We start from the raw sequence: 70,551 nt of genomic DNA on the forward strand, positions 1-70,551 counted from the left end.
GTTATGATTGATTGGATTGCCATATGCACTTGTAATTTGCTAATTTCTAGTAGGCCCTGTTATCACCAAGCTTGGTTAATAAAGACTGCTTATAAAGACTCCCTAACAAACCTTAGACATGTCTGGCATGATCTCACTTGTACTCCGCAACAACTTGCTCCTCTGCTGGAACTCAGGGAGGAGTGGGGTTCTTTCACACATACACCTGGGACTGGCACATAGTCTTTTTTTTTAGTTTGTTTTTATTGAAAAGTCACATTTACAGAGAAAAGGAGAAACAGAGAAAAAGATTCTCCATCCACTGGTTCATTCCCCAATGGTCACAATAGCTGGAGCTGAGTCGATCCAGAGCCAGGAGCTTCTTCTGGGTCTCCCATGTGGGTGGAGGATTAGCAATTGAGCTAGTACACTGGACTCTCGCAAAGTGGGTCTTAAGAAATGTTAAATGGAAGAAAAGTACTTAAAATCTCCATGAAAATAACCCTTGAGAAAAGCATTTGGTGCTGTGGCTGGCTAGCTGAGACACACCCACATCCTCTATGGGATGAACCAGTTTGTATCTTGGCTCCGCTAATGATTCCTGTTTCCCGCTGGTGCATTCATCTGGAGGCAGCAGGTGATGGATCAAATAGTTGAGTTCCTGCCAGTCAGGTTGGAGACCTGAATGGAGTTCTGGGCTCCAGGCGTCAGCCTGGCCCAGCCCTGGTAGGTGAGCCGCTGGGAATGAGTGAGGACAATGAATGCAAAATTCTCTTTCTCTTCAAATAAAGGAAAATCGACATTTTAAAAAATCCTACTATACAATGTAATTTTTCTTACAAGTTCCACTTCCACCCTTTATTTTCAGGATAAAGGGACTCAGGAATAGCCTGGCCCCACCCTAAGCAGTCACGTGACTTTGGGAAAGTTACTTAATGTCTGCATCTCCCTGCGTTCTGTAAGAAGGGATGGGTGTGGCCAAATGCTAACCACGTTGTTACCTTCATCGCCATCGAATCAGCTCCCGGGTACCCCACTGTGGTCCTTAATTAAGTTTGAGAAAACCTTGTTGCAGGAAAAGAAGGGAAATGTGCAAACTGCTGCCAGGGGTGGCAGAGACAGGCAAGAACACACGATTAGGGAAGGGGAGGGACCAACGCGGTCCGCTGCACGGACAAGGAAGTGGAGAGGTGACCTTCCTCGGCTCTCACGCCGGACACGTGGATTCCGGGGGGTCAGTTGCGGGCACAATCGAACCCACGTGGCAAGCCCGGAGAAGAGCCTTCCGTCACAAAAACGGTCCACGGCGGCGGTGCAACTAAGTTTGGTAAGCCAATCGAAGCTGCCGGAGGAAAGTTGAGGAGGGAACCGAGCGTTAGCCTCACCGGGACCGTCTGCAGAGGAGGAGCCGAGGACAGCCCGAAGCAACCAACGCCCGCGCCGCCTCCCGCAGGACCGGAAAACTCCCGAGCACCGGCCGATGAATGGGACCCGGAGCCCAGGACGCCCCGCCGGAGGGGGCGCGGCGCTGGGCATCACGTGCCCGGGCTCCCTGCGGGCGCGTGGAAGGGACTCTGGGCACGATTGGGTCCTCGTCACCAGGTGACCAGAGGACGCGTTCCGGTTGGTAGGCGCCCGCCGGAGTGAGTGGCTTTCAGGCGAGAGGCGGCGGCGGAAGGAGGAGGGGCTGGGAGCGCGCTCTCTGCCGGCAGTGGCTGCGTCTCGCAGCGCGCGGCGGGTCCCCACCCCTTTTAAATAAGCCGGGCTGGTCGCCGCCCTCGCAGACGAGTCCGCTCGCGGCGGGCGGTGGTGGCGCGGCCGAGGCCGGAGCCCTGCCCGGGGCCGGGCGGCGGGGCGGCGGGGCGGGCGGGCGAGCGGCGGGCGAGGCCGCGGCTCTATGCGCGCCGCAGCCCCGGCATAGCCCGGCACAGCCCGGGGCTGCCGGGGCCGAGCGCGCCATTGTTGGGGGAGGGGGCGGCTGCCGAGCGCCGCGGGGTCGGGGGCGGGCGAAGGCGCCGACGGCGGCGGCGGAGCGCAGCGGGGGCGCCCCATGGGGAACACGCTGACCTGTTGCGTGTCCCCCAATGCCAGCCCCAAGTTGGGCCGGCGCGCGGGGCCGGCGGAGCCGGACTACGAGTCTGAGATCTACGAGGCGGCTGCCGGCGACGCGGTGGCGGTGGCTCCGGCTCCCGCTGCCGTGGAGCCCAGCGAGTTAGATTTCGGAGCCGGCGAGGGTCACCACCTGCAGCACATCAGCGACCGGGAGATGCCCGAAGGTAAGGAGGACTCCCTGGGCTCCTCCTCGGGCTCCTTCCTGCCGGGAGCCGGCTTTCCCGGGGCTGGGCACCGGGGGCGAAGGCTTGGCTCAGCCTCGCGTCCCCACCCCTTATTCTCCCACCGAGTCGGTCTGGTGTGTTTCCCTTTTCGCTACAGCAACGCCCAGGTCTTGCCCCCTGTTCATCCTTCTCTATTCTGGCCTGGGACCCTCCTGTCCACGGCCCTTCCTGTTTGTAGCCCTGTTCATCTTCCCCTGGGACTACAAGCAGGACTTGTTTGGGGGTGTGCCTCTCCCTTTTCTCAATACCCCGATATTGGGGTCTTCATCTCATCTCCCCATCCCTGCCCATGTCCAGATGGTGCCTGGGTGAGGGAGCCAGGTAAGGACCAAGGTTCCCGCCCACGCCCCCGGTAGAGTAGCAGATACGCCGCACAATTCAGACTCAGACCGGTGAGGAACTCATGTCAGTGCACCGTAGAGGTTGCCCCCATGTCTGTGTGGTGTTCTTAGGTAGACGGTTTTCAGTCGCACGGCAGAAGCTGCTGCGTTCTTTCACCGTGTTCTTTGAACACGGAAGGAAAATGTTGTGAAGGGCTTAAAATAACTGTGCATGGCGTGAAGTGTTCCTGCCAGGGCTGCGGGAGACTTCCCCCCACCCCTTAAACCCTAAGGAGTTTACCCACGGAGTTCAGATTACGTCTAAAATTCCCATTTTGACCGAAACCCCTCTGTAGCCCTCCTCCGGCCACTTTACTGACTTGCTTCACCTTCCTCTGTTCTAAACGAGGAGGTGGAGGTGGATCTTGACATCGCTGCTGTAAAGTTTCAACAGACAAAATGTCACTGCAGACTGATTTTGTCCGTGTTAAGGTTTGGAAATTAAAATGCCAGCCCCTGGCGGCGGTGGAGTCGGTTTCCATGGCTCCCCCTTCCTTCCCCCCACTTCCTAGACTTAGAGCCGAGTTCTGAGCTGAGAATACAGGAGGGCGGGGAGGGGATGGGAGGAGAGGAAACTTTGATTTTTTTTTTTTTTTTTTTTTTAATTTTGGAAAGCTTTGAATCTAGGTAAAAGTACTTCTTTCTGGGTAACGTGGTGGTTTTTGAGTGAGGACTGACTGCTTTAGTTCTTTGAAGTAGACAACATTGTAAGGTGTTTAAGTCCAGGTTGGCTCATTTGTTTCACTTTATTATTACCAGGAGGAGATGTCTTAGAAGTTTTGCATTCAAACTTTAGGCTGGCTGTCCTAGATTTTGTAAAAGTTAGAAAGACTAAGCCTCCGGATACAGTTCCTGTGTGGTGGGAAGTGCATATGTTGCAGAATATTCGGGAGTTGTGAAAGACTGAACAGACATGTGGATGCGTTGTACCTGGAGACAAGAAGCGTGGGAGTCCTCGTGGCCCGGCTCTGCTGGCTGGTGCCAGGTTAGACTCTGATTTTACAAACCAGTGGCGACGTGGGTACTGTGGGGTGGCAGCCCGAAGGAGAATCTATATACTTCTTCAGACTTCCTGTGTGTTTTCATGTGCCACTCACTTGACCCTTCTGGTGTGTGACCACACACAACTCGGTGAAGATCTGATGAGAGCACCATAGCTACTGAGGAGTCCCTGCTAATCCTGATAGACACAGCAGTGGTAGTAAGCCACAAATCATTCTTAAGGGACTTGAAGAACTTCCAGGGGTGCATGCATCTTTCGAATAGTCCTGTCTCAGTCAGTGAGTTCGGTGAAGATACACTCATTTCACTCAATTTGATCAATATAAAGGTAGGACTAACACGTGGCCTCAACTTCCTGGTTGATAGTGGGTTGATAAAGAGTTTACAATGTCCGCTGGGAACTGAAGCTCACAGTGCCTGGAAGGAAGAGGTGTTAGGAAAAGCCAGCGGGACACTGGGGTGGGCATTGAGCATAGGCTGCGAACTCGGGGAAGTTAGCAATGTATTACTGCAACAATTACATTTTTACTTCAGTAGAAAATTATCTATTGGCAGCCTTCAGTAACAGTGATAGGAGAATCCTCCATTTCAGCATTTGCCTGTCAGGTTGCCATGGAAACCAGGTCGGAACATCAAGTCTGAGGTTCAAGGCGTTGGAAGTTAGCTTTGAATGTCTTCTCTTCCAGGCAGTTTTGAGTCCGATCCCCTGGAAGCTGAGGTGTACCCATTCAGATGGAAAGCGTTCTAGCCTCTGTATAGTGAGTGAAGAAGTGAATTATTTTGGTTAGTTAAACAAAATCATACAGGAATGGTGTGCGGTTCTCTTCTGCAACAGGTCAGCACGTGACTTCTCAGGCCAGTTCAGAAAGATGGTCCTGAGAATCTAGTGGTGATTTCGGATAGACTCAGAATTACTTCCTTTTCTCTTTTGTCTAATGTAAGTGACAGTGCTATCATTAACACAGAAGATTCTGAGGTATTACCCAATTAGCCTTTGAATGGTCCAACCTTAGTAGCTTTGCTAGCCTGCTGGCCAGAGTTGTTCTCTCAAGTGACCTTGTTGCCCACAAGGGGCAATATGATGTGGAAAACCCTCTGGATGGCAGACCTTTCCTCTTTCTACTGCTGGTTTCCAACCCTCCTTTCTCCCCTACTTTTTAAAATGAATATTGCTCTGCTTGAAGTAAAGCGTATTGAAAACACTCATGTTTATTGCTATTTTCTGTTGACTCCACCTGAACTTTTTTTTTGCAAAAAAGCAAGGGCACTTTCTGTGTGCTCCTCGGCAGCTGTTCCTTAAGGGGTGAAGCTGCAAAGTTCCTGGAGGTGTCTGGTGTGGCAGAGCATCCTGCCCCGCCTCCTGCCCCGCCTCCTGTCCCTTTTGAATAACTAAAGTCTACCATCAGATGGGTGGAGACTCATTTATTTATCTACCCTTTATGATTGTGCATTTTGATAACCAATGATAATGTCTGATTAAATTTAACCATCTTTTGATTGAATGTTTGATTCCTGAGACAAAGACATCATTCCTCGTTAGAATTATGTTATACTTGGATTTTGATTTTTCCTTAAATCCAAAGAATGCCATTTTCTAGTTAGAGCATTTAGATATTACATGTTCTCATTCCAAATAGAAGTTACTCTTGAATTTTTTTTAAAATGATACAATTCTGTAGGCTCTAGGATTTCCTTTTTTTTTTTAAATTTATTTTTATTGGACAGTCAGATTTACAAAGAGGAGGAGAGACAGAGAGGAAGATCTTCCATCCATTGATTTACTCCCCAAGTGGCTGCAATGGTTGGATCTGCACCGATTCAAAGCCAGGAGCCAGGAGCTTCTTCCAGGTCTCCCATGCAGCTGTAGGGTCCCAAATCTTTGGGCCATCCTCTACTGTTTTCCTAGGCCACAGGTAGGAAGCTGGATGAGAAGTGGGGCCACTAGGATTAGAACCGATGCCTATATGGGATCCCAGTGCATGCAAGGCGAGGACTTTAGCCATTAGGTTACCGCACCAAGCCCTAGATTCCCTTTTGAGTTTTCAGTGGGCATTTGAATTCCTCTGTCAGGTTTCTCTGGATCGTCATTGCTTATCTTTTTGTCTTTTTTAAGATTTGTATTTATTTTTATTGGAAAAGCAGATTTATAGAGAGAGGGGGAGAGAGAGAGAGGAAGATCTTCCAACCACTGGTGTATTTCCTAGATGGCTGCAATGGCCAGAACTGAGCCGGTCTGAAGCTAGGAACTTCTGCTGGGTCTCCCTCGTAGGTGCAGTGTCCCTATGCTTTGGACCATCCTCTGTCCAGGCCACAGGCAGGGAGCTGGAAGGGAAGTGAACCAGCATCTATATGGGATCCTGGCACTTGCAAGGCGCATATTTAGCCATTGAGCCGTCATGCTGGGCCCTGAATGATGAGTCTTAACATGCTGAGAACGTTGAGTCAAGGAGAAGCGTTAGAAGAATCTGAGAAGGTGTGGGATAACTTGGACCAACTTGCTGCATTTCAGTACAGTACCAATGTGTTTCTGGAGCACCTGTCAGTGGGGATGCAGTGTGTCCGATGCAGGGCAGGCGGTGGTCCCTGAGACACAGCCTCTGTCCCAGCTCTGATACTCACATTCTGGAGTATTCAGGATAGACAGCACCTGGATGAAATCAAGAATGTCAGGGAGGGAAGGAAGACAGGGGAAGAGTTGGGGAAGAAGATGGTGAAAGCTGGCTGTTCTGTAAGTGGTGTGTAGTAGTGCTTTAAGTGAGGAGGCTGACAAAGAGAAATAGGCAGGCTTCCACGCATAGGCATGGCTCCTTTTTGAGTTCCTCTGGATGGCAGCAAAGTTGATTTGGGCAAAGCATGGAATAAGACAGAAAGCCAGCTACAGCACAGAGAGGAGGACATCAGCAGGAATACAAAGGTAATTGACAAACTTGGTAGTCAGTGTCAGTTAGCTTTCAATTCCACTATTCAGTGAACTTTGTCAAGTACTCTTGTAGGAGAGGACGAGACTGTATGTGTAGTTGGCTTCCACAAAGAATATTGCCTTTAGTTGTATTGGGAAACCCTTGGGGAATTACAGGGAGGAAGCTCTGTTCCTTCTTTATTTTAAAGAAGATTGGGTTAGCTGTTGTGGGAATTAACTGTCAAGCCAGCAAGGGTGGATGTGATGCCGTGGTTGAGAGCCGATGAAGGCTTCAACAAAGGATAAGGAGCTGAAGTGGGCGGAGTTTAAGAGATGGAGTGACTCTGAAGCTAGGTAACGAAGGCATGGATAGACAAGTCACAGGAAAAGAAATGTAGCTCCTTAAACAGTTTGATCATAAAAGAGATCAAAATGCAAATTAATTTCTTGTTCATGGAAATTTCAAAGACATCACAGTGTTTTCTAGGATGAGACTGTTAAGAAAGCTACATTACATACTCCGCAGGCAAGCCCGGCATCCCAAATGGGCACCAGTTTGTCTCCCAGTTGCTCCACTTCCCTTCCAGCTCCCTGCTTATGATCTGGGAAAGCCACAGAGGTGGCTGAAGTTTGGACCCTTGCACCCATGCGGGAGACTCAGAAGAAGCTACTGGCTTAGGATCTGCTCAGTTCCGGACTTTGTGGCTATTGGGAAGTGAAACAGCAGGTGGAAGATCTTTCTTTCTGTTTTTCCTAGCTCTTCTTTCCAATAAAAATAAACAAATCTTTTGTTTAAAAAAAGAAGCAAGCAAGCTACATTTGTGTGCTGATAGGGAATTGTTTGATCCCGTAAGGGGGAATTTAGCACATCTGACAACCATTGCAAAGGCGTTTAATCCAGAAATGCTGCATGGAGGAAGGTGTCCTGAAGGTATAGTCTATATATGAATGTGGATATGAAACAGCATTCGCACAAAGGTTTTGTTGCATTATTTTCAGTAGTAAAATTTTGAAAATACTATAAATGTCCACTAAAGGGCTTGGAAATAAAACTGATATAGCCAAACAGTGGAGAAATCTCTAAAAGGAGTTGGAGTGATTCCCCAAGGCTTGTTACATGAGAAAATCAGGAGAACATATATCTAGGAAAGATAGCAGGACAAATATGTATTTGTTTATTTAAAAATAAAAAGCATTGTTTTTTTTTTTAAGATTTATTTATTTTTATTACAAAGTCAGATATAGAGAGAGGAGGAGAGACAGAAAGATCTTCCATCTGATGAGTCACTCCCCAAGCAGCCACAATGGCCTGAACTGCGCCAGTCTGGAGCCAGGAGCTCTTCCGGGTCTCCCATGTGGGTACAGGGTCCCAAGGCTTTCCCAGGCCAATAGCAGGGAGCTGGATGGGAAGTGGAGCTGCCGGGATTAGAACTGGTGCCCATAAGATATCCTGGTGCGTTCAAGGCTAGGACTTTAGCTGCTAGGCCACAGCGCCAGGCCCCATTGTTATTTTTAAAAAGATATATTTTTTTGTTTGAAAGGTGGATCTTCCATCTGCTGGTTCAGTCTCCGCCCCCGTGGGTGGAGCTGACCCAATGTGGAGCCAGGAGCTTTTTCCAAGTCTTCACCTGCGTGCAGGGGCCCAAGGTGTTGGGCCATCCTTCCATGCTTTCTCAGGTGATAAACATGGAGCTGCATTGGAAGTGGAGCAGTAAGGACTTTATCCTGTGCCGGTCTGGGATTCTGGTGCTTGCAGGTGGAGGATTCATGTGGTATGCCACTGCACTGGGCCCAGAAATCATCCTTCATGGTTATGTCCGTTCACTTTTACTGATAAAGCAAATAATGCTTAAGGTTGTCATTTTTCTCAACAAGTTCATCTTTGTCTTCGAGGTCATTTTGTGCATTGCGTGGTGTGTGGACTGCTCACACTGTTTTGAGTTAGATAGTGTAGGTATCATATCTGTTTTACATATCAGAAGACGGACTCTGAGATGTAAAAATTGAATTTTCCAAAGGTTTAAGAAAACTGAATAGGAATTTAAATTTCAGATATCTAGAATATATATTCTAAAAATAGGGTCCTACATTACATATAATACATCCTATAATATATAGTATAGTCTGATATTATATATAACAGGATATTTAGTAATCTAAATTTCAGATATGTATAATAACACATAGAATAGGTTTATAGAATAACTCACAATATGGACTTTTTCTCTACAATACTTATTTGATGTATTTGAGAGATAGGAGAGTAGTGGTGGTCCCCGAACCTTGGCACTGCTCTAGAGTCAGGGAGTTGGTCTGCTCCAGTGGCCCCCGGGCAGGTTCTGGCTAATTCTTGAGTCACCACCTGACCTTGCCTCTGGTGCACATTAGCAGGAAGCTAGAATTAGGAATGGAGCCAGGATTTGAACTCTGGCATTTCCAGAAATAGCTTTTCTCTTGCCTCCCCCGCCCAACCCCCCCATATATTTAAGTGTATTAAGACTTTGGAGTTAAAATGGGAACATTGTGTAAAATGTTGTGAAATGGAGGTAATTTATAAGCTGGAAATGTTAAATCTTAAGAAATCAAGTAAAATGTTTATATAAAATTCAAGTTACTCTGTGGCATGTGGTGTGTCCATCTTAGCCATGGTCACTGAGTCTAGGTTGAGGATGAGACAGTTAAGGTAAGACTGAGAACTAACATGGAGGCGGGTTTGGGAGCTCCCCACCCTGCCAGGCCCTGAAGGTTAGGTGGGGTACACAGCTTGGCCGAGCACCCCCTAGTGAGGAAGGCCCACTGGAGGCCAGCAAGGGGGGGTTACCTGGGGACTGCACAGTGGACTTCAGAGAGAAAGCCCTCTGTTTCCATGGTGACTGTGAGGCCATAAAGCACTACAGTGTGCAGTGCAGGGCTGGAGCAGCTCAGTCCATCATTAAAACAGGAGCCTAGAGACTGCGGACAGCTTCTGTTTAGTTGAGCTGTGTCGAAATCCGTCTCTTTTTCTGCAGTAGGCTGCTGCTGTTAGAATTTCTTGGTCACTGCCTTCTTCCATTAATATTTTGACAAGAAAAACAATTCCCTTACAGTTTGTGATGATATAATGGTAACACTTGTGGCTTTAGTAATGCATTTCATTTATTAAGTTGCATATCGTTTCACATTTTTTTAAAACATCTGTTCAGTTGGGATGGATTTTAACAATTCAGAAAGCTCAGGTTAGAGGAAAAGCAATATTTGCTGTCAGTGTGTTACAGATTGCTTCTGAGGTAGGTGTACATTAGAATCCAAGTCTAAATTTGGGTTTTAATTTTTTTTAAAGATTTATTTATTTTTACTGGAAAAGCAAGTACACGGAGAGGAAGATCTTCCGTCCCATGGTTCACTCCCCAAGCAGCAGCAACGGCCAGAGCTGAGCCGATCCAAAGCCAGGAGCCAGAAACTTTCTCTGGGTCTCCAACATGTGTGCAGGGTCCCAAGACCTTGGGCTGTCCCCGACTGCTTTCCCAGGTCACAAAGCAGGGAGCTGGATGGGAAGTGGGGCCACTAGGACTGGAACTGGCAACACCCGTATGATATCTTGGCATGTTCAAGGCAAGGACTTTAGCTGCTAGGCCACGCCGTCGGGTGCCAGGCCCCAGGTTTTAATGTTTTTAAAGTCACGTTTTTCCTGCATCAACCAATCTTCCAGTTAAATTAGGCTGCAGTTTAAATAGATAGGACAGAACTGTGAGTCTTAAAATACCTTTTTAATCATAACCCTTAATGATGAGATCAGGAATAATCCTAGTTTAAAATATTCTTAGCGGATTCTCAGATATAATTTTTGGAGAGATTCACTATAATTAATATTTTTATTTTGCTGACATCTGTTTCTGCTTATTTGTGGGACCTGATACCTTGCTCGTTTAGCAGTCTTGCCTGTGCAGGTGTGCAGAATAGTGTTCAAAGTCCTCACCTTGAACGCACCAGGATCCTGTATGGGCACTGGTTCTAATCCCAGCAGCCCTGCTTCCCATCCAGCTCGCTGCTTGTGGCCTGGGAAGGCAGTTGAAGAAGGCCCAGAGCCTTGGGATCCTGCACCCATGTGGGAGACCTGGAAGAGGTTCCTGGCTCCTGGCTTCGGATTGGCTCAGCTCCAGCCGTTGAGTCCACTTGGGGAGTGAATCATCGGATGGAAGATCTTCTTCTCTGTCTCTCTTCCTCTCTGTATATCAGCCTTTCCAATAAAAATAAATAAATCTTTGAACGGGAAAGAGGTTTATTATGTTGGAAAAGCAAATTTACAGAGAGAGGGAGACAGATCATCCGTACACTGGAAGATCTAATTTTAAAGGAGTAGAACTTTGTGAATGCCTAAATCCTCAGTAAAGGGGCTTGGCTGAGGCGTAACGCATGATTGGCCTTTATGTGTACCTTAAGCAATGACTCACGCTGAGCGAGGTGGAGATGGTTTCTCTTTAACAAAGTAAGACGGGTTGCATGTTGATCATACCTGTTTTTAGAAGCGTGAATGAGAAAAATGGCTAGAAGGAATAGTTGTGAGTTTAGGGGTAGCTTTTTATCTTTTTTTTTTTTTTAAGATTTACTTGTTAAAATTTTTGTTTGAGAGGAAGACTTACAAAGAGAGGAGGGACAGAGAAAGAAATCCTCCATGTGCTGATTTACATGCCAGATGGCTGCTGTGGCTGGAGCTGGGCTGCCTGAAGTCTGGAACCAGGAGCCTCTTCAAGGCCGTCCCACATGGGTACAGGAGCCCAAGAACCGACAAAGGCTATCTTCCACTGCTTTTCCAGGCATAACCAGCAAGTAGCTGGATTTTTTTTAAGACTTATTTTTTATTTTTGTTGCAAAAGTCAGATGAACAGAGAGGAGGAGAGACAGATGGTTCTGTCCAATGAATGATTCACTCCCCAAGCAGCCGCAATGGCCAGAGCTGAGCCAATCCAAAGCCAGGAGCTTTTTCTGGGTTTCCCATGCGGGTGCAGGGTCCCAAGGCTTTGGGCTGTCCTTGACTGCTTTCCCAGGCCACAAGCAGGAAGCTGGATGGGAAACAGGGCCACAGGGATTAGAATTGGTGCCTATATGGGATCCCGGTGCAAACAATGCAAGGCCTTTAGTCACTAGGCTACCGTGCCAGGCCCAAGGAAATGTGTAACTTTTAAACAGAATGTTATATTGGCTCTTGCAAATATTATTTCATGATATGTGTTTGTTAAATAAGCTAGTGGCTTTTACTTATTTTTACCTGTAGTGTGATCATTAGCACTGCTTGATAGGCCAGATCTCGGGGTTAGAAGTCAAAGTAATCTATCTCAAAATATTATTTTTTAAACAGATTTGTTTATTTATGTTTAAAAGACAGGTTTTACAGAGAGGGGGAGAGAGAGGTAGGTCTTCTATTCACTGATTTCACCCTCCAAATGAGTTGAGCCAGTCTGACAATCTGAAGCCAGGAGCCAGGAGCTTCTTCTGGGTCTCCCACTTGGGAAAGCTTGAGGCTTTCTCAGGTCTTAAGCCAGGAACTGGATCAGAAGTGGAGCAGCTGGGACATGAACCAGCACCTATATATGGAATCTGACACTAGGGTCAAGGGTTAGCTTGCTGTGCCACCCAAATGTTTTTCGTTTTTAATGAAAAAAATTTTATAGCTGGGGAGTTCGTGGTGTGAATTGGGTGTTACTTGAGTTGGACATTAAATAATCCCGTGAGAATCCATTGTCTACAGAAACGGCTGTTGGAAAAGGAGCCGCTGCTGGCTGCTGGCTGCTGGCTAGCCGACTCCTACGTTCAGCCGTGCCTTTGTCTGGTTCTTAGGGAGGTCCATGGGAGCGACAGTGGCTTAGACAGCTCTGGTTCATGTGTTCAGCCCTTGGTGTGTCAGCTTGTCACTTAGGCTAGGTCTGCATGTTGTCCTATCTTTTGCCCACTTCTCCCTCCCGCCCCCCACGCCCCCCACTTGACTTGTTACAGTGTTTATGGGTATACTAGCACATTGCTTTGGAGGGTGGTGTGTATTCATATATTAAGCAAACTACTCTTCAATTCTGGTTTTTCATTTTCCTCTACTTTGGTTGACAATTTTAAGTTAAACATTTTCATGACATTACATGTAGTACAGCTGTTTTCTTTAACAATTCTGTAGTTTCAAAAACTTGGAAACTGTAACATGTTCTTTAGGTAGGAAGGAGATAGTCCTGAGCTTCAGGCCGGATCCAGCTGTTAGTCACTACCTGTCACTTCATGCAAAATGGTTTCATTTTTCCAAATTGTTCTCACTGTCTCATCTTTTCAAAGATGTGGGAAAAAAAACTTTAAAATAATTTTTGAGTGGGCTTTTTACATAAGAGTAAGTTCCTCTAAAAATGTTAAAGTTTAATAAAGTTTAAATTGGAACTTCTGTGAAGAGCAAAGCAGTTGTTTGAGCTGCAAGGTTTCCGCGGGCAGTCCTGCTGCAGTGCTGATCCAGAGTCCTGCAAAGCCAGCAAGTGCCTAGATGGTGTTCCTGTAAGATTCCAGCCACATTCCCTTGGAGGCTGAAAGGGGTTGTGGAAAAGATGATTTTCACCTCTGCATTGGTTTCTCTTTTTTTCTTTTTCTTTTTTTTTCTTAAAGATTTATTTGTTTTGGGCCCCATAGCCTAGCGGCTAAAGTCCTCGCCTTGAACACGCCGGGATCCCATATGGGTGCTGGTTCTAATCCCGGCAGCTCCACTTCCCATCCAGCTCCCTGCTTGTGGCCTGGGAAAGCAGTTGAGGACGGCCCAAAGCCTTGGGACGCTGCACCCGCGTGGGAGACCCGGAAGAAACTCCTGACTTCAGATTGGCTCACCTCCGGCCATTATGGCCGCTTGGGGAGTGAATCAGTGGACAGAAGATCTTCCTCTCTGTCTCTCCTCTCTGTATATCTGAGTTTCTAATAAAAAAATAATATAAATCTTAAAAACATTTCTACTTCTATTGGAAAGGAAGATCAGATTTGTGGAGAGAAGGACAGAGAAAGATCTTCCATGTGCCAGTTCACTCCGCAGCTGGCTGCAGTGGCCAGAGCTGGGTCGATCCAAAGCCAGGAGACTCCTCAGGATCTCCCCTTTGTGCAGTGATTTTGTTTTTCAATATGTTAATGTGTATTTAATGGCCAGACATGTATGTACTTGTGTATTATATATTGAGATCTACTTACATGGAAATACAGGAATATTTTACCACTGGGCTTGTTTTTAAAAAGCAGATTTTTTTTTTTTTACTCTTTTTTTTTTTTATTGTTAACAATCTTACATAGTTAATTACAGTGTAAAGGTTTAGGGGCTATAGGGATGTGGGTAAGATTTTTATGTCCATATTGTTTCCTTCATGTATCTGAGGTAAAGGGGGATATTGAGGGAGAAGCCCCACCCAGTTTCCCACCCTCCCAAAGTCCCGGATTTGGGGCATGCTCTGAGATACCTGCTCAAGTGGATGTAATAGTTCTCCAGTTGTGAATCGCTGCCAATTTCGCCACTTCCAGCTCGATGAGGTCATTGAAGAATCCATTGATTGTCATAGTCATCCGCCCAGAATTTCGCTGCCAGCATATAGTTGAGGTGGTTGATAGACTTGTTCTGTCCTCTGTCTTTTCTTGGCTAGGGTTCTGAGACCAGCAGTTCAGTTGGGGAGATCCTCAAAGAAACTTTGAGGTATTCCCAGATCAGATTCCCGTATGTTCTAGTAAGCACAGGGCCCGGCACAGTCCATCTCCACGAACAGCTGGTGGTTGCAGTTGCTGGGTTGGTTCTGCTCTCAGTCCCGACTTGCACTGGAACCAATGGGTGTTGTAGTCCAACCTGGTTCTGCCCAGCACGTACTCGGCCCTTTTATCAACTAGTGGGAGCTGTGGCCCAGTGGGGACGACCCACAATAACCCCCTCCAGCCACGCCTCCCACCCTGGCCTGCCAATGTGCATAGCCGACTAGTCCAGTCTGTTCCACCTCCCATTTCGCTCCTATACCTATCAATGGAATGGGTATTAAAGCTTAGTTCCTTCTAACCAACTCAATCATCTAGCCCTCACGGATGTTGTTGAGTGCCTCTCTGTCTAGCCACCCCAGCCTTCGTCCTAGTTCTGATGTCCTCCCGCGGGAGTAGTGACCCAAGAGGGGGGAACTCACCACTTCCTTAGTCTGGTCTGTCCCATCCCTGCCCATGCTATCTAGTGGGAGTAGCTGTCCGGCGAGGGGACCAGCCCCTCAATCCCCCCATTGGCTCTGCCCTCTTCCTTCCTGGTTCTCACGTGTGCTGGTTGGGTGCTGCATTCACATCTAGTACAGGTAACCTCACCTTGGCTTTCTGTCTTGTGTACTAGTTCTTGTCGCGACCAAACCCACCTGACCCACACCCCGTTCTGGCGCCTGGGTTTGCCAGTGGATGACATGAACTGTTTCAGCCTGGTCCACCCCTGATCCATGCCAAATGTATGTCGGTGGGAAACTTTCCATGGCCTATTCTGGGCAGTTTCCTATCCTGCTTCTTGTGCTTCTTTTGCACAAACCAGAGGGTCCATGAGCCAGCCCTACTCAGTTCACCTTCTGTCCTAGCAGGGACAGTGGTTTTTCTGGCTGGCTTTTACCCCGTTCTGGTTCTTGTTGGATGTATCAGCCTGGCCATGGCTTGTCCATACCCATGTATAGCTCACAGGTGGCTCAGTAGGGGATTGAGACCTTGCCTAGTCCGTCCCATGTCTACCCTGGTTCCCCAGGACACCAGTTGGTGTTGGTGTTTGGCCCGGCCTGGCAAAAACAGATTTTTTAAAAAAGATTTATTTATTTTTATTGGAAAGGCAGATGTACAGAGAGGAGGAGAGACAGAGAAGAAGATCTTCCATCTGATAGTTTACTCCCCAAGCAGCCGCAATGGCTGGAGCTGAGCCAATCCGAAGCCAGGAGCCAGGAGCTTCTTCCAGGTCTCCCTTATGGGTGTAGGATCCCAAGGCTTTGGGCCTTCCTCAACTGCTTTCCCAGGCCACAAGCAGGGAGCTGGATAGAAAGCAGCAGAGTCACCGGGATTAGGAACAGCGACCATATTGGAATCCCAGTGCATGCAAGGCAAGGACTTCAACCACTACGCCATTGCGCCGGGCCCAAAGCAGATTATTGCTGTAGCTTGGGAAATACTGTCAAGCGTATCGTTAATGGTTACTCTGGGAGCTTGGTTCACTTTCTTGAGAGGAAGTGATGGACTTTAGATGGACTTTGTGGAGGGGTATCCTAAGGGCTTTCTGCCTTTCCCTCCCCTACCCCTCGTGGCAAGTGCTATACTCCCACCGAAGGGCAAACTTTGTTTCATGGAAATTCAAGAATCTCTAATGGTGTTGACTGAACTGAAGAATTAGCCCAGCCCAGGGCCGTGTGGACCGCTGGCCACGCTGCCTTGATGTGAAGCCAAACACTGGCATACGTAGCTCTGTGGTAGATGTTAAAGTGTCATATACTTATTGAAGCCCCAAGGTGATTAGACTCTCAGGGATAAGATGAGAATTTAGCTTTGGAAATTGAGGGGAAATGTTGGGAATCAGTTTCTATCGTGGAAGTGGTTATATAGATTAAAACATTGGATTTTTATGTGGTCCTCTTAAATCTGTCATGATACATAGTCCCAAAGAAACCACTGCTAACCAAATGAGTACACTTTTTGAATGGAGTTATATTTAGCCACCTGATTCGAGAACATTTGCCCAAAACAACACTGTTAGCCCGAGTGTGTCCTGGATGGCATCCCTCATGGCTAGGGGCTGTGCCCGAAACATGCGTGCAGCGCCAGCGAAGAGGAAGGTGATTGCATTTGTTTGGTGAGCAGGAAGGGGAGAGGGCATCCGTCAGTTCATGTCATTTATTTGCATCTGCTCAGGTAAGTGCACATTTTTTGGAAGTCTAGACACAGGCTGCGTTTATCACACGTACAGAGACGCTCTGTGGCTTTTGCAGTTTCGCAGAACATTTATGTTGCAACTTTGATTTCATTTCTAAACTTTTTCTGACACCATTAAAAGTAATTAAAATCAACGTGAGGCTACTTTTAAATCTGTCTTTTTCCACTCAACTGAACAATCACATCTTTTTGTCTTCCCCTGTAGATCTAGCTTTGGAATCCAACCCTTCTGACCATCCAAGGGCAAGCACAATTTTCCTGAGCAAATCTCAAACAGACGGTAAGACAGACAACACCTTCCCTGCAAGGAATGAAAGCATTTAGAAGAATTTACTTTTGTTTAAATTTTTTAAGTTTTTGTATATTCACTTATTAATATGTACTTTTATTCTTTCTTTTAGTTGTCGTTTTAATGAGAACATTGAAACTTTATGGCTAACACATTTTTTAAGTTTTTTTTTTTTTAAGACTTTATTTATTTATTTATTTTTAGATTTATTTTATTTTTATTACAAAGTCAGATATACAGAGAGGAGGAGAGACAGAGAGGAAGTGGAGCTGCCGGGATTGAACCAGTGCCCATATGGGATCCTGGTGCGTTCAAGGCGAGGATTTAGCTACTAGGCCATGGCACCGTGCCGGGCCCTTTTTTTAAGTTTTGTTTTTAATTTTTATTTGAAAGGCAGAGTTATAGACAGAGGGAGAGACGGGTGGAGGGGGGGGGAGAGAGAGATCATCTGTCTGCTGGTTCACTCCCCAGATGGCTGCTACAGCCAGAAGTGAGTTCATCTGAAGCCAGGAGCTTCTTCTGGGTCTCCCATGTGGTTGCAGTGGCCTGAGGACTTGAACCATCCTCCTCTGCTTTCCCCGGGCATAAGCAGGGAGCTGGATTGAAATTGAAGTAGCTTGGACACAAACAGGTGCCCATGTGGGATCCTGGTGCCACAGGCGGAGGCTTAGCCTCCTGCGTCATCATGCCAGCCTGGGCTGCACCTTGCGGCACCTCTCTGTCAACAGGTTAACCACACCATGGAATTATGCTAGTTTGTTCATACTACTTTGTTGTTTTTCTTTTGCTCCAAAACACACATCTTAAAGATGAATGATGGGGTTTTGACAATAATTAGGTTTCATTTAAACAAATCAGTAAAGTCACTTTTATGTATGGTGATAGAATCTGGTTTTGGTCCCATTTTACAGGGTTCTAACTAGATAGGTCTGTCTGACATCCAAGCTAATGCTATTCAGAACTTAAAAGCTATTTGAAACTTTGCTACCTTAGTGTAATAATAATTTTTTAAAAATCAGTGTGTTAAACAGCTGTGAATTTTTTTCTGTCCTTGATTTAGCACAAGAATCTTCCTGCTTTTTTTCCTTAATATTATGTTAAATCCTGGTATATGAGCTAAAAAGCCTCACATGACCAGGTTGCCTAGTTGGTGATGATAGCAAGAATACAAGAAGTGAAGGTGCAGTGATAGTATCCGGGGCGTGTTGTTGCACAGTAAGAAAAAAAGGGGGGGGGGGGGAAGGATTTGTTTCTTTTGTTTTCCGAAGTTATTTTACATGAAAGAGTTATAGAGAGGGAAAAACAGATCATCTGTCTACAGGCTCACTCCCCTAATGGCTGCAGCAGCCAGGGCTGGGCCAGTGCGAAGCTGGAAGCCCAGGAGCTTCCTCTAGGTCTCCCACATGAAGATAGGGGCCCAAGGCCTTGGCCCGGCCCCTGCTGCCCCTCCTAGGCCATTGGAGGAAGCTGGATCAGAATTGGAGCAAGCAGGACTGGATGCTGGCACTGCAGATGGAGAATCAGAGTGCTGTGCCACTGCACCAGAACCCAGGGGGGAATTTCCAGTTTATATGTTGTCTCAGGCAAGTCATTTATGGTTAGGATGATTTTCTTCTGGAGCAGGGCTTCTTTGTATAGTGTGTGTGTGAACAGTAAATAACAGCTGCCCCACGCCCCTTTCTTCAATGTGCACTTGTCTTGCCTGTTTAGTGCTGGAGGGAGCAGCTGTGTGGGAAAGTAAGGGCAAGTTGAATTCCTTTTGGAACTTCTGTCTTCTAACCTTTGTTAGACTGAAATGATCTTGTGCATGGTAGGTAACTCAGTTGGGTACGGGCCTCATTTTAAGATTTAGTTAAGGTAGGTTACTCCACGGTTGTGGAAAACCCATCTGTTGTGTCAGTGGCATGTTTTGGTAGATGGCATGGTTCAGGATGCTTGAAGGATTCTGGTGCACCTAGGGATTGGTGCCTGGCCAGAAACTGGTTGTTAGCATTATCAGGTGTTGGGTCCTGATAGTAAGTGCAAGCTCTATGTAAATATGGATTAGACAGTATTACTGATAATGGTACATGTATACAACAGGTGACTTTCATATTAGCTAAATTTCTCATCTGGCCTAATTTATTTTTGATTTGTACCTAATTTGTACCTGTTAGACTTTTCATTCGTGAGATTCATCTTGCCAGGTGATTAAAGTGATTAATTTCATTAGAAATTGTAAAAAAAAAATAATGAAATTTAGGGCCCAGCGTAATAGCGTAGTGGTTAAAGTCCTCACCTTGCACGCGCCGGGATCCCATACGGGCGACCGCTCTAATCCTGGAGGCCCCGCTTCCCATCCAGCTCCCTGCTTGTGGCCTGGAAAAGCAATCAAGGATGGCACAAAGCCTTGGGACCCTGCACCCACGTGGGAGACCTGGAAGAGCTCCTGGCTTCAGATTGGCTAAGCTCCAGCCATTTCGGCCGCTTTGGGGAGTGAACCATCAGACGGAAGATCTTTCTCTTAGTCTCCTCCTCCTCTCTGTATATCCGCCTTTCCAATAAAAATAAATAAATCTTAAAGAAAAATAATAATAATGGAATTTTACCTCATTTGTGTATTGGTAATTCATCAAATAATTAGCAGTGACTTTATTTTTCTATGACATTTGTATGAAATTGATCAATTTTTTTTATTTTCAGTGCGAGAAAAGAGGAAGAGCAACCATTTAAACCATGTAAGTATAAACAGTAAAAAAGTTAACAAATGAGCAATTTGCTGTGAAAATATGTCTGCCATGATATCTGAAAAATGTAATGGGAATGCTTTTCCTAGATTTCCTAAACCTGTGTTTTCCTTAAGTACCAAATTTATTCAGGGAAGACTTTGGCTTAGTGTAGTGCCCCCCCACACAATTTTTCTTAACTTTCTGATATGATTCTGTGATGTTAGTATAACGATCTGCCTTACATTTTGTAGTCTTTTTTGATCAAAGTAACTCAGTTTATAATATCAGAATCGGCTCTCCGTCCTAGCCGCCAGCTGCCCGTCGTGCTGTGTGGCAGCTCCCTCGCTGTCCCTCTTATCTCTTCCTTTCGACTCGAGTTTCCTTTGCTGACATTACATGTATTTTATTGGGTTCTAATCAATATTTACATTGTGTGACTGCTGAGCCAGACAGTATTCTGACTGCACCTCCTCTGAGTACACCCATCATTCTTCCTCTTAAAGTATCTCCGAGATGTGAGCGTTTCTCCTGCCCAGTGCGCGTTAGCTCATAGCCAGGCGCGGTCCAGAGCCTCGGTCTGCCGTCCTGCTTTTGCATTCTTCGTGTTTGTGTGGAATTGATTTTCTGACTCTGTTCACTTGTGTGTTTGCTGACCACTGTTTCCCCTCTCCGAATGTTGTAATGCTTGTCACATGCCTATCAAATATTTTCCATCTACTACACCACATCTGTTCATTTCTTGCTTGGAGACAGACGTCCTTAGCCTTTGATCGTCCTGCTCCAACACAGAGAGCTGCTTTTGCCGAGGTCTGCCCTCTGTTTTCCTGGGATATCTCTTGAAGTCATCTAGGATCTCACGTAACCACGGTTGTATCAGATGCTTTGTGTCCTAGATTCTGTTTTCTTCTGTCTTGTACTTACTGTTTTATTGGAATACATTACACTGGAGTTCATCTTTCTGGAAAGGCACATGGGCATTTAAAAAAAAGATGTATTTATTTTTACTGGAAAGGCAGATATACAGAGAAGGAGAAACAAGGATCTTCCATCTGCTGGTTCACTCCCTAAGTGGTCACAATGGTCGAAGCTGTGCTGATCCGAAGCCAGGAGCCAGTAGTTTCTTCTGGGTCTCCCACACAGGTACAGGGCCCCAAGGCCTTGGGCCGTCCTCAACTGCTTTCCCAGGCCACAAACAGGGAGCTGAAAGGGAAATGTAGCAGCCGGGACACAAGGGCACCCACATGGGATCCCAGCGCGTGCAAAGCAAGGATTTTGCCACTAAGCTACCATGCCAGGCCCCGCATGGGCATTTTTAAAGAGATCTCCACTGACTGAGAAGTTCTCTTTGATAGGAATGTATTCGAATTCTAGGTTAAAACTTATTTGCATAGTTCTTGAACACCTTTTGATGCTTCCTTCTCCTGTGTAGTGTTGCTCTTACACCTGTTGGCGTTGTAGAACATATGTACCCGGGATTGAGTCTGTTTTCCTTCATTTCTCTTTGTTCTAGGATTCTGAAATTTCACGTTTTCATACAGGAATTTTCATGTGACCGTTGCCAGTAATGCACAGACTAGTCGTTCCTTCTGAAGTTTCTGTTTTGGTATTTTCTCTGATCTTTTTCCTTGTGTAATAATTCAGGTGTCGGGCTCTTAGACCAGCCCATTAGTTAACAGAGCGGCAGATAGATTTTCTGTTTGCAGATTTGCTCCCCACATGCCTGTAATATCTGGGACTAGGCAGGCCAGAGCCCAGGTCTTCCACGCTGGCAGGAACTCGGGTACTTGGGCTGTCACCTGGTGCTTCCTAGTAAGCACAAGAACAGGAAGCGGAAATGCAGTGGGAGTGGGACTCACAGCAGGCCCTCCATTATGGGACGCACGCTTGCTAAGCAGCTGTTCTTATTTAGATCTCTTGTCTTAGAAGTTTCTGTCAGATATGTGGGGTTTCTGGTTTTCTCTACATGGGTGCACCAGTGCGTGAGCAGGACTTGTCAGCTGTAGGGTGTCACTGCGAGGACTTGGGAACGTCAGAGTTTCATCTGGGGGGTCGGGTGTCTTGTCTCTGGAACAGTTTTACTTCCGAAAGACTACTGGAATGGGACCTGGTGCGATAGCGTAATGGTTAAGGTCCTCGCTTTTAATGCACCGGGATCCCATATGGGCACCAGTTCTAATCCTGGCAGCTCCACTTCCCATCCAGCTCCCTGCTTGTGGCCTGGGAAAGCATTGGAGGATGGCCCAAAGCCTTGGGACCCTGCACCTGTGTGGGAGACCTAGAGGAAGTTCCTGGCTCCTGGCTCCAGATCGGCGCAGCACCAGTCGTGTGACCACTTGGGGGGTGAATCGTTGGACGGAAGATCTTCTCTGTCTCTCCTCCTCTCTGTATATGTGCCTTTCCAATAAAATAAATCTTTAAAAGAAAAAAAAAAGACTACCAGCATGGCTGCTCTTTTTCTGGAAGCTGGGCACAGGAGATGGAGGTCATGTCCGTGTGAGTTTTCTCATTATTTCCTTAGGACTGAATACAGACACTGTTGGGCTTGATTTCTCTGGTGAGAATACAATATCTAGATTCCTTAAATGTGGAGACTAGCTGGACGTGAAGCTCTGACCACAGAACTTCAGTCGACTCTTGGCCTGGGTCTTATGTTCTACCCCACTTTCCAGAGAGTTGGTGTGCTGTAAACCGTGAGTGGGTTTTGTGCGATCAGCTGACTTGCCTGTTCCTGGCCAGTCACTGTCCGTAGGAGCCGAAACTGGGATTGCTGTGCATTTTCATGTCAGTTACCACGTCGGCTTTTCTCGTGTTTCAGAGATTGAAAAGCACCTGCTGTCTGTACCGCCTCCCTCCCTACATGTAACCGTTACCTCAGATGCTATGAATTCTAGTGAGATTTTAGGAGGGAAGAGAGTTAGACTTGGCAATCTGCCAGATTTTATTTCACCTTACTTTTAAAATCTAAATTTAAATTCAGCGATTAATGATATTAGTGTAGGCTTTATTAATTTAGTATTAAGAACTCTTTATTAACCATGCTTGGTGATAACAGGGCCTACTAGAAATTAGCAAATCACAAGTGCATATGGCAATCCAATCAATCATAACCCCCAAGATGAACAAATGGTCATTATCCTGAAGTCCAACCATTAAGCTGAACACCTGTGTCCCAGCTTCCCCAGCAATAGAAGTTATCCTGAGAGACATGCAGTGAGTGACCTGGACACACTCACAAAGCTGCAGGCATTCACCTTTCCCTGGCTTCTCTGCCCACATTCCATTTCTGCTAGGCCTCACCTCTCCTGGAACTCCTGATAGCACACACATTAGAAATACAAAGCGTCTTATCATTGCTGTCTTCATTGTCCTGCTCAAGCAGTGAACAGAGGGTGAGGAATACAGACACACAGGGGCCATGCTCAGGGGACACCTGTCCTTGCAGTCTGTCCACAGGAAGCCAGAGAAGTAGCAGGTACTGGGGAGGCCAAGAGTTGGAGTGCCAGAGCTGTAGAAGCATGTGACCAAGAGGGCATTTTTGTTTTTATTAATAATTATTGTATTATACTTGTCTGCTAACAATTTAAGGTTTTTTTTCAAATCACTTGCCCTGTCATATTGTCCCATTAGTGCCTTTATCCCACTACTGTGCAATATAGATGGAATAGTATCATTAATGCCTGAAGTGTTGAGCATTTAATGCAAAATCATCAGTTGTTAAACATATTCAAAGTAAGGGGAGAGGAGGAAAAAGTCAGTTTCAGTTCCATTTTTTTTTTTTTTATGAGTTAAAAGCAGAGAGTGGGCACAGTGGTAAAGGCCAGTGTGTGGGATCAGGATTTCAACCAGTGCTTGACTTCTGAAAGCAAGGTCTGCATTGGGACTTACTGGACCATGGGATGGGTTTATTTTCCAGTTTCTGTCATTCTTCCTAAAGTCTACCCAGTGCGCCTTTGTTTGCTTGATTGCTTTTTTTTTTTTTAAGATTCATTCATTTTTTTAGATTTTTATTGGAAAGTCAGATATACAGAGAGGAGGAGGAGAGACAGAGTAGAAGATCCTCTGTCCGGTGATTCACTCCCCAAGTGGCCACAACAGCTGGAGCTGCGCTGATCTGAAGCCAGGAGCCAGGAGCCTCTTCTGGATCTCCCACCCAAGTGCAGGGTCCCAAGGCTTTGGGCCGTCCTCACTGCTTTCCCAGGCCACAAGCAGGGAGCTGATGAGAAGTGCGGCTGCCGTGACTAAAACCAGTGACAGTATGGGATCCCGACGCATGCAAGGAGGCGAGGACTTTAGCTGCAAGGCTACCATGCCGGGCCCCCTTGCGCTCTTGATTGCCAAGTTCTATACTCATTTGTGCTGTCTCAATGAAGATAAGTGGTTTTTCCATCCCTGTCTGTTTTAATAACCTGGTCAGTAGTGATTTGGCAGTGTGGTTTTTTTTTTTTCTTTAGTTATTTGCGTTTTGTGTCCATGAGTATGTCAGTACTGTTATTGAGGCTTGAGCCAGCGATGGTAAGGCTTCAGAGTGAGGGGCGATCAGTTACCTGTTTTCTCAGATGTCTCATTTATGCCACCCTCCAGGCTAAGGAGACGTGGAGGTGCTTTTGATAACAGCAAGTCTGAATATGCTGGGAGTGGCATGTCATGTTGCTGGTCCTTCTGAAATTTGAAATGACCTGGTGGGAGAAACAAAATAGTCACTTCCCTGACAATTGCTTTGTCTACTCTTGAGCAGGCTGTTAAAAAAGCTAGGGTGACACCTGGGAAATGTTTGGTGTTTCTGAGGCTGGAGCTCGGTGCAGATCATACATTGCCGAGGCCCCCATAGAATGTAAGGCCACATCTAATTAGGAGTTTCCAATGTTGTAACAGATATTTTCAAAGATAGACCAATAGGGCCCTGCATAGTAGCCTAGTGGCTTAAGTCCTCACCCTGCATGTGCCGAGATCCCATATGGGTGCTCGTTTGTGTCCCAGCAGCTCCACTTCCCATTCAGAGCCCTGCTGATGGCCTGGGAAAGCAGTAGCTGATGACCCAAACCCTTGGGACCCTGCACTGCATGAGAGGCCCTGAAGAAGCTCCTGGCTCCGAGCTTTGGATCAGCTCAGCTCTGGCAGTTGCGACCACTTGTGGAGTGAAACAGCAGGTTGAAGATCTTTCCATCTCCTTCTCTGGAAATCTGGCTTTCCAGTAAAAGTAACAAATCTTTTTTTTTTTTTTTAAAGATTTTATTATTATTGGAAAGCCGGATATACAGAGAGGAGGAGACCGGACGGCCCAAAGCTTTGGGACCCTGCACCCGCGTGGAAGACCTGGAAGAGGTTCCTGGTCCCGGCTTCAGATTGGCGCGTACCGGCCCGTTGCAGCTCACTTGGGGAGTGAAACATCGGATGGAAGATCTTCCTCTCTGTCTCTCCTCCTCTCTGTATATCCGGCTTTCCAATAATAATAAAATCTTTAAAAAAAAAAAAGATTTGTTACTTTTACTGGAAAGCCAGATTTCCAGAGAAGGAGATGGAAAGATCTTCAACCTGCTGTTTCACTCCACAAGTGGTCGCAACTGCCAGAGCTGAGCTGATCCAAAGCTCGGAGCCAGGAGCTTCTTCAGGGCCTCTCATGCAGTGCAGGGTCCCAAGGGTTTGGGTCATCAGCTACTGCTTTCCCAGGCCACAAGCAGGGAGCTGGATGGGAAGTGGAGCTGCCGGGATTAGAACCGGCGCCCATATGGGATCCCGGGGCTTTCAAGGCGAGGACTTTAGCTGCTAGGCCACGGCGCCGGGCCCAGTAACAAATCTTTAAGAAAAAAAAAAGATAAACCAATAATACATTTGTGATGAAAAACTAAATGGAGGAAAATGTGAGAAAATACCATCTCTAAATTTCTGCTATCACTTTTATTTTGCTATATTTACTTTTTATTTCCATATGGAAATTTTTTCATCAAAATTGACCTGTCAGATGGGATGTATGCCATTTTACCCCTAAATACATGTTGACCATCCCTAAGCCAGGAACTGAAATGCTTCAAAACCCGGAACGTTGGAACACCAACATGCAAAATTCCACCCTGGCCACATGTGGGCACACTGAGCATACCATGTAAAATTACCCTTGGGCTGTGTGTGGGAGGTGTATGTCAAATAGAAGTGAATTTCGTGTTTGCACTGGGGTTGCATCCTCAGGATTGTTCATTGTGTATATGTTATTCCAAAAAAAGGGTTCTGAAAATTTCAGACACATACAGCCTGCACATTTTGGAGTTTTGTTTGTTTGTTTTTTGTAATATCTGTAATTTATTTGAAAGAACTGCAGAGAGAAAAGGGGGTGGGAGAAAGAGATAGCTTCCATCTATTAAAGTACTCTCTAGATGGCCACAGCAGGTAGGACTGGGCCAGCCAAAGCTGGGAGCTTCATCTGGATCTCCCGTGTAAGTTCAGGAGCCCATCTTCCATTGCTTTTCCCAGGGCATTAGCAAGAGGCTGAACCAGAAGGGGTAAAGTGGGAACAGGAGCTCGTCCCGTGTGTGCTGCAAGCCTTGACTGTTATGGCAGCAGCTTTAACTGCTGTGTCAAAACCCTGCTCCCAGCCCACACATTTTGCAAAGGAATGCTTGACCTGTCATATGAACCTTAAAAGATACCAATTTGGATATAAAATATTTAAATTAATCAATTTTTAGTTTTGGTGCTGTATTGGTTCATTTTTTGAGACTATAGAAGTATATGTATCAGTATTAGTGCATACACTTAGTTCGTGTTAGCAGTATGGATTAACTGAATACCTTAAAAAACATAGAGAGTTTAGCTATGGTTAAAATATCTGTAGCTTGTGGGAGAGTGGAGTCCCCCGTGCAGTAGTTCAGTAGTAGTACTTTTTAACAGCCAACACTGTGAGACTGTGTTAAACCCAAAGCATCTCTTACATACAGATATTTCTGATTATGGCTCCCGGCTGTTTTTAAGGACCGTATTTTTAAAAGCATCATGTCAATATGCTTGCCCTGCCTTGCTGTGTCTCTGAGGTGGGAGAGTGTGACCATGTGCGGACCCTGTGTGTCACCAGGAAAGAAGGCTCATCTGCATTAGTTATGGAGAAGTTAAACTTGCTGATGTCTGTGGTTTTTAGAGTGCTGCTCTGACCTCCCGGTGTTCAGTGGCTGAAATCTGTTCCTTGGTCTTGGGTTTCAGAAGAGAATTGACTTATATAGTTCAGGCTGTTTCAGTGTTTGACTACTCACAATAAATGGATACTTCTAAAGTGTTTTAAAGAGAGTTTATTTCTTTAGAGAGTACAAAAAGTTCGTTATCTCTTTAGTACCACTGCAGTTAAATTCTCACTAATTTGTGTTTTTTCAAAGATTTGTGTTTCAAATGATCAGTGATACTAAATAATAATGTATTAGATACTTGATACACAGTATGTCAACACTTGTTGGGTTCCCTGGTTGGTTCTGCTCCTGTTATGTCGGTGGGTGGCAGCAGGAGGAAAAGCTGTCCCCTCTCTGGGAGGCTCACGGTCTTAGGAGGGCCTGTCATGACACCTGCACGCTGGGTGGGGGTGTGCGCCAGGTGGTAAAGGGGAAGAGTGAGTGTACAAGGAGGAAGCTCGGTGCTGTGGCCTGGGCCCAGGACTCCTGGAAGGCAGGCCGCGTCAGACATGTTGGGACTAGGGGAAGAGCAAGACCTTGTAGGTGGGGAGTGGGCAAGTGTCATGGTGCATGATGCGTACCATGCGGATAAAATTAATACAGTTTTGAAATGAAAGTTATTCTCAGGCTTTCATTTGTGTAATTTATTGAGCGGCAGTCTTATTTAAACAGGAGATGAAAGTTAAATTCTCAGACTTTTTTTGGTCATCTGTTGATGGGATGTGAGAAAATCTTAGAATCTCTCAGTCTCCGTGTAGCGAAGCAGACCCAGGAGACCCCTGGCCCTCTGTCACTACCTTGGCAGCCCTGGCACACAAGCCCTGACTCTAATGCGCTTGTGTCCTCACGCTGTCTCTTGAATGGGAACATTTAGTTTCAGTCAGTTAGTAAGTTTAGGGTTAGGCTTTCATTTATTGCAATAAAATGCTGCTGCGCCAGTATTATTTGGCATTATATTTTGTTGTTGTAAATGAATAGTAGAAGTAGAAAATTTGGAGCTTTCCTTATTAAGAAAAAAATACTGAAATTTTATTGTTGACTTTTTACTTTATTTGTAGAAGGGATTTCTAGTAGTTGATTCTGGGTGCCATGTCAAGGGCAGCATTTTGTATCCCATTCCTGGAATGTTGTGGGAGTTCAGAGCCTCCACTGGGTTTCACATGGACTCACACAGGATATCACACTCAGTGAGGTCACATAGTATAAGAAATACCTTAATGCTTTATTGTTTGACATTTTAACCAAGGGGAAAAAAAAACCACATTTAATAGGTTTAACTTACTGTGACATTTTCTTCTATTTCCCTTCCCCTTCAGGTATCTCCAGGGCAGCTTACTAAAAAGTATAGCTCATGCTCAACAATATTTCTAGATGACAGCACAGTCAGCCAGCCTAATCTTAGAACCACAATAAAATGGTGAGTACAACTAGGTTGTCAAGGGCTAAGTGAAAAGACCCCTTATGCTGAAAGCATCCCAGCTATACTTGTTAATTTCAGCCATTGGATTGTCCTTTTCAGTGGTCAGCTGAAGAAATGGGGGTCAACTATATATTGATTTCAAGAACCTAAATATGAATTTTTAATTTACGTTTTAATCTTAGCTTGCATGGTGGAAGGGAAAGCCAGTTAGCGAATGAGAAATCCCCAAATTGGACTTCTTTATTTGCTGCATTTATGTGGTTAAGGTACTGTTGAACATAAAAAAAAGAGAGGTGCTTTCATTGAATTTTTCCAGAAAAATGAGTACTTTGTGAGTTGAACACCTTAAACAGTGTTTGCGACTTTGGAAAGCACAGCTTGTCCTCTGCTGGCGCCACAGTGGATCTACATGTGAATCTTCCCTGTTGTGTGTGAGCATCTCACAGGTCACACCGGGAGGTGCGTGGTGGGAGCATGCCACAACACGGGTGGAAACTACGAGGAACAAACTGTGCAGAGTATCCCCCTCCATCACGTCGTCCAGGGAACTTTATTAGCATCTCCTTGAATTACGGGCATTGACTTTCAGAAACCAGTTTGAGAAACGCTTTGAGACATTAGTATCCTTATCCTTAATCTTGCTCTGTAGCCTGAAAATGTAGCTTGCTTGTAAACTTAATTTTACTTCTAATGTGGCAGCTTTTTTAGCTAATTTATTAGTAATTTCTGCTTTAAAAAATCACGTGGCAGTCAAACTTTTCCTTTCTCAACAGCAGTTGAAATGAAGTGGTGTTTCAACAAAAGATCAAACCCAGAAGCGCGCTGCAGTCCTAACTTTTTAATTCAGAAGATTCTAGTATTTCAGTATGTAATTCAAAAGTAATTTAGCCTTGTTCAAGCAAATAGGTCCCATGAAGTTTTTCTCAAATCAGTCTGTTTTTTAGACATTTACTTTTGGAAGTTCAGTACGTTTTAGATTTCTCTAAGCTTCAAAAGTGATCAATTTGTACATTCACTATTGAAATAAAGGGTTACTGAAGAAATCAGCTTTTTGAAAATTTATCTTGGGATGTTAGCGCATCATTCTCAATTGGGAAAACATGCCTTTTTCCACTTCTTTCTTTCGTCTTCCTAAAAGGTATGCTCAAGCCTTTTAGGAAACTTGGGAAGGATGTGAGTCGTCATTTTATGAACAAAAACTTCCTGCTGATTCTGATCTTACAAACTCAGTGGTCCCCGACCTACACATTGGAACCACTGGGGAACTTCGGAAACGGTCCGGGTGCCCAAGTCATACCCAGTCAGTGACATGAGAACTTCCCGTGGTCGGGGTCGGGTGGTTCCAGTGGGCCGGGGAGGTTGGCAACCACCTGTTAATTAGAGTGTAGGGCAAGGTTGTTCTCTTTGGAGGGGCCTTGGACGAGTTCATTTTGTGCCTTGGTTCCTGTGTTAAAATGGGCTGTTGAATTAAATGCCATGTAAGGTTTGGTGGTCCTTTTCAGTATATAACTTCAAATTCTATTATTTTAAAGTCTGAAGACAAAACTATTTGAAGCACTATAGAAGTATCCATCTTCAATACCAAATATATAGACTTGTAAAATTTACATTTAAAAATGTGTAGATCTTATGTAGATCTACTTGTAAGATTCAGATCTGCCTTCCATCAGCTGATTTGTATTTCACTTGGGACACTGAGTGCAGATACAACCGTGTAACTTGCCTTAAAGAACCCTTTTGATCCCTCTTGCACAGTACCTGTGGGTAATTCAGAAATACTAACATTATGTCAGAAAGAGTTGTCTGATCATTAATAATTCATTTGTTCAAACTAAGTTGGAACTACTTGCCACTGGTATTGTACTGTGTAGAATTATACTGCATTGTTGGCACACTGCTCATTGTAAGATGGCTAGACTTAGTGTTATTTTGTGGACTCGTAACTATACAGAAGTGGTCTTTAAAAGTTTTGTCGGAAGCATGATTCTTTTGGTATTTGCCTTTATTGAAGTAATGAAAAAGGGTGGGTGCCTGGATGTAAGTTAAATTGGCCTGATTCACAGGGTCTAAAGAGTTTAAAAAACAACTTTTTGACTTACTCCATTAATGTCCTACTTGCAGGATGCTAATAATGATTTCAGTTCAGTACCACTTATGGTAGCTTTGAAGTAGATGTCATTGAAATATTCTTAGAACTAAAAACCTGGATGTAATGGTTAAGTTCAGGCATGTGTACAAACGTAACTTACGCTGAATGGAACGTAACATAAGTAGAAGGACAAATGGTGGGAAACATAAGAAGTTCAAATTGGCAATCAGCAGAAACATGTATTCTAATAACATGTTGCATAGCACTTTGCTTCTCCTGTTATTCTAAAAGCCAAAGAAGTTAAAAGGAAAGGAATTTCAGGGCTGTCCCATACCCCTTGAAAAATGCTTCAGACCTAACAGGGTAAAATCAATATTTACAATTTTTTTTTCTCTCCACAGTGTGACCTTAGCAATATATTACCACATAAAGAACAGGTAAGCGCTTTAAAATTCTATGTTTTTTTTTTTTTTTTTAATTCTACCTGCTATAGCACTGCATGGTAACGGATTTAGGATTTAGCGTTACTTCATAACTATACACATTAACTGTGGAGTGCTACTATTACAATATTGAGGCAAATGATTGGGGTGTCGTATTTTTTGTACTTGGAATTTTTTTCTAATTCTTTAGTAATTAAGGATTGTAAGACTGTGTGGACAGTATTGATATTTACTGTGTTAGAAATTAAAATTGAGAATTAGAAAATCTGTTGTCTAAGCTCAGGCGTCTGAAGCTTGGCGCTGTTGAGGTTCTGAGGTGGTGACTCCTCATGGGGTCTGGCACGTGCATTGCAGGATGCTTGGCCACACTGTGCAGCCCACAAATTACCAATGGCAGTTCTTCCTACATGCTACCTGACACACATGTGTTCCGGGAGACAGAACTATGCTGATGAAACAGTTGCATTATTCAAATCAAATAATATTTTACTCATGGGAGATAGCTCTTTTCTATAGCAATTAACAAAATGTTGTTATGTTTAAAAAAATTATTTTCATTGGAAAGGAAGATTTACAGAGAGAAGGAGAAACAAAGAAAAAAATCTTCCATTCAGGGTTCACTCCCCAAATTATTGCAGTGAATTGGAGCTGAGCCAATCCAAAGCCAAGGGCCAGGAGCCTCCTCTGGGTCTCCCACATGGGTGCAGGGCACCAAGGCTTTTGGGTCATGCCCCGCTGCCTTTGCAAGTCGCAAGCAGAGAACTGGATGAGTAGTGTAGCAGCTGGGATATGAACTGGCGCTCATATAGGACGCTGATGCTTGCACAGGGGAGGATTAGCCAGTTGAACTATCAGGTAAGTCCCAAGTATTCATTTCTTAAGTTAATGATAGCAGATTTTACATATCAATGGAGTTATTACATCAATATTCATTGATTTTTTTTTTTTATCTTGCACAATGAATGGTTCTTTTACTTGTACACATGATTTTATAATAATATGCACTGGTTGATCATTTGGAAAATGTTGCAAAAAAGTTGATATCACAACCGACCTTACTGAAATTTTTCTGTTGAGAAGCTGTCAGGCTCATAATGGAAGGTGTCCTCGTTTTTAATTTGAAACCTTCAATTTTATTGACAGCAAGTATTTCTTTTTCTTTGCATGCTCCCTGCCTTTATTTTTGAGAAGTATAGTTAGATTTTCTTCCTTTTTTTTTTTTTTTTTGAGGGTGAGAGAGATCTTTCAGCACCAGTTCACTCCTCAAATGACTGCAACAACCAGGGCTTTGCCAGACTGAAGCCAGAAGCCAGGAACTTCTTCCAGGTCTCCCACGGGTATAGCAGCCCAAGCAGTCGGGCCACTGCCTCTCCCAGTTATAGAGGCTGGGAGTTGCATCTCAAGAGCAGCTGAGCTCACTGTGCCACAATGCTGGCCCTGGTTAACTGTCAAATAAAAGTGGTCTTTAAAAAAGCAGTTCCTTCAGCTCACAGTTTGATCACAGGTGTTTTCTTACTAAGCACATTTCAATTTGCAGAAGTAGTTTAGGTGATTTTTGCACAAGGACATTCTTAGGTGACGCTTCATTTTTAAAGTGACAGTGAACAACAGAGTGACTGCTGGTATAATTCGATGCTGCATCCTTGACTCATGCCTCCATACAGCCACTCTCCCCCGTTGGCGTTCCTGGGATCATTGCAGGTCCCAGGCCAGGCAAGAAAAGCAGGAACTGTGGGAGCATTCCTGTTAGAGCTGCTTGGTCTTGGGGGGACTCCTGATGAAGGCCTGAGGGTGCCACACTGGGGTGTGTGCCTTTCGTGACCTTTTAAATGAAAAGACTGGCTCCTTTTAAAGTGAAAAGACAGTTAAGTGTTTAACGAAAGCTATTGAAAGGAGGTTAAAAAAAAAGACGTTATTACCTGTTACTACTGGCTTTTTAAATGTTCTTGTGTAGGGCCCGGTGTGATAGACTAGCAGCTGAAAGTCCTTGCTTTGAATTCACCAGGATCCCATATCGGCACTGGTTCTAATTCCAGCAGCTCCACTTCCCATCCAGCTCCCTACTTGTGGCCTGGGAAAGCAATAGAGGATGGCCCAAAGCTTAAAGACCCTGCACCCATGTGGGAGACCTGGAAGAGGCTCCTGGCTCCTGGCTTCGGATTGGCTCAGCTCCAGCCATTGAGTCCACTTGGGGAGTGAATCATCAGATGGAAGATCTTCCTCTTTGTCTCTCCTAATCTCTGAAGGCAGGTGTAAGTGGGTATTGCAGAAAGAACTTGTGATAAGAAAAAGAGGTCATGAAACTATCTCAGACCCCAGAGTCCCGGAGAAAATTTCATAAAACTGTCTGCTTTTGGAAGGAAACTTCTTCCACCAAGCAGGTATTGCATTAATATTAATCCCTGATTAACATTTTAAATGCATTCTTTTGTAGAGATGCAAATAGATCCCTGGATATATTTGATGAGAGATCACATCCACTCACAGTAAGTGTCACTTTGTTTGAAGTGGTATTTTCTTTTTCTTTGAGTTCCGTGTGTTTCTTGCTGACTTGTTTTAATTACTGGAAGAAAATCACTCCCTTCATCTTGAAATCAAAAAACATCTTTTATTAAGCTCCCCCCCATGTTGTATCTAGTCATCAGCTAAAAGGAGGAGTATCTATGGGATATAGTGTGGCAAGATTTGAGTTGATGCTTTGTTTAGTGAGCTAATCATGCTATCCTAAGTAACAGAAAATGCAGAAAATGTAGCTTTTTAAAAGATAACATTCAATAGTATCAAAGAATATAAGTATTTGTAACTATAACAAATATGTAATACTTCTATGAAAATAATGAGAATACTTCAACTTAGTTTCAGTAAATTCAATTAATAGCATTGAATTACTTTAGTGATTAAATTCAAATAAAATAAAAATTTAGAAACTCACTTCCTTAGGCAGAAGTTGTTCACTTTTGAGCGCTCACTTAGCGTGCTTTGATAGTGGCCAGTGCAGCCTGAGAGCCTCTTGGCTTAGGACTCGGCCTGCCTTCAGAACAGGGAGGTATGACATATGATCAGTACAACTTGGGAGCCTGGAAAGTGTGTGCCTTTCCATCCAGTCTGTGGACAGGAGCAGAGTTTTCTGAGCTTGTGCTTGTACTGTTCTCTGCTGAGCAGTCGTGGGTATTGAATCTTCACGGTGTGTGAGGTCCCCCTGTCAAACAGGCTAAAAAACACCCAATCAGAATTGTTTTGAAGGATCTCCTGGGCACAGGTGGGATGACTGCTCTCTTACACACACTTTAAGCCTTTCTCTTCGGTGCTCACTTACGTTATGTCTTTTCTTCTTTCAGCGAGAAAAGGTTCCAGAGGAATACTTCAAGCATGATCCTGAACACAAGTTTATTTATAGATTTGTGCGGACCCTTTTCAGTGCTGCACAGCTTACAGCTGAATGTGCAATAGTCACTTTGGTAAGATATTTCTTAGGCATAAAGGAACTGTAGAAATTGGTCTTCTCTACAGGGTATGGTCCTATTTTCAAATAAAAGTAGACTTCTGAGTGTGCCTCACATTGGGGACCTGGGATGGGTGGGAGGCTGGATGGGGCTTTTCCCTTTGTTTCTCCCCTGACCCCAGATACAGGGGAAAAAATAATATTAGTGTGGAAACAATGTTATTACCCACTTTCCTGTAGCCCTTGACCCTTTGTACCCTAATCACCTAAGTAAGATTATATTAAAAAATAAGGAGATTTCTGAAATTATCATTGCACCTTTATTAAGAGAAAATCTATTGAAGGAAAGTAGTTGTACACATTCCAGTTTAGCAGTCTTTCTGCTGGTTGTTGCTTTTCTCATCACAAATCAGTTGCTCTTCCAGGCAGCAGGAGCGATGAGCAGAGTCCTTCCCTCACATTCCACTGTGCACGTAGGAGACCTGTGGCTGGTAGGAGGGAGGGGAGCAGACACAGGCTGCCTCTGATTGTCAGCCCAGTGCCAGGCGGTGTTCCCCAGGCGCTTCTCGCACATGCCATGATTCAGAGCTAGTGCCCTCGGGCTCTGTTCCTTGGATAATAGGTAATAGATGTCCCATCCTTGCAGACCTGGAGTGTCTGCTGATGAAGCTGCTGCTGAGTACTTGGAAGATGGCCCTGGCTGGCCTCCTAAGTAATAGCTGTGCACTTAGCTTTGTGTTGCTTGTGCGGAATTCCTGTGCTAAGCCATCAGCATTTTTGAATAGTAAATCTGTTCAAGCAGTTTTACTCCTCCCCTCCTCGCAGCAGACACACCAAGGAAAGGAAAGTACTTAAATCAGCACTCCTCTAGCATTCAGTTAGAATCTGGCAGAGGAGGCTCAGAGGTAAGCTTAGCTACCTGTGACGTAGCAGAGTGGCAATATCTGGTTATCATTTGGATATAAAGGACTAGGGCATGTGTTTCAACTACAGGAAGGCACCTCAGTGTAGCTGCTCAGATTCAGCAGAGGGTAAAAAGAAAGCATTAGAGAGTGACCTGTCGGGACTGTCTACCTTTAAGGGAAAGGCTCCTAGAGGCCAGCCAGAGTGCACGGGGGAAAAGCAAGAAGGGGAGAGTTAAAGAGAAGGCCAGGTAGGAGAGGGCATAACCTCAGTGCTACTTGCTGCCCGCCAAGAAGTCTTGGGCCCTGGAAATACTTTGTGAACACCCACTCTGTGCTACTCAGCTGAGAGAAAATGTTGAACACATAGAAAGTTAAGAAGCCCCTCTGAAACAGCAGCATTTCAACAGTGTCCTTTATGAGAGGGCTGAGGAACTCTGGAGTTACAAGGAGTAGGGCATGTGCCAAGACTGAGACAGGAACATGACTTGCATGTTTGAGTAACAGCAAAGAGGGTCCCCCTTGATGGAAAGAGAGAGAAGATGTGGTCACCCAAGCAATCTCACAGGTCCTTGTAGCTTGCAGGTTGTGGAAAGAAGTTAGTTTTTATTCAAATTAGATGAGTAACTTTTGGTAGATTTGGAGCAGGGGAGTGAAGGGCCCTTAAGAAGTTATTCTCACAGCTTTGGGGAAAACCAGCCATAGTTTGAGGAGAGGGGGACTGGAGTTTTAAAAGGCAATTACAGTGATGGGGATGAGCAGTAAAGGGAATGGTAAGGGAGTGGCTAGCAGATCGCTCACAGGTAGGACTTATCCAGCTATAGGCAAGTGGCAGTGTGCTTCCTTGTGTAAGGGAGGGCTCGAGGAGTGGAGGATTGGGATGAAGAACTCCAGTTTGTGCATGTGAAGGCACTAGAGGTTTGGCAGGTGTGCCCTAAAGAGGAACAAGTGGCAGGGGGCAGATGAGGAAGATAAAGCAGAGTGTTGGAGAAGAAATGAGAAGGCTTCATTAGGGTGTGATGTGAGCAAAATGGAAGAGAGTGTTCTGGGAATTGCGAAGTCTAGGATGGACGGAACAACGTAGACACATTCCTGGTGGGGCAGACGGAGGGAACGGTGTGCTGCAGAAGTGGGCGGGATTGACTATGCAATTGGAGGGGTTAGCTTCAGTGGGGTAAAAAAACCGTCCCTGACACAGGTTGCCCCGGGGCTCAGTGACCCGACAGCACTAACAGGCCTTCTCAGTCATGATTCCAGATGTTGAAGGACAGCCAATGTGGGCCCTGTGAGGGCAGCTCGCTCTAGGGAAGTGGAGAGCATTGGGTTTTGGGAAATAGAAGCAGAATCCTAGGATGCATAATATTTTTGCAAGCACAGTTGTTTGGAGAACATCACCACATTTGAGCTGTTAGTCTCATAATAATATTCCAATTACAAATAGACACTCAAAAATGGACTTCTTTTTGTCTTGATACAGGAGTTCAAGTAACATGTTCATGTATTCTGCAGAGCCTCCGTGGAACTTACCTCTGTAATCTTATCAGTTTTTCCACCTTTGTAGGATGGATATTTCGTGTATGGCAAATAATGGATGAGATTGTGTCACAAACAGCCTGGTGGGTGGAGTGGGTGGAGTCCCAGGATAGAGACTGGCCACTGTTAATTGCTGCCATAAAACTTACAAAAGCAGAGTAAGCTGTAGACAAAAGATGCAAGGCAGAAAAAGAGTGATGGTGGAGGTGTGAAAAGCAGGGACTATGAGAGGACCCGCCTTTGGTACATGGGTGCACCTTACAAAAGTGCTGTGGGAACACTGGCCTGCTAGGACCTGTGCCTGGTGTTGCTCTGCTCAGCAGCCACTGGGAGGCTCTCTTGTCCACCAGTTCTTATCTGTAAGTTGCTGCCACAGAAGGCTTAGCTACTGTGAACAGATGACAAAAAGATGTTCACTCATAATGCCAGTTGCTATACAGTGAAGTCACCATGTAACCCCAGCTGGGCACAGCACATTCCATGGGGTAACACTCGAGTATTTACCAACTGAGTGTAGTGTCCACCACGCCTGTGTTAGCTACCTCTCCCAAGCTTATGGGTACCAGCAGTGCTTCAGGACGCCCTTTGCTGAGATGACCTCTCATTCCTAGGGCCAAAATTAAGCTGGATGTTTGCATGAGCAGAGAAAACAGCGGAGGTCCCAGTAGAATGTAATCGTAAAGGGCTCTTGCTTTATGATCATAAATGAAGAAATCTGTCGATCCTGACATTCTTACCATACTGCTTAAGCTAAACTAAAATCAAAGACCAGTTCTCTACTTTTGCAGGTTTACTTAGAAAGACTTTTAACTTACGCTGAGATTGACATTTGTCCCACAAACTGGAAGCGAATTGTCCTGGGAGCCATCCTTCTTGCCTCCAAGGTTTGGGACGATCAGGCTGTGTGGAATGTGGACTACTGCCAGATCCTCAAGGACATTACAGTTGAGGACATGTGAGTTTACAAAATTTTGGTGAACTTTCTAATCATTTTTCATTACTTCATTTGCTCTTTTAAAGTTATCTTTTAAGAAATCTTTAAAGGTTACATTGTGCAGATAATTGATGTAGGCATAAAGGTTCATACCCGGTAAAACAATTCCAATTTTCCATTAATAGTTGGTAAGCCTTGATGTGTTATTCTTATAATAATAACCTGCTTTATAAATTAAAGTATATTTTTCTGGTAGTTTTGGTAAACATCTTACTAACTTACTACCAGAACAACATAATGCAGCAGAAAGCTTTATGGCCCTTTAAAAGATAGAACTACCTGTTGCGTTTACTTCTTAAGGAACGCACATCTGGTTTTTTGGTAAGTTTTACTTTTATTATAGAAGACAAACAGATGAAAAGTCTTGTATTCATTGGTTTTCTGTGCGTGTGCCCACACGCCCAGGGCTGGGCAGGGCTGAAGCCACAAATCCAGATCTCCCTGTGGGTGCTGGGACCCAAGCACTGGCCGTCATCTGCCTCCCAAGCTGTGCATTCATAGGAAACTGGATTGGAAGCAGAGAGCAGGGTTGGAGCCTCGTTGCGTTCTGAAAGCTCTGAGGGGCATCCTAAGCGGTACCTAAACTGCTGTGCCATGTACCTGCCCCCTCGTCTGGGCTTTGGAATAGGTGACCACTGTTAGAGTTCAAGGGCTGGGGAAGATTGAGAATTTACAATTTCAGTATGAGTCACAGACTATATGCTTACTCTGGTGCTTTTCCCTCTTAAAATGTTTGTTTGTGTTTATTTGAAAGGTGAAAAGACACAGAGATGATCTGTCAGCTGGTTCAGTCCCCAAATGCCTGCGGTAGCCAGGGCTGGGCCAGGGTGAAGCCGAGGGGTCCTGGTACTCAATCCAGGTCTCCTGGTGAGTAACAGTGAGCCCAAGGATGTGAGCCATATCACCTGTTGCCTTCTAGAATGTACACTAGCAGGCCACAGGGATCAAAAGCAGAGCTTGAATTCAAGCCAGGAACCTTTAGTATAGAATGTGGAGTCTTCCCTGATGGCTTTCTGAGCACTGTACCAAATGTTGCTATAAACGTCATGAGATGGCAGAGTTAGGGCTTCTGATCCCTATGCTTCAGCCACTTCCTTGTTAAGAGCATCACCTTTGTTTACAAGTGGGTGTAAGGAGTTAGGCAATGCCAAGATTTCCCTTAGGCTGTTAGAGATGCACTCTTTAGCTTTCACCAGCCAATCTCCTGGGCACTTGGTGGAACCTGGGATCAAGAACAAGTGTGCTAGGTCCGGTGCAGTACTCTACCAGCTAAAATCTCTTCTTGCACGTGCCAGGATCCCCAATGGGTGCCTGTTCTAATGCCAGCAGCCCCGCTTCCCATCCAGCTTGTGGCCTGGGAAAGCAGTCGAGGACAGCCCAAAGCCTTGGGACCCTGCACCTGCATAGGAGACCTGAAGAGGCTTCAGATCAGCGCAGCTCCAGCCGTTGCAGCTGCTTAGGGAGTGAATCAATGAACGGGCGATCTTGCTCTCTGTCTCTCCTCCTCTTTATATATCTGCCTTTCTGATAAAAATAAAATAAATCTTAAAAAAAAAAAAAAAAACCCTAGTGTGCCAGATTGGCTTGCTCACATGGGACTGAAACGATAGGCTCTGCTCTGGCCTCCTGACTTCAGTGAAGGGAAGGGCCTGAAGGAGTAGGCAGGGTGGGCTGGAGAGGGATTTCCAGGCGACTCTTGGAGTGCCTGCTTGTGTAAACATAGCTTTGTGGGAGGCATTTAGGATAAGTATGTAGATTATATTGAGCAGCACAGGAAAGATCAAGGCCATGGCAGGCAGTGGCAGGAGGTTTGGTACCTTTGGGCATTATTCTAGATAAGACTGTCATTCGGAATCGTGAGACTAGGTCATTACAACTGCAGTTGTAAACCAGTGGAAATGCTTGTGCTAGTCGCAGAAATGGCTACTGTCGTGAGTGTGGAGGCTGGTCCTTTAAAGGAAGCGCAGTGTGTGAACATAAACCCGAGGCCCACCAAGACAACAGCCAGAGCTTCGTGAGGCCTGCGGCTGAGCCTGTCTAGGGCTCTGACTGCAGTGACAGGAGCAGAGGACAGGCAGGGCAGTGAGCTGCGGGAGCAGGAGAGGCCGAGGCTGTTACAAGGACGGTTCCACTCGGTGACTCGGTGCTTTCTGTCTGTGGAGAAACACCAGGAGCAGTGCTTTTATTTATAGTCTTTGGAAATAGGAAAGCGTTACAACCAAGTAGGTAATGCGTATTTGTCTTTTGCCTTTTCTGTTGGCTACTTGAAACGTTTAAATTTAAAAATTGGTGTCTTTCCAATTTTTCTTAAAACTTTCCAACATTAACAATAAATTAGGCTAAGCAGCTGCTATGTAGAAAATTTGCTGTGTCTAATAAATGGTATGCTATTCAGCCATTTATAAAAAAAAGCTAAAAACCCAGAAGATGTGTTTTTTGTGTGGGCATAATGCTTTTCTTCAGTGATTAAACCTCTATTTAAAGACATGTTAATCCTATGAAGTACTATATTTCTACGCAGTTAAAATGTATTAGTGAAGAAGATATAAAAGGGGTATTGAAGTGCATTTGTTCGTGTAGTAAATTAAGTCCTGATTAGCTGATTATGAAAACATTGTCTGATTTACATTTCTATAGACTCGGTACCATATGAACAGGAAATTAATTTTAGGAGTAGTCTCAGTTGGATTGTGAAGTTCAACAAATGAGGAAGTCACATCCCTGCTCATATCCTAACTGTTCTACAGGAGAGCAACATTTGTTGACTTGGATAGAGGATAAAACTTTTTAAAAGCAAGAAACCAAATAATGTGAAATAAACCCCTCTCATGCTTGTCTAAGTATTTATGATTTTTAACACAATTAGTTTCAGGGGAATCACTTTGAAAGTGGGATGGTTTGTTGTGTTTGCTTGCGCACGTGGAGAAGGCAGGTACAGGGCTACCTAACCCAGACCAGCGCCCCTTCCCCTCCGCACCCTGTGGACCTCACTCCCCCACGTGCTGATCGGTGCTGTGCTCGGGCACAGGCACTGGTGCCTGCCCAGCATCGGACAGTTCATTACTGCTGTACCAGAACCAGGTCGCGAAGTGGTTTCAGTCCTGCCTGGACATCTGTCTTTGATCTTTCTTTCTCCCAGAGTTTTAAAAGATGCCCTGCCCTGTCAGAGTGACAATTTGCCACCTTAGTCCTACTAAGGTGAGCAGAACTTGCATTATGCCCTGTGGCCTGGCCTCCTGTGCGGGGCAGGGAGGGCGGGCTGGGGGATTCCCTTTCCCAGCAAATGTGGCCGATTTATTTATTTGAGATGAATCCTTGTTGCCTCGAGAGTTTTTTCCCCCTCTGAGATAATAGCGATGGCTCTCGATGGATCCATTTGTTGCCGTGGTGATGTGCCCACTTCTTTTGTTGGCGCTTCTCTGCTTCAATAAGCCCCTTCCTGTTATCAGCCTAGTGAAAATGTCTGCAAGTTCTTCAGAGCTAATAAACAGCATACATCATCCCTTTCATCTGGTCCCTGGAGTGGGCCTTGGGAGGGACTGAGGAGCGAGAGGCTCGCAGCTGCACTAATGGAACTCTGCAGAAGCAGGAGCCCCAGTCCGCAGCCCTGGCTGGAAGAGGGGCACAACCTTTCCTGTCCCAAGCTCCCGGCGCTGGGGTGCAGGCAGGACCCCAGAGAGCTGGCCTTGTCGGAGTACGGGTGCCCGAATCCAGCTGGGTGGCCTTTGTTTCAAACCAGAATTCAGAGCCCTCCTGGTAGCTTGGAGTGGTAACTTTCCAAGAGAGCCCAGTTGACTGAAGTTGGCCTGTGTTGTTTTTGTTGTGTTCCTCCTGCCCCAGGAATGAGATGGAACGGCATTTTTTGGAGCTGCTTCAGTTTAATATTAATGTTCCTGCCAGTGTTTATGCCAAATACTACTTTGACCTTCGCTCCTTAGCAGATGACAACAACCTGAATTTTCTGTTTGCTCCTCTCAGCAAAGAAAGAGCACAGAATTTAGAGGTAAGGCTGTAAATCCCTGTGTGAGGTTTTTCATCAGCTGCCACAGCTCAGGAGTGACTGTCAGTGATAGCAGTGGAAAGCCTTTACATTAACACCTTGAAGAAGAGCTTATTAACCCTTTGGCATCGTAATACCCTTGTCTTTTATAGTTCATGCAAAAGGATCTGCTTTCTATTTTAAAACTGTAGATGTTATTTCCTCTGCCCATAGTTCAGAATACGTTAGTATTCCTAATGGTTTTCCTTTTGAACCAACTTTACTTTCCATGCTAAAAACATTTAGAAAAATGCCAGAAAATGTCTTCTTTGTGGTCCTGCATTCACAATCCACGTATTACCCTTGACTGTCTTCAACGAGTTTTCGAATTCATAGCGATGTGTGTGTTCATCAGTTCCTTTCCTTGGGTTTAGTAGACAGAGGGTTAGTGCTTATGTTGAGAGACCTGTACTTTGAATTCATAATAATGTGTGCTTTAGATAGCACACATTTAATGGCAATGCTAGCTTTAACTGAGAAACAATGTTGATGGCTTATGACTTTCTGATAGCTTCCACCCAAGTTGTTCGCAGCTGAAATGGACTCGTACATCCAATTGGCACTTTGTATTGTACTTTGGAGTGTTTTTCTGCTGTAATTAATGTGCAAGTGAAGAGGTACCTTTTGATGCTTCAGTCCTACCCTCCAGCACAGTCCAGCACGCTGAGTGCCGAGAGTATACACTAATGAAAAGTAAATACTGGCTTTTTAAAGAACAAGTGCACATGTTGCAGATGATACTGCTGCTGAGCCTGTACCGTTTTGGGGAACTCAGCTTTTAACTAACTGCATGAAGTCTCTCCTGGCTCCAGCAATCTAATCATGGCCCTCAAGGATGGATGCTACTTAGTGAATTGGCAGGGAGTAGCATCCTGGGAACCTGGCATTGTAAACTTGAGACAGCCAGAGTCACTGCAGATACGCACTGTCTGAAGGAGTCTTTTTCTCTGTGTGGCGTATTGTCAGTGAAGCTTTTTGATGATGGAACTTTTTTTCCCCTTTAATTCTTTCTGTATTCTATTTGACTTTCCTAGGCCATTTCCAGATTGTGTGAAGACAAATACAAAGACTTGTGTAGAGCTGCGATGAGACGATCTTTCAGCGCAGATAATTTCGTCGGTGTTCAGCGCTCTAATGCCATCCTCTCTTAAGGAGAATAAGGAGGAGTTCTAACATCCTGACCCCTCATCTGCAAGGACTGGAGAATCATCACCTCTCCCACTCAGAAACCAGCAAACTTAGTACTTTCATCGAAAAGAAAGACATGGAATTCAAGAGACTCGTGGACAATAAGGATTACACTCCATAGGAAAGAATGGGACCTTGTTAATTGCAACAACACACTCTTCTGTCCTCTTTAATGTAAACAGAGTTACAAAAACCACTCCAAAAAGTGAACGCTCCCAACCCACACACAGATATTTGCTTACTGTGTAGGCCAATAGCTGTGAACTACACGCCTTTTTTTTATTGTTTGTTTGTTTCAGTTAATAGTTAAAATTTGTAGGCATTGCATACACTAACCCCATAACCTTTCTGTTTTTCTTGCCCCCTCCCATGTTGCTGCATAAACCTCTAGAATCAATGCAGTATTATCCTTGCAACATGGAGCTCCTACCGACTCACGAAGCCACTTAGGACAAGGCTGTAGTGCTGTCAGGCGCTCTTCCTCCTGTATTCATTGAAGCTGCTAGTAATCACTGGCAATCGATTTAAACCAAAAAGCTGCTGGATAACACTTGTTTTTTCTGCTCTTTGCAAGCACTACTTACTAGCATTTTAGCACATTCGGGGTCAGTCGTTGAAGATGTCCTTCTGTTGGGGCCACACTACATTTTTCAGAAACTGTAGTAACATAATGGTGCTTCTCTTCTTCTGATAATTTTCCTTATTAATCAGATAACTGTATTAAAAGATAACTTTCATAATGTCAGCCAACAGTGGTGGTCTAGGAATAACAAGCAGGTAGTAAAACGCAAGGTGTCCCGAAAGTTAGTGCAGGTTCAAGCTTTTGTGTGTGCGCCTGCCAGGGCCCTGCAGCAGGAGAAGGAATGCCGCACACTTAGAACGTCATTTTGAGGTTCAATTCTGTTTCTTTTAAACTTTTGGTTTTTTATCGCTTCTCGGCCTTTTGGCTAAGATCAAGTGTAAACTTCTGTTTTTGTAAATTTGAAATGATAAGCTGCTAATTCAAAAACTGTTCTTTTGTTTGTTTCAGGCCCTATTAAAGATGGCATGCATAAACTGAAACAAAAAAGTAGAATTAAAAGTTTAGTATTCCAAATTTGCAAACCTAAGTAAGTCCAAATGAAATAATTAAATTTTCAGACAGTGTGTTGTCAGTTTGTGGCATTTATACTCCAAGAGCTGTGAGAGCTTCAAGCAGCACTGAGATTGTGGAATCCCTTGTCGTCGCCTGAAAAACACCTGCTTTTTAGAGTGGTTCTTTGCGGGGCTGCACTCCCTCTGTTTGGATCACCCTTCTCCCTCCATATCTGGTAAAGGAAGATTATGAAGAACAGTGTTCACACACATGTGGTCGACGATAAGGAATCAGACCCCGAATAGTAGTTGGTGACACGAAACGGTTGTGGAACCCCGCAGGTTCACGGGGCCAGAAGTGTCCTCTTTCAAGTCCTGCTCTTTAAGTGGGAACTTACAGGAATCGGAGGGCCTCTTCAGCCTTAAGACGGTAGGGAGTAGATCATGTCAAGGGATTGGTCACAGTATCACCTAGATTTGAAATACTGGGGGGACAGAACAAGTGTTCTCAATTATATGAAATCTGTTTCTCCTGCCTTCTGGAGTATAACCAGGAATCCTACTGTAAATAGTGTTTCTGGGCCAGGAATATTTTCTCTAAATACAGCAACATAGCTACAGGTTCCATACTTTTTAAAGGACAGATACACGTAAATGATGAATAATGGCATATAAAATATTACAATCTACCACCTCAAAAAATGGTTTATGGAGTTCAGAGCTTAGAGATTCAAGTGTTGATTGCAATTTTATTTTGAAAAGAATGATACGATTCACGTGGTTTTTCTTTCTCGTGTTTATATTAAAAGAAAAGCTAATAAACTCTATTTTAATTAAAATATGGGTAGTGTTTTTATAACATTCCTCTATTCACATTGCAGGATGTCTCCGCCTAACCTTTTTTTTTTTTTTAAAGTATTTATTTTATTACAGTCAGATATACAGAGAGGAGAGACAGAGAGGAAGATCTTCCATCCGATGTTTCACTCCCCAAGTGAGCCGCCGCGGCCAGTGCACGCCGATCCCATGCCGGGAACCTGGAACCTCTTCCAGGTCTCCCACGCTGGTGCAGGATCCCAAAGCTTTGGGCCGTCCTCGACTGCCTTCCCAGGCCACAAGCAGGGAGCTGGATGGGAAGTGGAGCTTCCGGGATTAGAACCGGTGCCCATATGGGATCCCGGGGCGTTCAAGGCGAGGACTTTAGCCGCTAGGCCACGCCGTCGAGCCCTCCGCTTAACTTTTAAGGCAGTCCTGGCAAGTCTTAAAGCATCTTTAAGACAATTCCTCAAGATTACATCATAAGATGTAGTACTTGATTTTTTTTCTTACTGTTCTTCAACCTGAAGTTTTTCTTCCCCTTAAGATTTTTTTATTGACTTATTTAAAAGACAGTGACACACACACACATGATATTCCCATGTGTTGGTTCACTCACTAAATGGCCACAGTGGCTGAAGATGGGCCAGGCTGGAGTGAAAAATTCATCCTGATCTTTCACATGGTTAACGGGGACCTTAGTTCTTGGGCCATTCTTTACTGCTTTCCCAAGCCCATAGCAGGGAACTGGGATTCAAACCACTCGTGTGGCAAGTGGTGGCTTAGTTTGCAACGTTGCTTGCACAGTGCCTTGGATGAACTCTTTGGATAGTTTTTTATTGCGCCTAAAGGGAAAAAACACATTAGAATATAAAACTAGGTCTGTGGGGGAGAGGGGGTCAGACCAAAGTTGGGGACTCGGGCCAAGGTCACTGCCTTTAGGCTTTCTCCAGGCCTGAGAGGTCTCTTCCTTCAGGGTAAGTACACTATGAGGGAAACGGGAACTGGATTAAGGGCCTGACTCCGTCCTGCCACTAACATCTTGCAGCAAGAGGAGCTTGGGAAGGGTTGGGGCAAAAGCAGCTCCCTGCAGTGTGGCATCTGTAGGGGATGCCCCAGCCAGGCCAGACCCAATGCTGGGGACTCAGACCAAAGTCACTGCCAAAAGGCAGTTGACCGAGTCCTAGGCTTTGGGTGGCCAGTGCACCTACTAGACACGAGGCTTTGCCTGCTGGCTGCCCGGCAGCAAGCTCTGAGGTTCTTGGGATATGTGGTTGCTGCATAGGGACATGCATGGAGAAGGCCAGTGTGAGTGTAAGGGATGAATTCTGGGTGATGCCCAGCAGTGGGGTCCCAGAACCTTCTGGCAAGCATGGGGACTGAGACCTGGTGGTTTGGAGTGGAGAATCCGTAAGATCTACTGACCAGCCCAAATGGGAATCCTGAGATGGGCTGTTAGTGTAGAGCATCACTGACTGCCACGCACCAGTCCACACAAAAGCTATGGATGGGGGTCTGTCTGGCAAGGCTAGGTATCAGTACCTGGCTGAGTGGTGGAACAGGGGATGCGTCACACTTGGCTGGTTAGGGTCAAGACGCTAAGAGCATGCAAGAGAACCAGGTCTGGGGGTAGATTCTCTGGGGGAATTGTGGGCCCAACCCTGTAGAAATACAAGTCCTGCAGCTTAGCTTGCGAGCTGGGGCGGCGAAGTGCTGAGCTAGATGTAACTGTGGAACCTACCATCACTTACGGGTAAGTCTGGGCAGGTCAAGGCAGCAGCACCCGAATATGCATCCCAAAATAGGATGTAGGGTGGGCTGAGCTGCAACTGGAGGGGGGCAGAACAGGCAGGGCTGAGCAAACCTTAACTCACAAGAAGAGAAATCAGGATGGAGAACAGGTCATGCCGAGTTAGGCTCTTACATGGACTGGTCTGCATGAGCCAGGGATACTAGGCCACAGTATCAGAGGCAAAGGTTGAGACAGGTGAGGGGCTAAGCCAACTGGGACAGAGCAACCACTGGCATGCAATTAGGGCTGGGAATAGACTCGGGGAGCTGTGAGAATACACCCTTACTGGGTTGGGGTTCCCACTGGTGAGTGCGGGGGCCAGAGTGGGGGCTGCATTCTGGTCTGGATATGGCTGCAATCTCCCTTGGCACAAGTGTGAAGTGGGGCTGGGTGCACCTAGCTGGGCTAGACTCCAGCACCATCTGGTGCTCTGGAGAGCCTGGGTAGGTGTAGGATGGACTAGGCTATGTCTCTGCCCCTACCGAGCCATGTGTGAGCAGTGGCTGGGTATACACAAGCCTTGGCTGGGCTGAAACATCCAACAGTAAGAACCAGGATGGATTGAAGACCAGCAAGGAGGGCTGGCCCATAGACCCATCAGTATGCTCAAGATCTGGCATAGGGAGAGGTTCTGATGGAGGAGCTTGGGAAATTCCTCTGTCGGGACATAGTCCCTGCAAGTGGGCGCAAGAACCATGATAAGGAGCAACCCAGACCAGGCCAGATACCCTCCGGCCTACATTTGGCATAGGTCAGGGCAGACCAGGCTGAACCAATTCACATCACCCACTGGCGAAACTGAGCACAGGAACAGAGTGTGGGTCGGGCCAAGTTCGGTCGCAACACATACCAGTGCACATTACGGAATGCCAAGGTAAAGTGAGCCATACCAGATGTGGCCACAGCACCCAACTAGTACATGTGAGAACCCAGGAGGCTGTGGGCAAAGCCAGCAATGGGAATGTGGCTTCCGCTGCTGGACAACCACTCCCACTGGAGAGCGTGAGTTGGGATGGGGGCAGACCAGACCAGGCAGGGCTATAACATCTGTGGGCCTCATGTGAGCTAGATCAGGGAAAAGCCAGGTTGGGCTGACTGTTCCAACTGGTGCAAGCAAAAATTAGAGTAGGTGAGGGTATGTTGTGCTTTGCCCCAGCATCAGCTGAGAGAGGCTGGCACTGGGGGCTAATTCTGTCAGGTTAAACTTCAAAACCACCTGGAGAGTGCATAATCTGGGAGTGGGAGTGGCGTAGTAGGGAGATAATGGGCACCTCCCTCTTGGGTTACCACTCCCACTGGAGAGCATGAAAACCAGGTCAGGGCAGGGGTGGCTAGACAGGCACCTGCCAGTATGTGTCTGGGCTGGATAGTAGGGTTGGTTGGGTTGAACTAGGCTTCAATTAACATGTATAAGAGCTAAATGGGATGTGGGACAGACTGAACAAGTCTGAGGTACATACTGGCATGCATGGGAACCAGGGTAGGGGTAGGCCTGTGGGGGTTATGGGGAGTCACCCCAACTAGGCTGCAGCTCCCAGTGGTTTGCGTGAGGGCCCGCTATGAAGTGGGCAGGATCAGATTGGACTGCAACACCCATCAGTTCGCATGGAATACAGGGCTGGAAACAGAACAGACCCAGCAATTGTAACCACTAGCATGTGCATAAGCTGATTGGGGTGACAGATGGTGCTGGACCCTGTACTGGCAAGCACACACAAAAATCAGGTTTGGAATCACCTCAGACGAAGTTTCTTTGGAGATCCCTCTGACTAAACTGCTGATCTCAGAGCCCCAACCATGAAGAGACTATGTCAGCCAGTGGATTCTGAATAGATTTTATCGTGCTTGGAACGGCGAGATTGGTAGCAAATCAGAACTGTTATACTATCAAAACTGCTTGAGCAGAACCCTCGAAGCATGCCCCACATCGGGGACCTGGGATGAGTGGGAGACTGGGTGGGGTTTCTTCGTTTGTTTCTCCCCTGACCCCAGGTACAGGGGGAAAAATGATATTAGTGTGGAAACAATGGTCTTACCCACTTTCCTGTAGCCCCTGACCCTTTGTACCCTAGGCAACTAAGTAAGATTATAAATGAATGAATGAATAAATAAATAAATAAATAAATATTTTTTAAAAGAATATAAAACTAGATAAAGTTTACTAAAGAGAAATTACAGGAACAGTTTCAAGTTAGAATATTTAAGTGTTTGAAATATTCAGTTAAACAGGAAAGAAAATGGAAAATCAACTAAAATTGTACAGAATGACTTCATAATTTGACTTTAGCATGTTATTTTCAAGTTTGTATTTCAATTAGAAATATGCCAAATCAGGCTGGCATAGTGACTCAACAGGCTGATCCTCTGCAAGCATCAGAATCTCATATGAATACTGGATCATGTCCCAGCTACTTCTGATCCAGCTCTCTGCTAATGGCCTCAGAAACACAGTGGTAGAGTCTACATCCACGTGAGGCTGGTGAGATATTGAGGAGGCTCCTCAAGCTCTGCCGTTAGGGCCATTTGGGGAGTGCACTGTTTTTTGAGGCTAGTTTAACAAAAGCCTGCTTCTAGGCTGCAGCCTGTATCACGCAACTCTCCCTAACACATTTACGATGATTGTATTGACTGTTCCCACACCCAGCAGTTGTGTTGAGTACAGAACTACTTGAGAAAAGCCTCAACAACTGGCAGAGAAATGTTCCAGGTGAGTGATTTCTATACAGAATCTGTATACACCTAGCATCTATCAACAAGGTAAAGATTGGGTGACCTCAAGTCTGAACGGCCGGCCATTCACCAATCTGGGCTGCCTGACGCTTGGCCAAGAAACAATGAACAAGTTCCGGAGCCCTTCACAGTGAGGGCCCATTCCCAAGGCAGCCTGGGAACAGTTCATGTGGTTTTTAAGGCAGTTTGCATAAAACTGTTTTACGTGGCAAGGGGGGAGACTAGATCTTAATGGGTCAGAAAATTTAGGAGTACCAGTTGAAGATCTAGTAGACAAGAACTGAGAAATGAAATATTCTCTACAGAGAGAGCAATTCTGCATCCAATGAGAGAAGGTTAGCATTCTTTAAAAGGAACAAGGCATGGGAATCATTGTAACTGCTAAAAGGAAGGTAAGTAGTGTAATTGTGATTGGGGAAGAGTGCCAAGAACATCAGGTTTTCAATATAGTAGCAGTAGTATCTACTTGACCTCAAAGGATTCTCCAATATGTTTGCTATTAAGGAAGAAAACAACAACAAAACAAATCAAGCTGTGGTTTCACCTGCCCCTGCTCCATCCTCCAAAGCTCTACCTGTGGCCCCTAAATGTTGGCTCTGAATTCCTCCTGTGTGAAAATGGACATTTTCTGGCAGTCCGTCGGTGTTTTTATCACCTGCTTCACCTAGTCCCTTAGGATGAACCCCCAGCAAGACCATCCCAGCTTCTTCCTTTGACCCTCCGGTAATGTTTGATGTTGGTTATTATGACAAAGCATTATTAGCACCATGTTTCCAGAAATGTAGCCATTATATTGGCTCACTGGCCCCTTGTAACTCCGCTTTTATCATTTGAGTCTTCCCATGTTCCCCAAAGCAGCTGTTACCAGTTTATCCATTCCCCTGACCTCACAGCCCTTGGCATCCTCAGTTTCTGAGGATGCTACAGCAAGTACCCACACCCCCTCAAACCCAGAGTTAACACCTAGCATTGGATGCCCAATTGGGAACCTCTTCTCATTGGTGGATTCCATTTCTAATGCTAAATCCAAACTTCTGTACCCACCCTGGGTTTATTCCCATCTACCTTAAAATTGTGTATCTCCCCAAATTGGAAACTGGGTGTTTTGTCTGTGTTCTGCTGGGATTAGAACCAGCACCTATATAGGATCCGGGCACGTGCAAAGTGAGGACTTAAGCCACTAGGCTACCGCGTCGGGCCCCAAACTAATGACTTTATCCTGGGATGAGCTTGGAATCTGTATTTTTTAGTAAGAGCCTCAAACGATAGCATTGTGTCTCAGTTTCATTTCCATGCCATGCCTAAACAGCTGCTGCTTCACTTTGCCTAAGCTCGATTCAATTCTTTAAGGTTTCTGAACCCTAAGGTGTAAGTACTATTATTTTTTTCCTTTTTACAGATAGGAAAACTGAAATACCAAGAGATTGCATTAAGGATCACACAGTCCATACATGGTAGAGCTGGCACTTGAATCCCCAGGCTGGCTCCCACGGTGTCTCCATCCATGACCAGCTGGAGTTCTGTAGAGCACTAAAAGCTTTACTACCAGTCATAGCAATGATCCCCCCAAACTTCTCAATTCCACAGTCCCTTTGCTCTGGGTTGTGGCTGCCCTTTCCCTTTTTCCCTCTAGGGAAGCAAGAAAGAAACCTGGGAAAGATTTGCCAGCTCCAGGATCTTATACGTGGAAGGCACACTTGTCAGGATACATGACAACGATTGTGTATTTAAGGCTACCTCTCCCAGCTGCTCCAATATTCACAGCACTCATTATTAATCATCTCTTACTGAGTTTGTGCCATCTCCCCTGAACAAATTTTGTTTTGCTTTGTTTTTGTTTTGTGAAAGGCGGAGGGAAAGCAAGAGTTGCATCTTCTGGTTCATGTCCCAAATGCCTGCCAGCAGTGGGGCTGGGCCACGCCAAAGCCAGAAATCCCAAATCTCAATTCAGGTCTCCCAGCTGGGTGGCAGGGAGCCATCACCTACCATCTCCCAGGGTGTGCCATCAGCAGTTGGAAGTGGAGCCAGGACTCAACCATAGGCATGCATATGGATCGCAGGGGTCTTAACCACCAAGCCAAACACCAGTGCCCCCCCACCCGGCTACATTCTAAGTTCCAGAATACCCATGTTTCCTCACATTCTTAGTCCTCAGAGCACGGCGAGAGGACCTTGACATACCAGGTGTTAAACTGGGGTAGTACTTGGCAAATCGGAGGGTAGTCTGTCTTGCCAAGGCAGCAGCAAGCAGAAGGTAGTCTGGCAGTGATGTTGGCACCTCCAGCTCAGGCCTCCCTCCATCAGGTGCTCCAAGAGATGTTTTTGAGCTACTTCCCCTAGGATCCCTGACTCGCATTAACAGTTCAAGACCAGGTATGAGTACAACCACACGTGAACCATAAGCAGTTCTGAGCATCTGTAATCAGAGAGCAACACCACGTCAACTCCAACAGGTTCCCCAGGGAGGGGCCATGGAGGGCTTATGAGAGGCAGGCTCAGGCCACGCCCCTATTCTGTGCTCTCCCGCCTCCTGTCAGAGGGTCAGCAGGGGAAACCGAGGCAATCTACCTACACACGTGCTTTGATTAGTTCTGCTTCTAGAATTTGCTTCATTTTACTCATTAATGTCACTCATATTTTCAGTACATCTGAGAGCTCTTCTTAGGAAATTAAAATCCACACATCTCTCTTCAGCAACTCTTGAGAAAGCAGGGGCTCCATAATAAAGACAAAACCAAAAAAAAAAAAAAAACACCATGAGAAAAGAAATCTACAACGTCTTTTTTATTTTCTTTACCATTGCTTCAATGCATTTTAAAATTTATCTACATCAATTGGGAACAAAGAAACAAAAATAGACATTTCTTTGTTTTTCATAAATAACTAATCTCCATATTTGATAAAAATCTCAACTGTTATCTTACCTTCCCACAAATATAATACATACAAAATGTTTCTGAAGTAAGGTCAACAAATTCAGTATCTTGAGACCAACATAACCACATCTGCTGTTCTACTGACTTCCAGGAACAAAACAAAAATAAAAACCTCTGATCAGATGCTCTGGGCTTCTTCCTGTTAGTGTTATGGACTCAGAACTGTAATCATCTGTCAGCAATAATGTACAGATTCAAGTTGATTGTCTACGAATAAAGCATCACTGGACTGGACTGGTGAGCTCTGAATTTGACATCGACAGTGACTATGTCGCATGGGACAGGCACTATCCATGTACGGAAACCATAAAAGGTGTTGAATGCCCTGGACTCGAACTACTGACTCGGTATGTGCCTCATTTGGCTCAGTAATAAATTCACCTGCACCAAACCCGTATCAAAAGTCACTAAATCTCTCATATATATATATAATATATATTATGTATATACATACCCACAAAACATATATACTCTACATACAGTTTTGTAACAATATGAAGCAATATTGTCTCCAAATGATGAAGCTACAGACAGATATCATCACCCTAGCTGAAAGAAGTCCTGTAATTGTCACCAAGCTGCTAGAAGCTTTTGAAAGTTTTGAGTCTGGTTAGTTACGCACCTCCTGCCTAGCCTTCACCCGTCTTTAATGTCTTGGTAGATTTTTTTCCTTTCAGAATCGTCCTCCCCAAAGCCAGCATATTTCCTCCCCAGGAACACTTGATTGGACCTGGGAGACAAGAAAGGGCATGCGGAGGGAGCTGGCAATTCGCCGGCGCTGTCCCTCACACCTGCCTAGATTTGTGATGTTCTCTGTCCTGTCTGCCACATTCAGTGTTAGAAAGCAGTTATTCAAAGCTTTGTCCCTCCTACCCCCCTGGGTCTTTCTGTAGAGCACAAAAGTGAAAGAAGCTTCTTTAGCGGGGTAGCAGTTCATTAAAATACACAACTAGGTTTCCTAGCGCTGGGGTTCCCATTCTGTACTGGAGAGTGCAGGTCACGGATGCTGCTATTAAGGTTCGGTGCAGGAGCCAGGAGGTTTTCTCCTGGCAGCCGGTGTCAGGATTAGTGCCGCCCTAGCCCAGGAGGGAACAGCCTAATGAATACCAACTTGGAAACAGTGCTGCCGGCACATTATTGAAGCTTGTACACGCGCATAATTACGCACAACACTTCCACGCTGGCCCTGGCCACTGGCAGTGGTCATGTGAAATCATGAAAAGGCTTGCAAAGACATACCAGTAAGGCACCGAGGGGGTGGGGGCGGGAAATGATTTCCAACCAAATTAGACATCTTTAAAAACATGAAGATGGAAATGGCAAGTTTTCCTAAGATCTGGTCAACTGCAGTCACTGAGTTTGGATGACCTCCTGTTTAACCCCTTCACTTGGGAAGCGCCACTGATCAAGTTGGACAGTGAGGTGTGCCCCCAAGACCAGGCTGGGTCTTCAGCCTCTCCCACCTTGAAGCTACTGAGTTACCCTGTGACCGTTCATTTTGTATCTGCTTTCAGGAGTCCGACATGTTTCTATAAAAATGCAAACCAGGGGGAAAAAATTGCCGATGGTAAGGGGGTGGCTGCCTGGAAGCGCAGCCTGTCTCCCTGGGGTAGCAGGTGTCTCATCTTGGCTAGAGGATGGGGAAAGAATGAGTTGGGGTGAGAACCCAAAGAAGCACTCTGAAATGTGGTCTGCAGCCAAGTCCCCCCAAAAGCACGACCTGGCTCCTGCTCGGCTCAGCATCCTGAGTAGGTTCTTCAATGTGGCATGTCGCCACCATGAAAAGGCCATTTTACAAGATAAATTCAATCACCTCCATGCTGTTCACCCTACAACTTTCATATAGACTGTGCCTCACTTCTAGATCCCTATACGAAGAAAAGGAGGGTGGGGGCCCAGCTAGGTCAGGGACAATGACTGAAGGTATCAGAATGAACTAGGTGCTTTCTGGGGTGACACAGTGGATTAGGGCAGAGGTCAAAGTTTATCAGAAAATGGGCACTGGCACTTGGGACCTTTGTAAGGTTCTTGGAAGAGGCTTCAGGACAAATAGGGGAAGGAGATGGATGCAAATTCTGTGACTGTGGGTTACCAAATCCAACTGAATTTCGATTCAGAGGCTGAGTTGTGGAGAGGTGCACTTTCACAAATGCAAACAGCTTTTGAGAGTCCTTAAGACCAAGCAACTACATTCTTTGCCACCAGCAGTGGCGGAATTTTCTCTGGGAAATAGAGATAAATTGATCTTGGCTTACATTTGACTGCCCCACCCCCGCCCACTCCCCCACCATGGAGGTTTCCTCTATGGTAATGCCCTTCTTGCCATTTGAGCTAACTACATTCAGTGCCTGCTCAGTCCTGGTTGCTGGTATTTTGCTGGCTGAGGCAGTCACCCTCTTCCCCAGCAATGGCCTCACACTCTTCATGAATGAATGGTTAAACAGATTAGGAAAGCAAACACAATTTTCCAATAGCAAAGAAACCTCTGTGTGTGTGTGCACTTGTAGTCATCAACATATAGGCTTATATATGAAGGAATGATGAAATCGATTAGGAAAGCAAACCAAATTCTTTAACAGCAAAGAAGCCGTGGATGTGTGTGTGTGTGTGTGTGTGTGTGTGTGTGCAGTCATCAATAAGACGAGGAAAGATTGTGTGTTTGAATGTGAAAAGAAGCGTTTTCTGTGACAGCAAGATGCCCTCCCCCGCTCTGAAGCCATATGCGTTCTGGGCGGCCTTTGTTTCAGGCCTTGCAGACAGCGCTGTCCTACTGCTTTGGCATATCTGGCCATAAACTAGTCCAAAGTCCAAGAACACTCATTCTCCCTCCTGGCGGGCTGACGTTTGCTCACGGTAGCCAGCCCCTCCCCCAGTTCAAGCACTTCATTCAAGGGTGGGTGTGGCTTCTAATCACAGCTCTCCAGGAGAGGAGGAGTAAGAAAAGCAGAAAGACTGTTTAACATGATAAAGGAGGTGGAATGGGGGGGGAGCAGATAAGGGAAGTGTTGGAAATTTAATTAGTGGAAGTGCATCCATTTTTAGTCCTCACATCTATAAAACAGCCTGCTTTAGCAATGGTCATTAAGTACTTCCAGCACAGGGTACTGGGGTGACTTTCACTAAAATCATAACACTAGGCCCTTTTAAAAACATAAGCCACCACTTCAGGCTGTTAAGAACCACCCACTCAGCTCCCCAGCTCCACCAATCACCAACCTCCAGGCTCTCTTCCAAAACATCTCTATGGGACACCCTCTCCAGCTACCTTTCTTTCAGGACCCGACTGGCCCGGTTACCAACTGAGAGGGGTGCCAGTGCTGCAGAACGGAGGCCCGAGCTGGCTGAACAGAGCTGGGGCCCAACAACATCCCTAGGCACTCTGTCACTTTGGGGGGGATGTGGGGAGTTAACCCTGGTAGGATTGGAGGCTATCAGCAGAAATCAGCAGCTTTCCTTCAAACCGCACCTTAGACTCTGGGAGCCTTGGGGGGAGAAGTTGGCCGCCAAAGCACACGCGGCTCCCTTCCAGTCACAGCACATCAAACTTTTCACTGTTCACATTTTGTCCCCCTCCGAAGACACACGTGTAGGAAACAGATTTTCCCGACGTTAAGACCATAAGGTTGGAAAAGAAACCTGAACCAAGTGAACCTTGGCTACAAGGCGAGCTTTCAGACTGTAAAGTCCCTCCTCCCCCACCACCCAACAGCAAAGGTAGGTAGGTATTGTTGCCAAAATGCAACAAAGTTAAAAATTAAGGGGGGGGGGGGAGAAGATATATAAATTAAAAAAGAGGGCTCCTCCAAAGAAGGCAGCAAGAAACCCAAGGGAGAATGCTGAGCCCCTCTGAGAACAGGGACAAGGACTCCCCCGTCTCCAAGCTACCCCGGGAGGGGGCATCAGCACCACGCAGGTAAACGGAAGTGACCTTGGCTAAGCCACCGCACACAACACCCTCCTCTCTTCCCCTCAACTCCCAGCCGCAGGGCTTCCTACACGTGTGACAGGGACACCTGTTTGTGATAGGCAGCGGCGCCGGTGGCGGGGCCGGGTGGCCCTGTCCTGCCGGTGAGCGCCGCGCTGGCCTCAGCGTAGTCCCCTGCGGCCATGGCGCCGCCGTTCTTGTGGCCGCGCCGCGAGTGGCGGCAGCAACAGCGGCTGGTGAAGCGGCGCCACGACTCCAGCGTCTTGCCGGACCAGATCCAGACGCCCGACGTAATGCCCACCACGAGGCACATGAAGTACTTGAGCATGAGCACCCAGTACTCGGGCTTGGCGCGCGGCTGGCCGGCGTCGGGGCCCGGGCAGGCGCAGGTGAGGGCCGCCTCCCAGCTCTCACGGTAGTGCTGCTCGTACAGGTAGCAGGCTACCACGATGCTGGCAGGCACGGTGTAGAGCAGCGTGAAGATGCCGATGCGGATCATGAGTTTCTCCAGCTTGTCCGTTTTGGTGCCACCCTGCTTGATGACGCTGCGGATGCGGAAGAGTGACACGAAGCCGGCCAGGAGGAAGAGGGTGCCCACCAGCAGGTAGAGCACCAGAGGGCCCAGCACGAAGCCCCGCAGCGAGTTGAGGTTCTGATTGCCCACATAGCAGATGCCGGCCACTGGGTCTCCGTCCACGGAGCTAAGGGCCAGCGCCGTGATGGACTTAACACTGGGGATGAGCCAGGCAGCCAGGTGGAAGTACTGCGCATAGCTTGCGATGGCCTCGTTGCCCCACTTCATGCCGGCTGCCAGGAACCAGGTGAGAGACAGGATGACCCACCAGATGGAGCTAGCCATGCCGAAGAAGTAGACGAGCAGGAAGACGACAGTGCACAGGGCGGGGCCTGTGGTCTCATAGTGGATATGGCTGTGCTCACGGCTGCAGGCCACACTGGCGTGGCCCACGACCAGGCGCACCAGGAAGCCAAGCGACACGCACAGGTAGCAGGCCGACAGGAAGATGATGGGGCGCTCAGGGTAGCGGAAGCGCTCCATGTCGATGAGGAAGGTGGCCACGGTGGTGGAGGTGGAGATGAAGCAGAGCACCGACCAAAGGCCGATCCAGAAGGTGGCGAACGTGCGCTCGTCCGGGCTGAAAGATGGCTGGTAGCAGGGCACAGCGCAGTTGGGCACCTGGCCTGTCCTCACCTTGTTGTAGAGCGGGTGCGACTCCTTCAGGATGGGCACGAAGGGCTCGCGGCACTTGCACACGGACGGCCCGCCCGCGGCGCACTCTGTCCCAGCGGCCGGCACTCCAGGCGGGCCGGCGGCTGTAGGCTTGGCCGGGAAGTGCCTGGGAGGCGCCGTGGTGGCCTCGCTGCGGTTGTAATCCATGCACAGGACCTCGGCGTCCCGGCCCAGCACCGGCAGACGGTCGCAGCTCATGCGCTCGGGCCAGGCGAAGCCGTACTGGCGCATAAGTGGCGAGCACCCGGCCTTGGCGCGCTCGCACACCGAGCGGCAGGGTGGCAGTGGCTTATGGTAGTCCGGCAGGCAGATGGGGGTGTACATGGAGCACAGGAAAAAGCGCAGGTCCGGCGAGCAGTGGATCTCCACTAGCGGCCAAAACTGGTGCACCTCCAGGCCGGCCTCGTCCTGCGTGTCGTGGTTGAACTGGTTGGGCATGTGCGTCAGATTGTAGCCGATGCCGCGGCACATGGGCACCGTGATTTCCTGGCACACCGGGGCCTTGGAGGCAGCCGCCGCCCGGCCCGCCAGCTGCGCCAGGAGCAACAGCAGCAGCGAGGGCGGCGCGGACGGCTCGGGCCGAGCCATGGCCCCTTCCCTCCTCCTCCCCTCGCCTCCTGCTGCTGCCTGAGCGTGGCCAGAGCAGGCAAGCAAATCCGGGGGCCCGGGGCTTCCCTCTCGGCGTCTGGGGTGCGCGCGGGAGCGCCGGGGCTGGCAACCTGTTGGTTTCTTTTTCTTTTCGAGAAATCCGTCCCAGGATAAAGTGCTCGGGGAAGGCACTGCGATCGGCTCCAATAGCGCTGGGCCGCTCGCAGGATAGCGCCAGGGAGGAACGGTTGGGGCTCTGATGCCAGGACTCTTGAAAAAAGAAGAAATGGGGTAGAAGAAAAATTGCAATCGTCCACCTCCTACTAAGGCGTCAAAAGTTATGCTCCTGCTAGAGGTTTCAGAGCTCCTAAGTTAACCAACTCCTCTCCCTTCCACTCCTGCCTGGCCCACACTTCCCTTCCTGGCTGCCCCCCTCCCCGCCCCCGCCTGGGGTCAGAGTCCTGAGTCCCCAGGAAAAAGAGACCAGAGTACAGGGAGAAGGTGAGGGGAGATGCAGGCGCTCACCTCCGCAGATCCCACCGAAGAGGTGCAGATGGTCCGCAGCCAGCCCAAGTCCTTCCTCTTCAGGACACTGTGCTCAGAAACGCGACTGGGAGCCGGGGGTCAGCGCCCGGAAAGTTTAGCGACAGCCTGGGTACCCGCTGTGGCAGCACATGGCAGCAGGTGGGGGCATCTCAGAGAGGCGGCCGCCTCCCGAACACAGTCGGCGCAGGCCAGTCACTCGTCCTCTCCTCCTCCAGAGCCTCCCGCATGATTCGGCCGCAGCAGGGCTGGATGCGGGCAGTGCGTTCCACTGGGGGGTGGGGAGGGCAGGGGGCGGTCCGGGGAGTCAGACGCAGGGCGGGCGGGCGCGCCCGGGCAGCACCTGGGCCGGAGGCAGGCGAGGCGCGCGGCAGCCGGCCGGGGCTCTCCCCACTGCGCTGCCTCACAGCACGGCGAGCAGCCGGCGCTGGCCGGGCCGGGACTGCATGGTGGCGCGCCCGCCGCTCGCCTCCTCCCCTGCAGGGGGCTCCGCGCTCCAGCCGACTCCCGGGACGCACCCGGCTCCTCCCCAGCGCCGCGCTCTCGCACCCTCTCGCCCACCTCCGGCAGGCACTGAGCGGCGCGCCGAGGCGCTGGACTCACGGCCGCGGGCACACTGCCCTCTCCCGCCCCCGCCAGGGTCACCTGCCTCTAATGCCCGCCGGGAGGCCCCGCCCAGGCCCCTGCCCCTCCCCCGCGGGCCCGGGCGCGGTTGGTGGGCCGCCCGGCCGCGCTCGGGCCCCGCGTCCCCGCCCACTGCCCCGCGGGCTCGGCCTCTTCCCCTCCCGGCCCCCCGCCGGCTCCGCCCGGCAGCCGGCCGCCCGGCCCCGCCGGCCAATCGCGGGCTGGGAGGTGTCGGGGAGGGGCGGGACGGACGCTCCTCCGGCCGCCTGGAGAACCCGGGCGGGAAAGCCTGGCCACCGGTCCCTTGGAGGGGGTCTCCGCCGGGCTCCCACGGGCGCGGGACTCCCTCTCCAGGAAGTTACTTAGCGTAGGAACCTGTTCCTCGTGCGGCGCCTGCCAGGCTCCGCGCCGGCTGAGCTTGCACGAGCCCAGCGCTCCTGGCAGCGGCACCTGCCTCCCGGCCGCGCTGCCTCGGTACAGGTGGAAGAACAGAGCACACTGAGCATTTCCTGTGTCCTCAGCAACGTGTTAATCATTTACGTCGCCATACAAGATCTCAAACCTTTGCCATTTCAGGAGGCAGGTACTCCATACAGGTGAAGGAACCGAGATTTAGAAACTTGACCGAGGCACCCGAGCTAATAAGTTCCCCCCATGAAGCCAGACGCCCCCAGCCCCAGGCTTCTCCACTGTGTTCCCAGCGGCACGATGCAGGTACCCAAGTGCTAGAACTAGGATTCGAACCCGATCGTGTGCGCGCGCGCATACACACGCACACACCTTATCTCCGCTCACCCCCAATGTGCTGTCTGCATCTCCCAGGCTTTGACCTCTACTTTCTCATTTCACAAAACCCCATTGTTGCCACCAGAAAAGTGAACTCCTTTCAGCCTTGGAAGACTGGGGAGATGTCAGTCCTTTATCAGTCGGGGTTTATCATCCAAGGCAGTTCCGAAGTCGCCCGCAGAGAGCAGCGGCAGGGCTCGGGGCTCTGTGCCGGGCGAGGCGGCGGGTCCCCGGAGCTGCCCGCGGCTCAGCCGCGCTCTAGCACGCCGCCAGGGGCCGAGGGGCGCACGGAGCAGCCGCGGGCGCCGGAGCCCTCGGGGAAGACCTGCTGGGCGCCCCGCCCGCAGGTGTTCTGCAGAGAGGTTCTACAGGGAGTTAAAATGCCTCTTTTCTGTGCGTTCTCCTTAGGCTGAAAGACTGAGATCTGCAGCATACTTGAAATTCATTCACACGCTTTGGAAGAGAGTTTAAATTGTTTCGCAACCCCCCCCCCCATCTCCCTTGCTTTCCCTAGGGAAAAAAGGCGAAAATAGGCCCGAGGGCCGGGGAACACTTGCAGGTCTCAGAAGTAGACTCAGTGGGTTGAGGTTGACCGCGAATTATTGTTCATATTCTGCTCCCGGGTCGTCTTCCACACTTTTTTTTTCTTTTTTAAACAGACTGGGAGTCTAAAATGCAGAAGAGTTACCTCTTACCTGCGTGTTGGCAGGGCTTGATAGGAGCTAATGAAAAATGCTTTGTAGTGCACTGGGATGGGGGACATCCCGGCGCTGAAGCCTGGGAGTGGAAAAGCTGTGGAAGGGCTGTGCGGAAGAAGCCTCAGTGGAAAGTATGCGCAGGCTGTGAGCATGCCAAGGGAGGCCTGGCTCGTTCGCAGCCTTCTGCAACGTGTGTATTATTGGGGATGGACAAGTGTTGGCTAATAATAAAAATTATTTGAAGTTGGAGAATGTTAATCACTCACACTGGAATTTCATCTGAATACTTCTGTTATTTCACTTTGTTGTGACTCGAACATGATCCAGTGGCCGGTGAACCTCTGTCTTCTTAATCAACAGCAACAGTCTTACTTCTCCTCGGAGAACTCTAATAGCAGTAACAGTGCAAAACCCTGTCAGAAGAGGTTATTTTATATTGCACAACTTTTTTTTTTGTATCACTTTAGTGGTTGCTTTTCTTTCTCCTTCCCCCACCTCCATATATTATTTCCTTTGGCAAGAGTTTTAAATACCCTGTTTAATATGTTTCAGCCAGGGTGCTAAATAATTCATGTATGTTACCTCATTTAACCCACACAGGAATCAGATGCAGAAACTGGCATCATAATGACTTGCTTCAAGCTATTTGTTTAGTCCATGGAAAAGGCAGACATGGAAATTCCCACGCACCGTGGCACCTAGAGCTGATAGCAATTAATGTAGCTGAAAATGATCGAGTAGACTTTAAGTATTCTCATCACAGAAAATTATATATAAGACAGTACATATATTACTTAGCTTGATTAGCCTTTCTACAGTGTCTACATGAATCAAAACATCATGCTGCAAATTTTAAATGTTTACAGTTTTTACTTGCTAAATTAAGGAAATTGATGCAGGACTGGAATTAAGGTGCAGAAAATTCAACCACGGACCACAGTGCTGGCATCCCATATGGGAGTGCAAGTATGAGTCTTGGCTGCTCCACTCCCGATGCAGCTGCCTGCTAATGTGCTTTGGAAACAGATGAAAGGTGGCTGTGGTCCCAGGTGCATTAGTAGGGAGCTGCATTGGAAGCAGAGCAGTAGGGATCTGAATCAACATTCTGACAGGAGATGCTGGCTCAAAGGTGGCAGCTTAACCCACTGCAGAATGGTAGCAGCCCCCAGATGCAATTTTTTTTTAAGATTTATTTTTTTTTTAATTTTTATTGGAAAGGCAGATGTACAGAGGAGAGACAGCGAGGTAGATCTCCATCCACCGATTCATTCTCTAAAAGGCCACAATGGCAGAAGCTGAGCTGATCCGAAGCCAGGAGCCAGGAGCTTTTTCCGGGTCTCCCACATGGGTGCAGGGTCCCCAGGCTTTGGGCCATCCTCCACTGCTTTCCAGGGCCACAAGCAAGGAGCTAGATGGGAAGCAGGGCTACTGGTATTAGAACCGGCGCCATATGGGATCCCAGCATGTGCAAAGCAAGCACTTCAGCCTCCAGACTACCGTGCTCAGTCCTGAAGACAATTTTTTAAAAAAAGATTCATTTTGTTTTTATTGGAAAGTCAAATATACAGAGAGGAAAATCTTTTGTCCAATGATTCACCTCCCAGAAGGCTGCAACGGCAGAAGCTGAGCCGATCCAAAGCCAGGACTTCTTCCAGGTCTCCCACGTGGGTGCAGGGTCCCAAGGCTTTGGGCCATCCTCCACTGCTTTCGCAGGCCACAAGCAGAGAGCTAGATGGCAAATGAGGCTGCCAGGATTAGAACCGGTGCCCATTTGGGATTCTGGTGTATTCAAGTGATGACTTTAGCCACTAGGCTACATGCCGGATCCCTAAGATGCAATTTTTAAACACCTAGAACATTACCAAACATCCTTGTCTATTAATTCACTTATTCATTCATCCACATGAGAAACATCACGTTTCTGAGTTGAAAACAGTACTGCCACATTAAACATTTCTAAAAAGCGAAACATATGACACCCTACTTAAATTATTGTCCAAACTATTTTTATAATTGATGAAAATATACAGGGTAATGATAGATATTCCAATCAATAAGTTATATTCAATACTTTTTAAATACTTGGTTTTTGAATTTTGTTGTAAAAGAAGAGTTGCACCATTTTAACTCTTAGTAGATTTATGGTATTTATAAATGCATCATTCTGGTGGCCTATGAGAGTTCAGTGCTTTCAGAATAAATGAACAGATAGTTTCTATATGCTACCCAGTATCTTGTTAATCAAGCCTGCGATGATACGCTAAACCGAAACAGTTCCAATAAATCCTTGAAGAGTAAATGGAAGGATGATAACGCATACTGATGTTTTCACCTTAGAAACTGACATTGAATTCTTGAGTGCCGCTTACTGTATGAAGTAACATCTCTGAGGCTGCACATACTCTGTCTGTCTGAATTTTAATTTCTTTTTTTTTTTTAAAGATTTATTCATTTTATTTCAGCCAGATATACACAGAGGAGGAGAGACAGAGAGGAAGCTCTTCCGTCCGATGATTCACTCCCCAAGTGAGCCGCAATGGGCTGATGCGCGCTGATCCGAAGCCGGAAACCTGGAACCTCTTCCGGGTCTCCCACGCGGGTGCAGGGTCCCAAGGCTTTGGGCCGTGCTCGACTGCTTTCCCAGGCCACAAGCAGGGAGCTGGATGGGAAGTGGAGCTGCCGGGATTAGAACCGGCGCCCATATGGGATCCCGGGGCTTTCAAGGCGAGGACTTTAGCTGCTAGGCCACGCCGCCGGGCCCCCTGAATTTTAATTTCATCCTTAGTAGCTGTATACCCTTGGGCATACCACTTAACAACTCCAGGCCCTCCTTCATGTTTGTAACCTAGGCCTTGCACAGTAGTCTAGTGGCTAAAGTCCTTGCTTTGCATTCGCCAGGATCCCATATGGACATTAGTTCATGTCCCCGCTGCTCTACTTCCCTTCCAGCTCCCTGCTTGAGGTCTGGGGAGGCAGTCGAGGATGGCCCAAAGCCTTGGGACCCTGTACCCATGTGGGAGACCTGGAAGAAGCTCCTGTCTCCTAGCTTCAGATCAGCTCAGCTCCAGCCGTTATGGCCGCTTGGGGAACTTAGGGAGTGAACCAGTGAATGGAAGGGCTTTCTGTCTCTTCTTCTGGCTGATCTTGCAATAAAAAATAAGTAAATCTGTAAAAGGAGTGTTTGCTGGAACCTCCCTCTTGGGTTATCACTCCCACTGCAGAGCATGAAAACCGGGACAGGGGCATGGGTGACTAGACAGAACGGCACCTGCCAGTAGGTGGGCTGGATAGTAGGGCTGGTTGGGTTGACCTAGGCTTCAATTCCTTTTGACATGTATGAAAGCTAAATGGAATGTGGAACAGACTGGACCATTCTGCTGTATGTATTGGCAAGTGTGGGAACCAGGGCAGGGGGCGGGCCTGGTGGGGGTCAGTGGAGGTCACTCTGACTAGGCTGCAGCTCCCACTGGTTTGCATGAGGGCCGAGTGTGTGCTGGGCAGAATCAGGCTGTTCTGTTACACCTATTGATTTGTGTGGAAGACAGGGCTAGAAACAGAAATGACTCAGCAATTGCAACCTCCAACATGTGCAAAAGCTGATTAGGGGGACGGACTGTGCCGGACCCTGTACTGGCAAGCACACACAAAAACCAGGTCTGGGATCACCTCAGATGAAGTTTCTTTGGGGAGCCCTCCAACTGAACTGCTGATCTCAGAACCCCAACCATGAAGAGAAGTGCAGGTTCCGTGGTCTGACCATGGAATGCAAGTGTCAAAACTGAGCCTCCTCAGAGGCTCGGCCAGAGCACTGACAAAATTTCCAAGTGCACATGGAGGATATAGCAGATCATCGGAACCTGCGGAGGACACCAAGTACCACAACAAACGATGGAGGACAGAGCACAAATCAATCAGCTACCCTACCGATGTGTTGGCAGTGAAAATCCGGGCAAATGGAGATTCTAAGATGAACTATGTCAGCCGGTGGATTCTGGAGAGATTTCATCGTGCTTGGAATGGCAAGACTGGCAGCAATTCAGAACTGTCAAAACCACTTGAGCAGGACCCTTGGAGCATGCCCCATATCAGGGGCCTGGGATGGGTGGGAGGCTGGGTAGGGCTTCTCCCTTTATCTCTCCCCTTACCCCAGATACAGAAAACAACAACAACAACAACAACAATAATAATAATAATAATAATAAAAATAGCCTTTGACCCTTTGTGCCCTAATCAACTATGTAAAGATTATCAAACTAAAATAATTGCCAAAACACACGCACACACACACACACAGATGGTTACCTTCTCATAGAGTTGAACTGGTAAGTGAATGAATTTATACAGCAAAGGACTTGGAACCACTTATAGCACCTGGTAAGTTTCAATTGGTGTTAGTTATTATTTGTTTCTTTTATGATTTCTCCTAATTTCTGTTTTTCTTATTCTCTATATTTTGTATATTATTTAATTCTTTTTTGTGTTACTTTAACAATGGAAAAATAAATCTGTACTTTGCAGATACGCTATATTTTTAGGCGCACTTTTTGCTGTCTCTGACACTTAGATATTAATAAACCTAATGCCAGAGAGCAATCATTTCACTTGCCTAGAACCAAAGCGTGTGCACCTGACCCCAGCAATCACATGTGTGCACATGTGTTGGCACAGGATGGAGACTCAGGAGCCAGTCTGACTCCCCCTAACGGTGCCCAGACCAGCTCCTTACTGTCTGCACCATCTGTGATCACCCCTCTTCCCAGAATTTCAGTCACTGCTAGATAAGAAATCAAGACACTTGCCGAAAGATCAATACAACGAGCCATTTTTCTAGGTTGGCAATGAGAAGGTCATTTTCGCATGATGATTTGACTAATTCAACTATCATCTGTAGTCGGCTTCCTTCCCACACCAAGCTGGAGATGACAGGAAAGTCGCAGCTGCTCACTTCTTCTCACAGGTAGTGAGGGCCCTTTCCTCTCCTACAGGGATCAGTGGCCCTTGACTACACACAGCAGTCATCCGGCAAGCGATCAGAAACCCAGAGGTGGGGTTGGCGCTATGTCATAGCAAGTTAAGCCAGGTTCATGTCCTGGCTGCTCCACTGTTGATCCAGCTCCCCGCTAATGTGCCTTAGGAAAACGGCAAAAAATGGCCCAAGTCCATGTGAGAGATCTGGGTGAATCTCCCAGTTCTCGGCTTGTAGGCTGGCCTGAGCCATTGTGTCCATTTGGGAGAGTGAATCATCCGAGGGAAGATTCTTCTGCCTCTCTGTCTCTGCTACTCTGCCTCTCAAATAAACAATTTTTTAAATTAAAAGGAGGTAAGGAAGAAAGAGAGCAGAGAGACAGACAGAGGTGGGCCCTACTGAACCAGTCTCTGCTCCAGGCACTCAGACACTAACTTTTGGTTTTATCTGTTTCTTATAGTTTTACTTTTTACTGCCCAGATGACCCCAGTCCTCCATGAGGATCAGGATTCACAGAGATGGAGCTGGTGTCTCCTCTGTACAGCCCCAAACTTGGGCCTGCGTCTTCTGCAGAAATGATTAATTACATCTGTGTGCAAAATGAGATCCTCAAGAGAACGCATCAGGAAGTGCATTTGGGGCTAATTACATTTGAGATTGTTTAAGCTGAAGGAAAAATGATGGACAGTGATGTGATAAATGTGTTCACTGTGATGACCATCATATCAGGCACAAATAAGTCATAAGCAGGTCCCATACACATGCACTTTGCTAAGCATTTTATACTCACCTGTTCTCTTTTGTCCCAAGGACTCTGTAAGGCTGATTATTATCCCATCTTACAGATGCAGAACTTGGGACAGACAAGCTAAATAACTTGCCGAATGTTAAGGTCTCTGGACTTAGATTGTTCTAATCTGTCTAATTCCAAAGTCTAGATCCCACCCATTACAAGTCCTCGCTGTAGGCCCCAAGGGAGCAATCCATCAAATACGGGGAGAACTACCAGCTGGTGCATCCTGAAGCAAGCAACTGTCCTTGTCCCTTGGCATCCCTCTCCTAGACATAAGGCTGAATCTTCAATTCTGATGTGGTCTCTTGTGTGAGGGAGTTAAAGTCAGGAAAACTTAAGGCTGTGGGCTACCTAGAATTTGGTAGAAGTGAATGACCAACTGGTTCTTCCTGTTTTGCAAATCATGTATGAGGTAGAGCTTACCTTAGTCTAGAACCTTCTGGTATCTCAGCATAGGAAGCTTCAGTTCAATAAACATTGACTTTGTACCTGTCATGAGTCAAGCTTTTAGTGCCAAGGGCACAGATATGGGAAGGCATGGACTGACAAAGCAGAGCCTCATGGGAACTCAAGAGGCACTTATCCCAACATGGTAGGTCATGGAAGGCCCAGGTTCGCTGGAAGGCAGGATAGAAGTTGGGTGATGTTGGTTAGGGTTCGGTAGGAGAAACAGAACTCACACTAAGTATTTCAAACTGTCAAAATGTGACCACTGAGAATCAAGCAAGGGCTCACATAGTTGTGGGAAGGGCTAGTACGGTAGAAGTCTTAGGGCTACTCCTGGTGCCCTGGAGCTGTGAGCTGAAGTCCGGATGGCAGTGACCAAATGCTTTTCACACCACAGAGCTAACTGGACACACAGAAGTCTGAGTCAGGGGGATCAAATACCTTTAACATCACTCTCTAACCTGGCTTACCAGTGATGGCATCTGGTTCGCTCTCCCTGGAGACTCTCACATTAGGGCACCTGGTTGACTGAACTGATTTTAGATCCATGCTATAGCTGCAAGGGAGTCTGGAAAATACATTTTTGACATTTCCAAACTCTCTGACTTAAGTTATTATTATTATTATTATTAGCTCATTTGTTTGAAAGGCCAAGCTATGGGGAGAGAGGGAGAAATAGACAGATCTTCCACCAGCTAGTTCACTCTCCAAATGGCCAGAATGGGTAGGGTTGGACCAGGTTGAAGTCAGGAACCAGAAGCCTCATCTGGATCTCCCACACTAGAGGTAAGGACCGAAGTCCTTAGGCCTTCTTCCCCTTTTAAACCAGGAATATTAACAGGGAGCTGGATCAGAACTAGAGCATCTGAAACTCGAACTGACACCCATATGAGATGTTGACCATGAAGGTGGCAGTTTAACCTGTTTTTCCATAATGCTACCTCCCACATCCTCCTACCACTGCTAAAACACTGGAAGAGTAGAATGGAGGTCAGGGGTACCAATCCTTGATATCTCCTACAAAGGCAAAGAAAACAATTTTTTTTAGAAAGTGAGAAAGACATCCTTGACAGAGGAATCAATTTAAGCAAATGGCATGAGGCCAGAAGAAGATGGTTCAAACGGTAGCATCTGGAAAATTCTGGATTAAGAAAGAATGGAAACATACAAACTGACAAACTGAGCATTTTATCTGGAAATTCCCTCATATCTAGTATTTTTTTTCATTAATTGGGTTCATTTTTTAAAAAGATTTATTTATTTTTGTTGGAAAGTCAGATTTAGAGAGAGGAGAGGACCTACATGGCTATCAAAGCCAGAGCTGAGCCAATCTGCAGCCAGGAGCCTCTTCCATGTCCCCTCCATGGAAACAGAGTCCCAAGGCTTTGGGCTGTCCTCCACTGCTTTCCCAGGCTACAAGCAGGGAGCAGCTGGGCACCGATAATGGATCCTGGCACATGAAAGGCAAGGACTTTAGCCACTAGGCTACCATGCTGGGCCCAATTAGGTTCATATTTACATCTTACCCATGACAGTCCTTCATTGATACAGTGTTTGATTTCTTCAACTCTCAGTGCAGAAGAACAAATGAGATGAGCAAAAGGCAAAAAATACAAATGCTAAATCATATTTATTCATAAGGAAAAAAACCCTATCTCAGTTCATTTTTTGCTGTGATGCCAGAATATTTGAAGGGCTAGTATTGTAGCATAGTGGGTAAAATTGCTGCCAACCCATATGGCACGAATTCATGTCCCAGCTACTCCAGTCCCTATCCAACCTCTGCTGATGGCTGGGAAGAAGCGGAAGAAGTGGCCCAATGTTTGGGTCCTTCCCCACTGTGTGGGCAATCCAGAGAAAGCTCCTGACTCCTGGCTGCAGTCTGGCTCAGCTCTGGGACGTCAGCTGGGAAGTGATCCAGCAGATGGAAGATCTCCATTCTCTTTCTCTCATTGTAACTTACTGTCAAATAAATAAATATTTAAAAAAAAAAAAAAAAAACCAAGTACCTGAGCCTCAGAGAGTTCTCTCACAGGTCTGGAGGCTAAGTGTGAGATCACAGAGCTAGCATCTGGGGAGGAATCTCTGACTGTGTCATCCGATGGCAAAAAGCAGAAGGCCAACCGATCATATTCAACTCAACTCCATTCATGAGGATGGAGCCATTGTAGCTGGGCTGCCCCTTGAAGCTCCCACTTCTTAATTGCTATGGCAATTGCATTTCACAGTAAGGGGTGAGTGAGCATTTCGCTTAGCAGTTGAGACACCTGTTCACGTGCCCATATTCCACATTGGAATATCATCTGGGTTTGATATCTGGCCTTGGCTCATGAGCTCACCTTTCCACTCATGTGGACTTTGGGAGGCAACAGCTGTTAGCTTAAATTTGTGCTGCTCACATGGGGAGACATGATTTGAATTCTGGCCTTCTAGATTTGGCCTGCTCCAGCCCTGGCTGCTGTGGGAATTTGGGGAGGGAGTGAGAAGGAAGGAGTTGTCTGTCTGTTTCTTTCTCTTTAAGCATCTCAAATAAATAAGATGTTTTTAAATTATTGACTTAAGTTTGGGGTCCAGACACTCAGATGAGAGCAGAACCTTACCCTTCTCCAGCTTTACTATTTAAATCTCAGGGATGATTATCTATGAGTTATCATTCCTCTCTCTTTGTTGAAATTCAGATTTTTTTGCTTGTTTTATTTTATTTTTAATGCTTTAGTGTGCTTTTTAAATTTTATTTGAGATGCAGAAAGACAGACACAGGTAATAGCCATGTGATGGTTCACTCCCCAAATGCCTGCATGGACTGGGTCTGAGTTAGGGCCAAAGCCAGGCATTAGAAGCATGATTCAGTGCGTAAAAGACACAGTTACTTGATTCATCGGGGACGCCTCCCAGATTTCATACTAGTGCCAGGCTCTGGCACCCAACCTACGCGTTCAGTGCTGAATGCAGGGTGTCAGCCACAGGGCTAAGCACTCTTCCCCTGCATTTTGTTTTCACACATCTGTCCTTTTCTGTTATAGTGTGAGCCTCAGGGAATGCTGAAGCTTCACTCTAAGCCCAGTGACGTAACTAATCCATGATTGGTGCCAATTCTGACCAATCATAGAGAATATCATCGTCAGGTGGTTCTTTCAGGGGGCTTAGGTGGAAGGTCTTGTGCAAGAGAACAGTGTCTCTGCTACTGAGGGTTGTTTCGCCTGTGGGTGATGGAACCTTGGTGGGAGTCACTTTGTAACAACACAAGAATAAAGCAATCCTTGAGAAAGGCTGGTGTGCATGGAAGCTACCTACTCCAGACTTCTTGTTTGGGACACAATTCACAGCTTATTTTGCAAGCCAGTGCAGTCAGGGTGTTCTGTCACTTATAAACAAAGCATCCTACCTTCAGTCATACACTTGGGTAAAGCCATGAGGCCAATGGCCACTCAAACTTGGCCCATGGAAGTCCCTGGAGGAGATCTAGGTTGAGGAATGTATTCCCTCCTTTCACCAGAAAACTATTATTCATTCTTCAAAAGCATTCAATGCCCACTTAAATGTCACTACTGACAGGGTGAATTATTTTTCACCACGTGTGTTTTGACAGTCCTTCTCCCTCTGTTAGCAGTACTTTTACTCACTGTTTCTTTCTAAGTACCTACTATGTGTTTGGTATTGTTTTAGGCTCAGAGGAAACAGCAGGGAACTGTCAGGTGCAACAGATATTCTAACCCTAGTGGGAGGAAAGCAAGTAAAAATTTTAAATGTAATGATCCTGGTAAAAGAGGAACATTCTATGGTAGCATTTAAAATGGAGGGAGTAGGGGCGTGGTGACATACAGGCTGTTCATCTGCCTGGAGCATCAGCAGCCCATTTGGGTACCAATTTGAGTCCCAACTGTTCCACTTCT

At 46.7% G+C, this 70,551-nt stretch overlaps 2 protein-coding genes and 1 pseudogene across 3 annotated transcripts; 2 read left to right on the top strand and 1 right to left on the bottom strand.

Annotated features, from left to right (window-relative positions):
* The first annotated feature begins 1,373 nt into the window (after positions 1–1,373).
* On the top strand, positions 1,374–42,844 carry CCNYL1 (cyclin Y like 1). Of its 2 annotated transcripts, none has more exons than XM_058664922.1 (11): positions 1,374–1,581; positions 2,071–2,255; positions 16,702–16,776; positions 19,468–19,502; positions 27,958–28,058; positions 30,552–30,587; positions 33,028–33,079; positions 33,932–34,051; positions 37,259–37,425; positions 41,305–41,467; positions 42,538–42,844. In XM_058664922.1, exons 1-11 carry the CDS (start codon positions 1,460–1,462, stop codon positions 42,652–42,654), a joined length of 1,173 nt encoding a protein of 390 aa, XP_058520905.1. In that variant the 5' UTR covers positions 1,374–1,459; the 3' UTR covers positions 42,655–42,844. The 2 variants fall into 2 exon arrangements, with proteins under 2 accessions (XP_058520905.1, XP_058520906.1); XM_058664923.1 differs by lacking the exon at positions 1,374–1,581 and adding an exon at positions 1,604–1,622.
* Positions 42,845–43,618: 774 nt separating this feature from the next.
* LOC131480412 (U2 spliceosomal RNA) lies at positions 43,619–43,746 on the top strand (annotated as a pseudogene).
* Positions 43,747–55,632: 11,886 nt separating this feature from the next.
* Positions 55,633–58,977, bottom strand: FZD5 (frizzled class receptor 5). The gene is made up of 2 exons (XM_004576886.2): positions 58,327–58,977; positions 55,633–58,069 (listed from the first exon to the last, which is right to left on the bottom strand). The coding sequence occupies exon 2, from the start codon at positions 57,799–57,801 to the stop codon at positions 56,032–56,034; it is 1,770 nt and encodes a 589-aa protein (XP_004576943.2). The 5' UTR covers positions 57,802–58,069; positions 58,327–58,977; the 3' UTR covers positions 55,633–56,031.
* Positions 58,978–70,551: the final 11,574 nt, after the last annotated feature.

The sequence above is a fragment of the Ochotona princeps genome, chromosome 5, assembly GCF_030435755.1.
Source record: "Ochotona princeps isolate mOchPri1 chromosome 5, mOchPri1.hap1, whole genome shotgun sequence".
NCBI lineage: Eukaryota > Metazoa > Chordata > Mammalia > Lagomorpha > Ochotonidae > Ochotona > Ochotona princeps.

What these genes read in the sequence shown, in the direction of transcription:
- CCNYL1 (XM_058664922.1), top strand. Translation starts at nt 1,460, where the DNA reads ATGAATGGGACCCGGAGCCCAGGACGCCCCGCCGGAGGGGGCGCGGCG. An exon ending in AGAGCAACCATTTAAACCAT is followed by an intron (nt 19,503 to 27,957) that starts GTAAGTATAAAC and finishes CTTCCCCTTCAG; the next exon opens with GTATCTCCAGGGCAGCTTAC. An exon ending in CTTAGAACCACAATAAAATG is followed by an intron (nt 28,059 to 30,551) that starts GTGAGTACAACT and finishes TTCTCTCCACAG; the next exon opens with TGTGACCTTAGCAATATATT.
- FZD5 (XM_004576886.2), bottom strand. Translation starts at nt 57,801, where the DNA reads ATGGCTCGGCCCGAGCCGTCCGCGCCGCCCTCGCTGCTGCTGTTGCTC.